Below are 72,089 nucleotides of genomic sequence, written 5' to 3' on the forward strand. Positions count from 1 at the left end.
CTAGATTGTGGAGCTAGTGGTATTTATATGGATAAGAAGTGGGCCACTACACAACAAGTTCCTACACAACCTAAGGAAATTCCCGAACAAGTACACATAGTGGACGGATCCTTAATATCCTCGGGTCCGGTTGATACAACTACCCTGATGCTGAGTTTACAGATCGATAACCATCAAGAACACATCTCCTTTGATCTCATAACATCCCCCAACCATACCATTATTCTTGGAATTCCGTGGTTCATCAGACATAATCCATATGTAAACTGGGCAACCCGGACGGTCTCCTTGTCTTCATAGTTTTGCCACGAGCACTGTTATGCTTCTGACAAGTATTGGTCACCTAAGAGATCAATAATCACGGAAGGTACTACCGGTTCTACCATTAATACAGTTCAAGGAGTCCCTGAACACTATTTGGAGTTTCAAGATGTATTCCAAAAACCCTCCAGACCTGTATTACCTCCACATCGAGATTACGATTGTGCTATTCCCTTGGAACCTGGCACTATCGTTCCTTTTGGAAGGATGTATTCCCTTACGGAACCTGAAAAGAAAGTACTAAAGGAGTATTTGGAAGAAAATATACAACGTGGTCTTATTGTTCCATCGTCTTCTCCGGCCGGGGCTCCTCTCTTTTTCGTACCCAAGAAGACAAAGGATCTTCGCCCTTGCCTAGATTTTCGAGGCCTGAATAAATCACCATTAAAGATCGTTATCCTTTGCCTCTCATCAGGGATATTCTAGAGGCAGTCAGAGGAGCTCAACGGTTTACCAAACTGGATCTACGGGGAGCCTACCACCTTTTACGCATTAAAGAAGGAGATGAGTGGAAAACAGCCTTTAGGACTCCATTTGGTCACTTTGAATACAAGGTAATGCCTTTTGGTCTCACTAATGCCCCCGCAATCTTCCAGAGATTTATGGACTCAGTGTTTTCTGATCTTCTGAACCAGACAGTTGTAATCTACCTAGATGATATTCTTATTTATTCTAGAAATCCCGAACTCCATTCTTCCCATGTGAAACAAGTCCTTCAAAGACTCCGGGCTCATCAACTATTTTGCAAACCAGAAAAGTGTGAGTTTGACAAGACGGAAGTCAAATATTTGGGTTATCATTTAAGTCCCACCGGCGTAGCTATGGATCAAGAAAAGGTACAAGCTATTCTAGATTGGCCTTCTCCCTCCTCTATTAAGGAAACACAATGTTTTCTAGGACTAGCGAACTTCTATCGGCAATTCATCTTAGACTTTGCAAAACAAACTAGCCATATAACTCACACTTTAAAGAAGGAAAATTTAACTAAAGGGTTTGTCTGGACTAAAACGGCTGAAACAGCCTTTCAAGAATTAAAGAAGGCATTCACTCAAGCTCCTATCTTAAGACATCCAGATACCAACAAACAATTTATTGTCGTTACCGATGCTTCAGAAAAAGCCATTGGAGCCGTCCTACTTCAACAACAAGAGGATGATGGTCTAGAACATCCTGTTTTCTATTTGTCTCATATACTCTCTACTGCAGAACAACATTACTCAGTACTGGAAAGAGAATTATTGGCTCTGAAGACAGCTTGCATAGAATGGAGACGGTTTCTGATGGGTTCCAAGGAGCCTTTTGAAGTGAGAACAGACCACCGTAACTTACAATGTTTACGGAATTTCGTATGCCTGAATAGTCGTCAAGCTCGTTGGGCCTTCTTCTTCAGCCAGTATGATTTCTACATTACTTATATTCCTGGCTCCCAAAACATTCTGGCCGATGCTCTGTCTCGTCGTTATCCAGATTGTACTCCTGCCCCATCTCAACATCTACTGGAACCTAACAAGATCATTGGGGTAGCTCAGTCTTTTCTGGAGGAGGTACAACTGGAATACTCCAATCTATCGGATGACGAAGTAGAGAAATTAAGGCCTCTATTACATAAGAGACAAGGATACTATTATTATCAAGACCTGTTATTCCTCCCTACTAACAGAGTTAGAGAAAAGGCATTACAAATGTGTCATGATTCACCGGTTGCTGGTCATAGAGGCATCAAGGCCACACAAGAACTTCTTTCACGATTTTTCTGGTGGCCCACCTGGAAACTGGATATTGAAAGATACGTTCAGGCTTGTCCCACATGCGCTCAAGTCAAGATTCCCCGTACCAGACCTGCAGGATTACTCCAGCCCTTGCCAGTTCCGCCAACTCCATGGCACACCATTTCTACTGATTTTATGTGTTCGCTACCACCTTCAGCAGGAAACCGGGTAATCATCGTCACTGTGGATTCTTTTTCTAAGATGGCTCACTTCACTGCCCTGAAGAAACTACCTACATCCCAAGAACTAAGTCAGATATTCATCGACCATATCTTCCGTCTTCATGGACTTCCACATACCATCATATCTGATAGAGGACCCCAGTACATTTCCAGGTTTTGGAGATATTTTTGTAAAACACTTAATATCGATAGAGCCCTGTCATCGGGTTTCCATCCTCAGACCAATGGACAGACCGAACGTCTGAACCAAGGATTAGAGCAATACCTTCGCTGTTTTTGCAGTTCTACCCAAAGCAACTGGAACACTTATCTCTCTCTTGCGGAATTCTCATACAATAATTCTGTCCATAGTGCCTCCAAGGTTACTCCTTTTTTCTGTTCCTATGGCTTTCATCCTACCTCTTTCCCTACTTCTTCTCGATCTTCCTCTCCCCTGCCCGCTATCACTTGTTTCTCCAAACGCCTTTTACAAATCCATAGACTAATTCGATCCAATCTATTACGCACCAAGAGATATATGAAGAAAGTAGCAGACAAGAAACGTAGGACCACTCCGGACTATCATCTACAAGATAAAGTTTGGCTTTCTTCTACATTCTTACCCTCACGTCTTTCTCAGAACAAGTTCACACCTCGCTACTACGGGCCTTTCCGTATTCTCCAGTTGATTAATCCTGTCACTGTCCGTCTTCACTTGCCTCACACGTGGAAGATTCATCCTGTCTTTCATGTCTCTCAGCTCAAACCTTATGTGCCGGACCCTTACTCTCGTCAGTTTTCGTGTCCTCCTCCTGTCTTAGTGGATGATGTTCCTGAATATGAGGTTCAGGAAATTTGTGACTCTCGTCTTTTTCACAAACATCTGCAGTACCTGATTCATTGGATGGGTTATCCTCTCAGTGAATGTTCTTGGGAGGATGCATCTTCTGTTCACGCACCTCTTCTGATTCAGCGCTTTCACCGGTTATTTCCTTTCAAACCGGGGCCTTCGGGAGGGGGACCTACTGTCGCACCGGGCGTTCGGCTCGGGCCGCGCTTCGCGTCCTTAAGACGCGGCGCGCCCCGAGCCTTTCCTGCACCCTACGAGGCCCCAGATCTTACATGGGGCCTCGCTCTGCTCTTCCTCTCTGCATTTGATGGGGTCTCCTGACCCCTCTTACCTGTCCTTGCTCTTCTTCTTTCTTCTTTCTTCTTTCTTTTTTCTTGGATCTGTTATTGCACTTTCCTTTATGTCTTTTTCCCCTTCCCAGGTTACCTTTCTCTTCCCAGCATTCCTCATTCCCTATTCTCTATGGTTTCTACTCCATTCTATTCTATCTACCTTTCCCTACCTAAGATGGCGTCCTTTTTCTTCCTTTGGGGCACTTCCTGTTTTTTGGTATATAAGGGTGGGGTTTTCTTCCTTTCCTTGCGCTGCAACACTCTCTGTTCAGATGGTGTCCTTGCTCCTGATTTCCTAGCCTTTTGGTTCTGGAATTCGCCAATTCTGTGTTATTCGACTTCAGTTCTTTTTGATTCCTGTTCTTCTGTTCTTGTTTTCAGGAATCTTCCTGTTGGAGGTTTTTTCCCCTTTGGTAGGGTTTTTTCCCTCTGGCGCTATTTTCTGAAGGTCACGGTCTGTTCTTGGCGTTGTCATTGCCTACAGCACCGTGGCTACCAGAAAGAGTCGCCCCTTTTTGGGCCAAAGCCGAACGCTCAAGATCCACGCCACTAGATCTGCAGATTCCAGACGCAAGCAGCACGTGAGTCGTGACAGTAGGTATATATGGCGATTTGAGTGTCATATCTTAACTACAGAATTCATTAGCCAGGTCTACAGTTATTTTATATTTCTTCTGTACCAGATTATTCATGAGTCTGTCCATCTTAAGTTTGTAAGTTAGTGAGTGGGAGTTAAAGTTTCTGTAATGAAGTACCAGCCTGAAAGACCCATTGGGCTAGGTCAAAGGGAAAAGATAGTTGTTCTTTGAAGAACGGTATGGTGTCATAACACTGTGGTACTGGAGGTCATTAAGAGTGGCTTTTATGTCACTCTTGGTGTCAAAATGTAAAAGTTGTTGAGCTTTAGATCGTGGTTCACCCAGATAAATTATATGTGTAATAAAATCCCTGTACCACCCAATTTGATTTTTTAATACCGGCACACCCTTCTCCCTTTTTCTCCACTTATTTTCTTCCATGCTCTGCCACCGTTCATATCACTTCTGACTCTTCCCTTCACTATTCATATGATCCTATTGCACTTCCCCCTCCCCTCTATTCCTGTGCCTACCCCTTTCCCTTGTTTGTTGGTAAAGCCCCAATTTCTGGGGACGAGGCTGTTGGTTCCCGAAATCCTGCAAAATCTGAAAACAAGCCAGCCATCTTGAGTGCAATCATATAAATAATGCAGCCATGGTGTTCTGTTTCCTTGGCTTCGATGCTCCCAGAGAGAGGTTATATCCTCATCAAGCCCTACAACTCAACATTCCAGAGAAGTCCTCTACTTACCTTTCTTTGGCATCCACCATAGTCCAGATCTTCTTGAAACCTATTTTTATGGTTGGTACTTGGAGATCCATGAAAAAAGAGAAAAAATAGAGAACACAGTTATTAACAAGTCTGGTAAGGCTTATTGTCACATCTGCCACACTGCACCAGCAGTGCCCCTGAAGTAAGCTAAAACAAGGTTAGTGAACATCCTAATCAAAGAAATTTGATGAAAAGACATTTACTAACTATAAACTGAGGAACTATGTAATTCAGGGCAATCAGTTGAAAGTAAATTAGGCAACAAGAAGTCTTACGAACTCAAAATGCTGAGAATCTTCTCAATGTAATGCTTGTGAGAAGATAATTTCTTAGGATATTGATCAAAAGTTGTTCTTGCCACACCGGGTACTACTTATACCAGTCTCCAACAAAGAATAAGACAGTCCTCCTCGAAGATGTCCCCCTATAGAGTTGTGCCACACACACAGAGGTAAAAGCTTACCAGATTACTCAGTATACATAGTGTTGTATAAAATAATATTTTGTAGTTATTGTGTAAGGGCATAGGCTTATATGTAAAACGTCTCATTCTTTCCTCTTTTTTGAGGTCTTCCTGTGAACATGCGTCTGCTACTTGTCAAACAGACAACACTCAAACAGCAACCTGTGAGATGCTTTTCAAGACACAGGCCCTCATCACAACATTGGCAGTAAATGCCACCTACCGCCGTACTGACGGCCGCCAACATACTGTGACAGTGGCGGTTTTCCGCTACGGGTATTATGACCCACACTGAGAAATCCGCAACTATACAGACACCCACACAAGTCCGCCACATCAAAGGTCAATGATGAACTGGTGGTACCAAAACCCACACCGTTAAGCCAACAGGAATACCCCCACAGTATCACAACCCACGAATCACCGAGGCAGTCTTTCAACCGTAGTTAACCATTAGCGGTACACACCGCCAAGCTAAAAATACACACACACTAACAAAACTACACCACATTGGACAATTCAAACTACACACACCTGACACACATACACACACCACACCCACACACTCACACCACTATAAAACACACACCCACATTACCCACAATCATTTATGACCCAAACATTTTGGCAAGTGAGAGAGATAGAAGCCAGGAGCACTTACTCAAACAGAGCCACAAAACAACCTCACCCATACACCATCCACGCACCTCACACCACACACCCCAACACAGTACCCCACACACCCGCACACATATCACTCACACCACATCCATGGCACCCCAAAGACACCCCAGGTTTTCAGAGGAGGACCTAAGGGTCATAGTGGAGGAAATCATCCGGGTAGAGCCACAGCTATTCGGATCACAGGTGCAGCAGACGTCCATTGCTAAGAAGATGGATCTATGGCGGAGAATCACGGACAGGGTCAATGTCGTGGGACAGCACCCAAGAACAAGGGATGATATCAGGAACAGGTGGAACGACTTATGGGGGAAGGTGCGTTCCGTGGTTGCAAGACACCGGGTAGCAGTACAGAGGACTGGCTGTGAACTCCCACCTCCTCCCCCACAACTAACAACATGGGAGGATCAAATCTTGGCAATAATGCATCCTGATGGTCTCGCAGGAGTAGCAGGAGGACTAGACTCTGGTAAGTCAAATCTTTACTGCTATATCCCCCACCCTACCTGCATGCCATCACAAACTCCTCCCCCTACCCTCACGCCCATCACTCCACCACCTCACATATACTCCACTATCACAACTCACCCGTCCCAATACCAAGCCCTGCATGTAACACCAATCCATGGACCCCCATCACAGACCTGCATGGACACCTATCACCACAGCATGCCCATTAGAGAGAATCACCTAGCCCACAAAATCACCAAACACACAAAGCAAAGCTGACAGGGCAATCACAACCATACAGGGAAACACAGCCATGCACAAGATGGCACATGCAGATACAATAACACTGCATTTTCATCCCCACAGGACCCCTACTCAACGTCACCAGAGAGGAGTTGCCAGCAAAATCCAGTCCCCCCCACAGAAGAGGCCCACAGTGATGACAGCAGCTCTGCACGCCTGGATCAGGATGACCAACCTGGTCCATCAGAGACCTCCGGACAGTGGGTTACCCTGCCACAATCCCAACCAACCACTGAGCCTCTGCCCTCAGGAAACACAAGCACAGCACCCACACAGCGGGCCCAGGCCACTGTCCCGAGGACACGTCAATCAGCAGTGTGTCCACCACTACAGGGACCCCAGGCAACCCCACAAACCCAGGACGATTAGGGACCTGGGGTCAGTGGCAGTGGGCACACGGGTCAGGGGACAGAGACACAGAACAACAGGGAAGCTGGGAGGACTGCTGTGCAACAGGGGAGGACAGGCCCAAGGAACCGACTCTCCAGGAGGCACTCTCTAACATCCTGGGAGCATACCACCATTCCCAGGAGAACATGGGCCAGATACTGTACAAGTTGCAGGAGACTCTGCAGCTGCTGGAGAGACAGTACTTGGGGATCAGGGATGACCTCAAAAACATCTACACCATCCTGGTCACCATTGCAGGGGTGCTGGCAGACATGGGCAGGACCATGAGGGAGGCAGTGGCACAACAACGGGCCCCTGACACTAGCCACACTGAAGGACAGCCATCCACCTCCGATGGCACTAGTGGACAGGAGGCCCCGCCACAGGACCAACAGGCCACCAGCACCCCACCCTCTGCAGAAGGAGAACCACCCCACAAACGGTCCCTACGATCCAGGCAGAAGCCAGAGAATATTGCCAAGACCCCCGCCAGGAAATAGGACTCTCCTGATTGTCACCCTTCTGTCCCACTCTGTCACCATGTCCACCTTGAACTGCCATTACTGCCCTTCCTATGCCCCATTGGACCATGCACCTGTGATACCAAGAGACTGGACTCTAACTGGACATTCCTCCACTATCACCCCAGTCCATTGCACATTCCCCTCTACGTTTGAGCACTTAAATAAACACCCTTGGAACAAATACAAATCTTGAGTCTGTCAAATGATTCAAATATGCATTAGTACAGCATTATCAAAGCATAGCAAGTCATATTTACAATAAAATTTTCATTGGAATGACCTTTAGTGGGCAGCAGTAAACACACCAGGAGCCAGAGGGGGCCACAGGGATCTGAAAATAGAGATGCCAACGGGTACAGTAAGTGGCCATAGACATAGGGAAATCAGGCTGCCATGTCCAATGTCCAACACAAAACTGATATGTAAAGTGAAGTTACAGTTTCTTACCTGTGTGTCAATGGATGTACTGCTGAATTATATTACTTCTGTTGTCCACATCTTCTTCCTCTGCCTCCTCTTCCTCACTGTCCACAGGCTTCACCGCTGCCACAAGACAATCTCCAGGCTCACCCCCCTGCGGAAAAGGCACCTGGCGTCTCAATGCCAGGTTGTGCAACATGCAACGATACACTGGAACACCTTCTTTGGTGAGTAGTACAGGGATCCACCTGTCAGATGTAGGCACCTGAACCTGGCCTTCAGGAGTCCAATGGTTCGTTCTATTATCCGCCTTGTTCGCCCATGTGCCTCATTGTAACGTTCCTCTGCCCTTGTCCTGGCATTCCTCACTGAGGTCAGTAGCCATGAGAGGTTGGGGTAACCAGAGTCACCTGCAAATATCGAGGGACAACTGTTATACACACATTAACCTTAGGGACAACCCTATACCCAGACACCGACTTATACTAAGTGGGGACCTTGGGCTCACCTGTTAGCCACACCCGGTGCCTCTGGAGTTGGCCCATAACATATGGGATGCTGCTATTCCTCAAGATAAAGGCATCATGCACAGAGCCAGGATACTTGGCATTCACATGAGAGATGTACTGGTCAGCCAAACACACCATCTGCACATTCATAGAGTGATAGCTTTTTCTATTCCTGAAAACTTGTTCATTTCTCCGGGGGGGGGGGAACAAATGCCACATGTGTACCAACAATGGCACTAATGATGTTGGGGATATGTCCCAGGGCATAAACGTCAGCTTTCACTGTGGCCAAATCCTCCACCTGGGGGAATACGATGTAGCTGCGCATGTGTTTCAGCAGGGATGATAACACTCTGGTCAACACGTTTGAGAACATTGGCTGAGACATCCCTGATGCCATGGTCACTGTAGTTTGGAAGGAACCACTTGCCAGGAAATGGAGCACTGACAGGACCTGCACTACAGGGGGGATACCTGTGGGCTGGCGGATAGCTGACATCAGGTCTGGCTCCAATTGGGCACACAATTCTTGGATTGGCAGACAAAACCAGGCAAGGCACTTCAGCCTTCGGAGGCTGCAGGTGAAGGTCTGGTGGCTACCAGCACAACCGCCAGCACCGCCACCTGCACCACGCTAGCACCGCCAATAGCCCGCCGCTAGAACTTCCGCAAGCACCGCCACCTGCCCAGCCGCAAGTCTCACTACAGTGAGCAGCAGCAGCCCCAGTGGGCAGCCGTCCGAGGCTGTAGGTGAAGGGCTGGGGCCTCCACCCACCACTGGCAGCACCGGCACCTGCACGAAGGCCAGCACCGCCACCTGCACCACTGCAAGCACCGCCACCTGCACCGCTGACAGTAGTACCACTACCAGCAGCAGCAGCCCCAGTGGGCAGCCGTCCAAGGGTGCAGGAGAAGGGCTGGAGCCTCCCACAACCACTGTCAGCACCCTTACCAGCACCAGCACTACAACCAGTATGCAGCCTTAGCCTCCACAGGATGGAGTCTAGCCCTGCCTCCAAGGACTATCATGCAACCTGGTCCCTGCAAATCTCGTGCCTCAGACACCCAGGTGATGGACTGTGAACTGCCAAACCCAAGTGTTGCATCACTGGGCACAAAGCACCCTCCAGAACCAGTGGAGAAAGGCATCCATTCACCGAATCCTTGGCAGGATGAAGCAGACTGGGCACAAAGCCCCCTCCAGAACCAGTGGAGAAAGGCATCCACTCACCCAATCCTTGGCAGGATGAAGCAGACTGGGCACAAAGCCCCCTCCAGAACCAATGGAGAAATGCATCCACTCACCCAATCCTTGGCAGGATGAAGCAGACTGGGCACCAAGACCCCTCCAGAACCAGTGGAGAGAGGCATCCACTCACCCAATCCTTGGCAGGATGAAGCATACTGGGTACAAAGCCCCCTCCAGAACCAGTGGAGAAAGGCATCCACTTGAGAGACTGTGGCATTGCACTCCCCAGGACCAAGCAGTAGGCAAACCATCCACTAGAGAGACTGTGGCCTCGCACTCCCGAGGACCAAGCAGTGGGCACACCACTGACTTGAGAGACTGTGGCTTTGCACTCCCAAGGACAAGACAGTGGGCAAACCACCCACTTGAGAGACTGTGGCTTTGCACTCCCCAGGACCAAGCAGTGGGCAAACCACCCACTTGAGAGACTGTGACCATGGCGGTGTTATCTCCAATAGACAGCCAATGTACCACACCGACCGCCAGGGCAGAAACAACAGCCACCACAGCGGTAGCCGCCTACAGCCAGGCGGAAGTCAATGTTCCGCCCACAATATTAAGACCACGATTCCGCCACCTTTTCCGGGGCGGTACCAACGACATCAAAAGCCTGGTGGAAACACTGCACAGAAGTGAAAGGACTCACCATTGGAGACACAGGGAACAACCACGCCACCATGGAGCCCGAGCTGCATGTCTTCCCCATGATTTTCTATGTGCTGCTCCACCACGAACACCAACACTGGCGAAGACGACGATGGTGAGTACAGACGCCTAGCACACAAGGGAGGGAGGGAGGAAAAAGAGAGTGACACACACACGCACCAACCCCCAACATCATACACACATTCAGCTGCATTACCAAAACATTTGTACCCCGTACCCCAGATCAATAATGCAAGGACAAAATGATTTTGAGAAAGTGAATGTAATGAAAGAAACACATCAAGACAAATAAGTGAGGCAAGACAAGAGATATATAGATATATACACAAAAAGGGACACAGCCCAGTTCACAATGTACGTAGTCCACATGGCCACAGGCCAAAGTCCAAGGACAAACATGGCACCTGCCTCAACACGGAGAGAACAGTGCAGGGGCATATTTTGGTAAATAGGCAGGCATCTCAGTGGGACGGGGGATGGGGGACACCTCAGCCGGGACATGGAACAACACCACTGGTTCTAGTGGGGGCAACATGCCCTGTGCTTGGTCCTGGGGACTGCAAGGCCACAGTCTCTTAGGTGGGTGACTTGCCCACTTGCTCTGGAGGGAGCAACATGTCTGTGCTCGTTCCTGGGGAGTGCAAGGCCACAGTCTCTCAGGTGAGTGACTTGCTCACTTGCTCTAGAGAGGGCGACATGCCCTGTGCTTGGTCCTGGGGAGTGCAAGGCCACAGTCTCTCGAGTGGGTGACTTGCCCACTTGCACCGGATGGGGCAACATGCCCTGTGCTTGGTCCTGGGGAGTGCTGGGCCACAGTGTCTTGAGTGGGTGACTTGCCCACTAGTTCTGGAGGGGGCATTGTGCCCTGTGCTCTTGATCCTGGTGAGTCTGGGGTAGGTGGGTGTCTTACCAACTGGTTCTGGAGGGGGCATCGTGTCCTGTGCTCTTGATCCTGGGGAGTTCGAGGTCACAGAGGGTCATTCTGACCCAGGCGGGTGGCAGTCGCCGCCCGCCTGGCGGGAACCGCCAAATGGCCGCCATGCGGTCAAAAGACCGCGGGGGCCATTCTGACTTTCCCGCTGGGCCGGCGGGCGCCCGCCAAGGGAGCGCCTGCCGGCCCAGCGGGAAAGGGCCTGCAACACAGAAGCCGGCTCCGAATGGAGCCGGCGGTGTTGCAGGTGTGCGACGGGTGCTATGCAGACAGTGAAAATCATGCAGGGGCCCTGTTGGGGGGCCCCTGCACTGCCCATGCCAGTGGCATGGGCAGTGCAGGGGCCCCCAGGGGCCCCACGACACCCGTTCCCGCCATCCTGTTCCTGGCGGTAAAAACCGCCAGAAACAGGCTGGCGGGAAGGGGGTCGGAATCCCCATGGTGGCGCTGCTTGCAGCGCCGCCATTGAGGTTCAGCCGAGCCAGGGGAAATCCGGCGGGAAACCGCCGGATCCCCTTTTCTGACCGCGGCTTTACCGCCGCGGTCAGAATGGGCAATGAAGCACCGCCAGCCTGTTGGCGGTGCTTCCGTTGCCCGTGGCCCTGGCGGTCTTGGACCGCCAGGGTCGGAATGAGGGCCACAGTCTCTCAGGTGGGTGTCATACCCACTGGATTTGCAGTGGGCAGGCTGCACAGCAGCCCATGGAGGCAGGATTACATACCATCTGCCTGCAGTGACGGCAGCTCACAGGAGGTAGTGGTGGTGCTACTGGTGGGGAGAGGCTCCTGTCCATCCCCTGCAACCTCGGGCAGCTGCTCACTTGAGGTGGTGGTAATGCTGGTGGTGGGAGGCTCCTGCCCACGCCCTGCAACCTCGGACGGATGCTCACTGGAGGAGGGGGTTGTGGTGCTGCAGAGGCTCCTGCCCAGACCCTGCAACCTTGGATGGCTGCTCACTGGAGGTGGTGGTGGTGCAGCTGGTGGGGGGAGGCTCCTGCCCATCCCGTGCAACCTCAGATGGCTCCACAACCAAGGCTGGTGGTGGGGGCTCCATCACAGTTCCTGCCCCAGGCCCCTTGCTCTTCCTGCCTGCTGGTGCAAGCTCCATTGTCTTCCTTGGAGCAGCTTGGGCAGGCTCCTTTCCCTTCTTGGCAGTGGCTTGGGCAGGCTCCTTTCCCTTCTTGGCAGCAGCTTGGGCAGGCTCCTTTCCCTTGACGCTGCCTTGTGCAGGCTCCTTCACCCTCAGTACATGTGCCCTGGCTCCTTTTCCATGAGTGGGTGTGGTGACGACTGGGCCCATGGACTGGGTGGTTGAGGTGCTTGGCTGGTTTCTTCCGACCCTGGCCAGGCGTGCAGGACAGGCGGGGAGGGGCAGGGAAGAGGTCAATAGTGGATAGGAACAGTTTTTTAGGGACAGTGGGGTGGGAATAAGGAAAAGGTTTGGGAATGGAGGAAGAGAAAGTGGTTGTTGAAGGTGTCTGTCTGCTGATTTTGGGTGCAGGTGCATGGGCTGGATTCTGTTGAAAGGTGGATGGCTGTTGGGTGTCTGAGTGCTTACGTTTGTGTGCCTTAGGAGGGAGGACAGACACAGTGGGAGAGGATACCAGGGACATGTGCATGGCTGTTGTGGGGGTATCTGCCAGTGAGGTGTGTGTTCTGCTTGCTGAGGTGGTGATGCTGGTAGTGGATGATGATGTAGTGCATGCAGGTGTGAGCGTGCACGGAACTGGGAGGGAGGTGGAGGAGGAGGCGGAGGGGGAGACAGTGAAAATAGTGGATGTAGGTATGTCTGCATCTGGAAGATGTTTGTATGAGTGCCTGTCGGATGAAGAGTGGTGCTTGTGTTTGTCTGTACCACTTTTGTGTGTTGTCTTGTGTGCATGGTCGTCTGCATGGGTGCTTGGGATGGGTTGAGGAGAATGGGACTGGGAAGTGGAAGTTGGAGGGGGGAGGGTAGAAACAGGGACAATGGCTGCCATCAGAGAGGAGGCCAGAGCCTGGATTGATCTCTGTTGGGCCGCCAATCTAGTATGAATGCCCTCCAGGAATTAGTCTGTTGCATCTGGGCAGCCAGACCCTGGATGGCATTTGCAATGGTTGACTGCCCTACAGAGATGGATCTCAGGAGGTCAATAGCCTCCTTACTCAGGGTAGCAGGGCTCACTGGGGCAGGGCCTGAGGTGCCTGGAGCGAAGGAGATACCCACCCTCCTGCGTGAGCGGGCACGGGCAACTCGATGAGGGGCTGCTAGGAGAATGATGCTGGTACAGGGGTGGCGGCTGTACCTGTAGCTGGGGTGGTCCCAGAGGTGTCCACCACCACCAGGGAGCTTCCATCAGAGGAGGTATCTGTGACAGAACTGTCCCCTCCAGTCTCCACCATGGTGCTCCCCTCGCCCTCAGTCCATCAGGTGCCCTTAGCGTCAGTGGACTCTGCCTCCTGGGTCCTGTGGGATGCAGCTCCCTTCGTCACTGGTGCAGAGGCCACCCCTGCTCCTCCGCCAGATGATGTTAGTGTACCTAAGGACAGGATGACAAAACAAAAAGGAGGGGAGAGACAAAGGATACACTTGGTCAATGGCTGCACCAACACCACAGTTGGCACACACATCACCCGCACACACAGGGAATAGGCCTACGCAATATCCAATAGCACTACCAGAGAAAAAGTTAGCATCCAAAGAATGGGGAGGGGCACACATTGTCAAATGCAGCATACCTGGGACCCAAGCAGCCCTGACCAGTAGTGGATGCTTACAAGCTAGGTAGCCAAATTATCCCCTCAGAACACTAGCCACCAGGGGACCTACGCTGTAATGTCAAGCCTGACCTAGGGGCACCCACTGACACACATCCCCTACCCTGATACCACCCTACCAAGCGTAAGTTGTAATGATGGGCACTGTACTCACCCCCTTGTGGCTGCAGTGATGCCCTCAAGCACCCATCCAGCTCAGGATAGGCCACCGCCAGTATGTGGGCCATCAGAGGGTCAGGGATCGACGGGCACCCCTTCCTCATTGGGAGGCCATCCCCAGCTGGGCCTCCACCATCTTCCATGTCCAGCATCTTAGGTCCTCCCACCGTTTCTGACAGTGATTGCTCTAGCTGCCATAGACCCCCAGGGTCTGCACCTCCTTGGCAATGGAACGCCATATACCCTTCTTTTCATGGACACTGACCTGCAGAGGAAATACACACAGGTAAATAGTATTAGTCAAACAGTGCTGCCTGTTACACTTATGGCCCACCATTCCACTTCACATCACCATTTTCACACACATGGCCCAGCACACAACCAATACACCGCCCAGACGACATCCACCCACCCCGTACCCGAGGCCTCCCCTTACCCGAGGCATTCATGCCACATGCATCGTGCCCACAGTGTACTCACCTGTTGGTCTGGAAGCCCATATAGCAGTCTGTACTGGGTAGGACCCCATCCACCAGTCTCTCCAACTTTGCCGAAGTGAAGGTACGGGCCCTTTCCCCAGTCACACGGGCCATGGTAGGTTCCAGACACAGGTCGCTGCAGCACATGAGGTGTAGGTCTTCTCCTGTGGATGATCAGGTAGCAAGTGAGGAATATGATAGAAAATGGAAGTCACATCCGCGGCAGTGCATACCGTCACCGCCGGCGTAGATCACCATTGGCCACTCTTCCCCATAGGGCCCAATGCTAGCCAATGAGGAGTTGCACGGGGAACCCAACCGCCTCCCGCAACGGCGCACAACATCAGCAGAATTACCTCACTTCCACCTGTCCCTCCACACAGGAGAGACGGACGCCATTTCGGGGGTGGGCAGGCGCAGGCCCTGGATATTTGCTGCATCACTAGTGAAATTCAAGCATACTATACAAATCACCCATTACAAATGCAAATTTCTGTTGTAGCCCCATTGTTCAGTTTGTGACCGGCTTCTCACTCTTTTGCCCCATAGATTGCTACTGCTGCACATGAATAGGAGATGGATACATACCCCCGTGTACAGACCCCTGGTGGACTTGGCAACAGTGGAGGAAAGGCACATTATCCTCACCTATAGACTTGACAGGGCCACAATCACAGAGCTATGTGCCCAATTGGAGCCTGACCTGATATCTGCTATCTGTCACCCCACTGGGATCACCCCTCTTGTGCAAGTTCTATCAGCGCTCCATTTCCAGGCAACTGGTTCTTTCCAAGTGAGAGTGGGCTTGGCAGCACGAATGTCACAGCCAATGTTCTTAAACGTGCTGACCAGGGTGTTGTCTGCCCTGATTAAACACATGTGCAGCTACATTGTTTTCCTCCAGGTTGAAAATGTGGCAACAGTGAAGGCCGAATGCTATGCAATGCAACATATCCCCAACATAATTGGGGCGATTGATGGAACTCACATAGCATTTGTCCCCCTCGTCAAAATGGACAGGTGTTCAGATATCGGAAGAGTTTACACTCTATGAATGTACAGATGGTGTGTTTGGCGGACCAGTACTTCGCCCACGTCAATGCTAAGTATCCTGGGTCGGTTCATGATGCCTTTGTCCTGAGGAATAGCAGCATCCCAAATGTGATGGCCCAACTACAGAGGCACAGGGTGTGGCTAATAGGTGAGCCCTGGTCCCCACCCAGTTTATGTTGGTGTATGAGTATGGTGTGGGCCGTACAGGATAGTTTGTGGATAAGTGTTGTCCCTCAATATCGCAGGTGACTATGGTTACCCCAACCACTCAAGGCTGCTGAACCCTGTGGGGAATGCCAGGACAAGGGCAGAAGAACGTTATAATGAGGCACATGGGTGAACCAGAAGTACTGTGGGTGGGTGTTTTATAGTGGTGTGGGTGTGTGGTTGTGGTGTGTGTATGGGTGTCAGGTGTGTGTTATATAAATTGTCTAATGTGGCGCTGTTTTGTTTGTGTGTGTGTATTTTGAGCACAGCGGTATGTACCGCCAATGGTTTAGCGTTGTTAAGTGTACGCCATGGTGATTCGTGGGTCATAATGGGATGGGCGTTGTTCTGTGAAAATGTCATTTTTTTAAACAAAATGGGAAAAAGGGGCTGCAGAAGAAGGCTTGTGATTTTTTCCCTGAAAATGGCATTAACAAAGGGTTTGCGGTTCTAAAATCACCAGCTTCCCAGCTTTCAGGAACAGTCAGACTTGAATCAGAAAACCAAATTTTTCAACACAATTTTGCCATTTTACTGGGACATACCCCATTTGTACGATTTTTTGTGCTTTCAGCCTCCTTCCAGTCAGTGACAGAAATGGGCATGAACCCAATGCTGGATCCCAGAAACCGAAACATTTCTGAAAAGTAGACAACATTCTGAATTCAGCAAGGGGTAATGTGTGTAGATCCTACAAGGGTTTCCTACAGAAAATAACAACTGAAAAAAAAAATATTGAAATTGAGGTGAAAAAATCTGCAATTTTTTTCTACGTTTTACTCTGTAACCTTTTCATGCAATGCCATATTTTTGAAAGCAATATACCATTACGTCTGCTGGACTCTTCTGTTTGTGGGGATATATAGGCCTTGTAGGTTGATCAAGAACTCTAGGTACCCAGAGCCAATAAATGACCTGCACCCTGCTGTAGGTTTTATACCAGGTATACAGCAATTCATTTGCTGAAATATAAAGAGTAAAAAATAGCTATCAAGAAAACCTTTGTATTTCCAAAATGGGCACAAGATAAAGGGCCTGATTCCGACCCCGGGCCGGGGTCGGCGGGAGCACCGCCAACAGGCTGGCGGTGCTCCACAGGGTATTCTGACCGCAGCGGTTCAGCCGCGGCCAGAAAGGGAAAACCGGCAGTCTCCCGCCGGTTTTCCGCTGCCCTGTAGAATCCTCCATGGCGGCGCAGCTTGCTGCGCCGCCATGGGGATTCTGACCCCCATACCGCCATCCTGTTCCTGGCGGCTTCGGCCGCCAGGAACAGGATGGCGGTATGGGGTGTCGTGGGCCCCCGTAAGAGGGCCCCACCCTGAATTTCAGTGTCTGCTTAGCAGAAACTGAAATTCGCGACGGGTGCTACTGCACCCGTCGCACATCCTCCACTCCGCAGGGTCCATTCGGAGCCGGCATCCTCATGGAGGGGTGTTTCCCATGGAGGGGTGTTTCCCGCCGCCCGCCGGGGTCAGAATGTCCCCCAAAGTGTTGAGGAGCAGTGGTTATTTGCACATCTCTGAATTCCGGGGTGCCCATACTAGCATGTGAATTACAGGGCATTTCTCAAATAGACGTCTTTTCTACACACTCTCTTATATTTGGAAGGAAAAAATTTAGAGAAAGACAAGGGGCAATAACACTTGTTTTGCTATTCTATGTTCCGCAAAGTCTCCCGATAAAATGATACCTCACTTGTGTGGGTAGGCATAGCGCCTGCGACAAGAAATGCCCCAAAACACAACGTGGACACATTCTATTTTTTAATAGAAAACAGAAGTGTTTTTTGTAAAGTGCCTACCTGTAGAGTTTGGCCTCTAGCTCAGCCGGCACCTAGGGAAACCTACCAAACCTGTGCATTTTTTAAAACTAGCGACCTAGGGGAATCCAAGATGGGGTGACTTGTGGGACTCTGACCAGGGTCTTTTACCCAGAATCCTTTGCAAACCTCAAAATTTGGCTAAAAAAAAAACTTTTTCCTCTCATTTCGGTGACAGAAAGTTCTGGAATCTGAAAGGAGCCACAAATTTTCTTCCACCCAGCGTTCCCCCAAGTCTCCCGATAAAAATGGTACCACACTTGTGTGGGTAGGCCTAGTGCTTGTGAAAGGAAATGCCCCAAAATACAACGTGGACACATCACATTTTCACAAAGAAATCAGAGCTGTTTTTTACAAAGTGCCTAGCTGTCTATTTTGGCATCTAGCTCAGCCGGCACATGGGGAAACCTAACAAACCACCACAGTTTTGAAAACTAGACACCTAGGGAAATTCAAGATGGGGTGACTTGAGGGGCTCTGACCAGGTTCTGTTACCCAGAATCCTTTGCAAACCTCAAAATCTGGCTAAAAAAAGACTTTTTCCTCTCATTTCGGGGACAGAAAGTTCTGGAATCTGAGAGGAGCCACAAATGTCTTTCCACCCAGCGTTCCCCCAAGTCTCCCGATAGAAATGGTACCTCCCTTGTGTGGGTGGGCCTAGCGCCCACGAAAGGAAATGGCCCAAAACACAACGTGGACACATCACATTTTTTCACAGAAAACAGAGGTGTTTTTTGTGCCTACCTGTGGATTTTGGCCTCTAGCTCAGCCGGCCCCAGGGGGGCAGAAATGGCCTAAAATAAATATGCCTTCCCCCCCCCCCGGAGAGCGACCCTTGCCTACGGGGTCGCTCCCCTTGCGTGATGGCGCAAAAAAAAAGATGCCTAGTGGTTTCCTAAAATCGGCAGATTTGCCCCCAAAGGGGGCAGAAATGGCCTAAATACAATTAGGCCCTCCAGGGGAGCGACCCTTGCCTAAGGGGTCGCTCCCCATCTCTGAAAAAACAAACAAACAAAAAAAAATTAGCCCTAGCGCCTAGAGGTTTCTGCCCCGCGGGAGCAGTTCGCCTAATAACAATAGGCCAATCTGCCCCCAGGGGGGGCAGAAATGGCCTAAAATAAATTTGCCCCCAAACCCCCCCGGGGAGCGACCCTTGCCTACAAGGTCGCTCCCCTTGCGTGACTGCGCAAAAAAAAAGATCCCTGGTGCGTAGTGGTTTCTGCCCCCCTTGGGGGCAGATTGACCTAAAATCGGCCGATCTGCCCCCAAAGCGGGCAGAAATGGCCTAAATCCAATTTGCCCCTCCAGGGGAGCGACCCTTGCCTAAGGGGACGCTCCCCATCTGTAAAACAACAACAAAACAAATCCCCGGTGCCTAGTGGTTTCTGCCCCCCTTGGGGCATATCAGCCTAATTAAAATAGGCTGATCTGCCCCCCTGGGGGGCAGAAATGGCCTAAAACAAATTTGCCCCCCAGTTGAACAACCCTTGCCTAAAGGGTCGCTCCCCTTACGTGAAAAAAAAAAAAACTCCCTGGTGTCTAGTGGTTTCTGTCCCCCTCATAAAAATAGGCTAATCTGGCCCCAAAGGGGGCAGAAATGGCCTAAATATAATTTGCCCCCTATGGGAGCGACCCTTGCCTAAGGGTCGCTCCCCACCTCTAAAACAAAAAACAAAAAAAAAATAATAATAATAATAATCCCTGGTGCCTAGAGGTTTCTGCTCCCCCTGGGGGCAGATCGGCTTAATATCAGGCCGATCTGCCCCCAGGGGGGGCAGAAAAGGCCTTAAAAAAAAATGCCCCCCCTGGGAGCGACCCTTGCCCAAGGGGTCGCTCCCTTATGGCAATTTCATTTTTTTAAAAACATCCCTGGTGTCTAGTGGGCGTTTTGACAGCCGGATTGCTTTCAATCCGGCTGCCAAAACGCAGAGAGAGACTTCAAAGGGAAGGAAATAACTTTCCTTCCCTTTGAAGCCTCTCTCGGCCTCCCCCACATGATCGGAAGAGAAATGCAAAGCATTTCTCTCCCGATTGCGCTAGAAGCTGAGCTTCCAACGCGATGGGAGGAGGCTCTGTGACAATCAGCGCACGCTCGCGCGCTGATGTCATGGGGGTGCGGGGGGTCGGGGGTGGAAGGGGAAGGGCTTCCCCTTCCATCCCTGCCTTCGGGGTGTGTGGGGGAACCCCACAGAGGGAGCGCTAGCGCTCCCTCTGGGCTGTGTGCCCAGGACGTAATGGTTATGTCCTGCGGACAGCAGCACTGTGCTGCAGGACGTAACCATTACGTCCGCGGCACAGAAGGGGTTATGGGATCTTTTTGATTAGGCCATTCCTGTCTTATTTACTTCTCCTACTGGAGCCCTGGTGCCTTACATGTCTTCGCATTTCGTAAGGCATTTTCCCATCACTGGCATTATGGTCTGGGAATGTACTTAAGTTTATGATGTTGTTGAAGAGTAATACATGTATTGCTGTTCCCATTGTTTGCAGCAGGTGTTGCCTAAGCTATCTATACATGGTGTCAATTTTATTTAACCAATTTTTATTGATTTTCTGATACACACATATGAATTATGTTATATGCGGATTTACTTGCTACATGAGTAGTTAACGCATTACACGTGCGTCACATATATTGATAAATGTTTGTGCATGAGGTAGGAGTCCTTGGCTCATTGTTAAAAAAAGAAAAAAACATTAATTAAACTTTGTAGTCAATATGGGCAAAAGAAAAAAACAGGTACAATTATTGGGTCATTATTATTAATATTTAACATTACCTCCATGGTTTATTGCAAGTTTGTGTTTTAATCGCCCCAGACTCGCAAATTATCTGTCAACAGTATGTACAGTATCAATGGAGTGTTCGAAGCCTTTAATCCATCATATCAAGTTGAAGATATGGTAGGTGGGTGTCTAGAATTCTAGCCATAGTAGACATTCTGCAGTAGGAATATAAATGCATAATTAGTGGAGCAGTTGTAGTTTGTGCATGTGCATTGTGAGAAAGGGCCTCTTCTGACATGGTTAGCCCCCTACATTTTGCTTAGAAAAGGATGTGGTTTTGAACTGTAAGTGCCCTGGGCCCCTGCTAGCAGGTTCTCAGGGTCAGATATCGTTCTGCAAAACTGTACTATGTTTGGCACTTCAGCAGAAATGGCATCCCTGGTACTCCGGGCATGGGTACTGAAGAGGGCCCCCAAGGGCTGCAGCACCAATTGTGCCACTCTGAGATGCCCCACACCAGCCTCATGCAGACTGCCATTGCACAAGCATAACAAGGTGTACCCAAAGTTGCAAACTCAGCCTGGCACTCACTAAGAGTGCCATGTCCACTAACACTGCATGCAATATAGGTAAGTGACCCCTCTGGCAGGTTTTACAGCCCTAAGAAGGGGCACACTATAATGTATGTGAAGGCAAATGTATGCATGAAAAAATATGCCCCTAGCGTGCCTTTGCTAACGTTTAGACATAGCAAGTGTACAAGGAAGCTATAGCAAAAGCATGTGCTGGACACTGGTCATTAAGGACACCCCAGCCACATGATGGCCTCTTGAACCCTCGGGTTGTTTGGTGTCAAACAACTCAGAATAATAAACCCAAACTGATGCCAGTATTGGATTTATTATAAAATGTCCCCAGAGGGCACCTTAGAGGTGCCCCCTGTAAAACATATCAGCCCTGGCATGGTTGCTGACCGGTCCTAACGCCTGTCAGCACCAGACATGATTCTGGACTCCTAGGGTGAGACCCTGTGCTCCCAGAAACCAGAACACAAAACCTTTCCTGAGCAGAGATGTCACACTTACTACCCGAGCCAGGCACCCTGCACCAGCTGAGAGCTTCAAAGGCTTTGCAGCTTTGAAATCTGACCTCCAACTCTGCTGCTAGAAGCAAATGGCCACCCAATGATTTTACCTCCACTTTAGGTGGGAAAACTGGTGTGAAACCTAGCAAGGATAGGAGGAGTGGCCATCCCCAGCCTGCACCACCCGTCCCGTGTGGCAGGAGAGGTGACCTCTCTATTCCATTTCCCTCCATCTTGGATGGTAGGAAAATAGCCAGTCAGGGTTAGGGATGTGACCCCTTCCCACAGGAAGAGGTCACTTAGTGGATGTAGCCACCCCACGTTAGGTGGCCCATTGGCCACTTCCAGGTACTCCCCCTAACACCCCCTAAATGCAATATCTAGAGGGCATCTCTAGATCAAGACTTTAGAGTTGATGGACCTAAGAAGACCAGGAACAAAGAACCCCATAGGCACAAGAACTGAAGTCCTGCTGCACAAAAAGAAAGTTCCCAAACCCTGACTGCTGCTCTAAGGACTCGACAATCACCTCTGAGGCATCACCCGGAAACGTGAAGGACTCTACAAAACCCCAGAGCACCACCAGCCTTCTAAAAATTGCCAAGAACCTCCCTTGGAGTGAAGGTATCACTCTCCTGCACCCTGCAGGCAAGAAACCTGTAGTGTCCGGTAAAGTGATCAGCTACTGACCAATGACCTGGGCCCAGCAGCCCAACTAACTTTTGGACAACAGTCCCTAAGGAGAAGACCTGCCAGTGTGTCAGGTTTGGTGGTATTGTGACTCTACAGGGCTGTGGCATATCTCTATACTTGGTACCAGACCCCCAACATCAGACACCCAGAAGCAAAGTCCACTCCGGACTCCCAAAATATCAAAAGCAAGCACTAGTCGAGGGACTCCGGGACACCGAAGAACCACCCCCTAGAGTGGCCCTGCTGACCTGCAATCCACCCTCAAAATCACCTGCTCCTGACTCCAAGGACTCCAAGATGCACAACTCCTGGCTGACATACCTGTGCTGCACCTACCTCCCTGGCCCTTGCATTGACAAACCAGCAGTGCTCTAGGGGTCCCTAACCCCTTGCAACTTCCATCCTCCAAGGGAACCCAGCAGACTTTAGTCCAACTTTGCAGTGTGTTTCCAAGTGGTTCCCTCTTCCTTTGGGTGCCAGCTCCAAGGCTTTCTCCTGAGGCTCCTGAGGTCCCATTGTACCCTTCGACAAACTTGACCTAAACTAGAAGGTGACATTTGTGAGAGCATTGCCTGATTTTATACACATTGTTAAAGTTATCCCCATTGATTTCAATGATGCGTAATCACCCACAAAAACAGAATATTGTCTAAACTTTGAAAAATCATAACAAAAGAAGTACTTACCATATATTGATGATCTTGGTCTTCAGAATTTATAAAAATCCAAAGTATTTTTGTAAATTGGTCTCGAGTCATTCTTCCAACTGTGTGTCCACATTTATTGATACTGTGAGTACAACAAACACTTAGCACATCTTCTGGATTAGCCTAAATGCTCACCCACACTACCACAAAAACAGAGCATTAGGTGGTCTGCTTTTTTACCTCTGGATACAAAGGTGGGATTGCTGCACATTTCATTTCATTTTAGGACACTATGTAGAGAGCCAGCCTTCTACATACATGGTCCATGCTGCTGTAATGGGGACTTTACCTAGCCCTCGGGCTTCTTCCCATTTAAGTTCCTCCATTTTTGTTTAACCCCCATTTCAGTAACTCTGAGCACCAGAGATGTATGCCGTGGAGAGTGTGGGATTTCCAGTGTGTGGCAATGGCTCACCTACCTATCAATAAGGCAAGGTGTATGAGACGGTTGGTTACTTTTGCTCTTTTGGGGTGCTTAAAGAGACCAAGGATAATGCCTTCAATGGTGTAGATGCCAGTGTGCTCTGTCAACTCAGAGAGGGCCTCTGATATCTCCTTCCAGAAGCGCTCTGACTCTGGACAGGACCAGAACATGTGTAGCATATTAGTGGTAGGGCTCCATGAGCGGGGGCAGTTTGAGGAGGAACCAAACATTCTGTGCAGGGACTCCTGTGTGAGGTAGGACCTGTGTAGTATATTCTGAAATTTTGCATTCCTTGACACCTTCCTGGTATATATCCGCACTCTGTCCCATTCATTATTTGTGAATTCCCTTCCTATATCTTGCTCCCAACACCTGTGAGTTGGTAATAAAGGTTCTCGGTGTCAGCGCTTGGGTAAACCAGGTGATCAAATGGTGAACACTGACTATGATGTGGAGTGTGTGCACTAGTGGGCGGTGGTCTGGCTCTGTGTCAGTAATTCTCCATAATTAAGCTAGGACAGCAAAGGGTGTAGCATGTGCAAGAAAGTGGCCAGCGGGTATGCCCCACTGAGTGGTCGGACCTCCAGAGAACTGCCAACTCCACCAGGATCTTGGATCTCAGCTGTCTGGAGGTGGTGGTGGTCCTAATCCGCCAGTGCAGTGCTGCAAGCAGCAGTGCCCTGGAGCTTAAAGCCCCCTTCTCTGCCAGTGATTTCATGGCGGTATCACCACCATGAAAAGGCTGGTGGAGAACGGGTACAGGGGCCCCCCCTGGCCAGCACCATTCCAATGTTCACTATCTGCTTTGCAGACAATGAACATTGCGAGGATAATGAAGCACCCTGCGGGCTACAGCATTGCTGCTGCCTCGATTACGAGCTGGAGACAATGCGGCTCGGTTGCGAGTTGGAGACAATGGTGTAGTCTGTTTCCCGTTAGGCCAGCGGGCAGAAACTGAGGTTTCCGCCCATTGTCCTAGCAGGAAACCCATAATAGCTCAGGCGGAGAAGTCGCCATGTAGGCGGTGGCGGATACCCTGTCGGGAGTTTGGCGGATGGAGTTTTCCGACTGCCAACCTCAAAATGACCCCCTTTGTCTCTGAAGAGGGCTCACAGTGTGTCAACCCCCACTGCTACCCATTGTTGGAGGCCCTCGCATCCCAGCATTGTTCGAATTAGTTCGATGGGAGCTATTCTGATTTCTGGGGAATAGTGCAGGGCTGGAGTCATGAGTCTGAGGCTATGCCTATAGCTGTCGTGAGCCACTTTCAGCAATGTGGTAGAGTGTTGGGGTAGTGTGCCTGATGGGAGAAATGTTTCCTGTACTATACATCATGCGCTGGCAATTGTGGTCTGCCCTAACTCTTCTAGCAAGTGACCCGCTAGTAATCAGGCGGGCCATTGGAGCTGAGTGGCCAAGTAGCAGTGCTCAAAGTTAGGCTCTTCCAACCTCCCTTTCTCAACTGGGTGCTGCGGTTTGTTTAGCGCTACTCGTGCATGTACAGAAAGGTTGTGTAAGTAGTAGACTAAGCATGGAAGCATAACCATTTTGGATAATGCAATCCTGCCTTGTACCATAAGTGGGAGTGTGCTCCAGAAGGTCATCTGAGAGTGTGGGGACATGATAGCTCTTGCAAGGTTACCATCAATCAAGTTCTGAGTGTCATGAAAGATATTTATGCCCAAATAACAGAAAGTGTGTGGCTTCCAGCACAGTTCTAGAGAGTCCACTGGCATCTACTGGGGCAGACAATTGGGGTGCTGGAGAAACAGACAGGATTTAGTCCAATTGACTCCCAAACCTGTTGCAGCTCAAAATTCAGAAAGGATTGTTGTCATGTCATCAATCCCCCGTCTGATGTGGTGGATATGGATCAGAACATCATCAGCTTACAAAGAGGCTGTGTATATCTCCCCTCCATTGGTATGCCCCAAACTCAGCTTGTTACCAATGTGCTGAGCGAGTGGCTCCATAGCCAAGGCAAAGAGGAGGGGGTATAGAGGGCAGCCCAGACGGGTCCCTCTGCTCACAGGAATGAAGGAGAGATATGTTGCCCAATCTTCACCTGGGCTGTGGGGTCCACATATAGGAGACTTATGAGGATTTGCATTCAGCCTATGATGCCCAGTATTGTGAGAGTAGAAAACATGTATTCCCAGTCTAAGGTATCAAACGCTTGGTCTAGATCCAGTACCATGCATGCAGCATATGGCCACTAGGCTTGGGGTATTCCATGACTCTATGCAATCTTCTAATATTAAGTGTGGTCGACCTTCGAGGGATAAAGCCATTTTGGTCTACATTAACTAATGTGGGCATGTGTTCTAGGAGACTGGAGGCGATGATTTTGCTTAATATTTCATAATCAGACCCAAGCATGGAGAGTGGGTGATATGAGATCAGCTCTATTGGGTCCTTTCCAAGTTTGGGAAGAGATATTGATAGAAAAATTGTATTTTCCAACAGATATCAATAAAGATTCTCTGAGGGGTGGTGGAAGTCTGCCCTCTTGCAAGGCAGCCTGAAATGCTTCAAGAAGTTTAGGAGCTAACAGGGGTACATCGGCCTTATAAAATTCTATAGGGAGCCCTTCAAGACTGGGAGTTTTACCGGTGGCTGCCTCTTTAATCCCACCACGTATATCATGTACTGCGATGGGGGCACTAAGGTCATCTCTAATGAGGGATGTCAGAGCTGACATAGTAATGGCTTGAAGGAACTCATGTACACTCATGTCCACTCTACAGTTGGAGAGTTATATAAAGTTTGATAATATGTTGTGAAGGCTTTATGTATTTCTATCTGGTTTGTGAGTAAACATGAGGGGGAGCATTTGATTGCTGTGATAGGTGACGTTGGGATGGAGCTGCGCTGGAGCCATGCTAGTAGGTTATCTGTTTTGTTCCCTTCCACATGCATTCTAGCCTGGTATGCCCTGAAATCTAGGTATCAAAGTTGTGCTATTAGGTGGGCATATGCCTTTGAAGAGGTGGCTAGCATACGGTGCCCCGTGGAACTACTATGTTCGGAGAATTCCAGGTATATCCGCCCTGACTCCCACTGTTGTACAAATACAATGATCCCAAAGTACCACATTCAGTGCCTCCCAGTCCACAGCGTGAGTAGTTGCGGTTCCCCAGTTTTCGGTCAAGTACTGTGTCAGGGTCTCTTTTGTGGCTTCTCTAAAAACCTGATCTTCTAGTGCCCTGGGCTACAATCGCCATGTAAGGACTGGTGGTCAGGCTGTCCCTCAATCTAGGGAGACTAGGAGTGGACTGTGATTGGAGAATGTTTTACCTAGAAGTTCTGCATTGGTAACCTAAAATTGGAGGGGAGCCTGATAGAGTATGTGGTCTAGTCTAACATGCAAGTCATGCGGGGATGAGTAATGCTAGTGGCTGGGAGGAGTATGGGCCAGCTGTCTTGTGGAGCAAAATGTACCAGCCACGATATAACAGAAGAGGTTGGCAGCGGAGGATGCATTTGATCTAAATGTAAGTCAAGTACACTATTGAAGTATCCACCCAACAGCAAAGGGAGACGAGTCCACTTGACCAGGACAGTTGATAAATGGTTGGAGAAAGTTAATTGGGACACATTAGGAGCATATATACTGCCTAAAATGATGAGTCTGCATTCCAGGGTCCCTTCCACAAAGGCATATTGACACTCTGGGTAGAATTCCACTGCTGATTGATGGAACGGGACTCCAGCTCAGATCCTAATGACAGCACCCCGGAGGACCCACTGCAAGCAGGTAAGTAGGGTTCTCCAACAGGGGAGGGGGGTGTTGTGTGTGTGTGACTGTGTTTATGTGCGTACATGTGAATGTGAGGTGTGTGTAATGCGTGTGCGCATGAATGGGTGTGAGTGTATGTGTATGTTGTGTTGTGTGATTGTGTGTGTGCTAGTATGTATGTTTGTGAGTGTTGCTGTGTGTGTATATGAATGTATGCATGTTTGGGTGAATGTGGGTATGTGTGTGTGTATGCGTGTGTATTGCTGTGTGTGTATGTGTGTTTATGTTGGGGGGACGGGATAGGGAGGGTGGGAAAGGACTCTGGGGAGGGGGAGGGGGGCAGGGGAGCCCCTATCAGTTCCAGGGGAAGAATTTCCTGGCACTGATAGTGCCTACCGCCATGGTTTTTGTGGAGGCACAGAAGCCACAAAAACCGTGGCGGTGGGCGTGGTCATAACGCCATGGGGTGCCTAGTGACGGCCGCCGGGCTGGAGACTGTAGTCTCCAGCCCAGCGGTCATTACCACTGTGGAAGTCGGTGTGTTCAATTGGCGGTTTGACTTTGGCCAAACTGCCAATGTCATAATAGTGGAGGTATGTACCGCCAGGCTGTTGGCGGTACTACTGCCACTATTACATCGACTGCCGGGGTCGTAATGACCCCCTATGTGTTCACCCCTGCATTGGATACACTGCTGTACTGTGTGTCTCCTATGGGTGGTACCTAGGCCACAAACATTCCACGTCAGCACTTCAATTCCTGCCATATGTGTGTGTGAAGAAAAGTAAAATGGGAAGGGGACATTCCAGTATTGATAAACAGCTTTGAAAGGAATAATAATGTACTCTGTGTGACTTCCATTAACTTGCACTGAACAACTGTAACCCACAACTCGCAGCCCAGGGAGAACTTGAAACTCAAAAACCACCCAAACCATGAACTCACAAGCCCAAACATTGATATCTCTAATCTGCATGCTACTGAAAACTGTGGCCACCCAGGAGGGAGGTGGGGGAGCGGTAGGCACTTAAGAAACAAACTCTAATTAGATTGACATCTCAGGGATGGTTCTTATAGTGCCTGCTACCTACCCCATAGTGTTTATAAGTTAATGGGATATATTTGTCCATCCAGGACGTAGTGACAACATCAGGACATGGGCGACATAAATGCAAAAACCCAGTCCTTATGTAAAGTCATATTTCATGCATTGTGTTTCTATGCAGTATGTTAACCTTTTGCATTGCAGAACTTTTACCTTGAAAAGTCGTTCATGCTGTTTGTAATTTTTTGTTCATTTGCAAGGCTTGTTTGCAGGACTACAGGATGTGGTCCTTTATTCTAAGACTTTCTAGAAGACTTTCTTGCAGCATGGTTGGGTGTGGCTCGTGGGCGGGGCTTGGCTCTATTTAAGGGAGACAGCCCAGCTCCACGTGCTCACTGTTTAGAGGTCCCGGTGTAGAGCAGCAGCATTTTTCAGAGTTCCTGTCCCGGAGGCCTATCCAGTCATTTCCAGGCCTGCACTTGTTTATTTGGTGATTTTCAAGCAGGGCGGTAAGGCGTAGGTCGGGTTAGGCCCCCGAATCCGTTTTCCAGTGACACTCAAGTTTTGGGCCTACACTTAAAATCGTGTGTGCGATTGTTTTCATGGCATTTGTATTGTGAATTCCGAATCGGCAACAGTGTGCGCGATTCATTCCAGGCATTCACTTCTTGGTATTCAGATTGGCAGGGTGTGCGATCATTTCATGGCATTTGGATCGTGAATTCTGAATCGGCAACAGTGTGCGCAATTCATTCCAGGCATTTACTTCTTGGCATTCAGATCGGCAGTGCGCGCAATAATTTCATGGCATTTGTATTGTGAATTCCAAATCGGTAACAGTGTGCGCGATTCATTCCAGGCATTTACTTCTTGGCATTCAGATCGGCAGTGCGCGCGATCATTGCATGGTATTTGTATCGTGAATTCCGAATCGGCAACAGTGTGCGCAATTCATTCCAGGTATTTACTTCTTGGCATTCAGATTAGCAGTGCACGCGATCCTTTCATGGCATTTGGTTCTTTATAATAGAATCGGCACCAGTGTGCGCGATTCTACCTTGGCATTAAACTCTTGAATCACAGATCTCAGTGTGCGCGATCGTTTCATTGCAAGTGAATCTCGATGTTCGAATCGGCAACAATCATTCCCAGTGTTTAACTTTTGAAATACAGATCGGCAGAGTGCGCGATCATTTACAGACATTGAAATCTAGATGTGCAGTTTGATTAAGGTGCATAATATTCCCTGAGCATTTGAGTCTTGAAACTCTTAATCGGGTGACGTAGCAGTGTTATTTATGGTTCTAGTACAGTTCAGTCATGCAGAGAGAAAAAAAACATGTGCTCTTTGATTCTTGCTACAATGCAGAGATTATTCTATGAAGTATTTGGAGAGAGTTTATTGTTCAAAATATAATATGTTAATTCTGGAATGTTCATAAGAAAACCTTGCATAACCTTTCTTGATTTCCAGGTACCTAGATTCTTGAGGCTTAGTTATAGTGAAGCCTTAGGCCATTCATGTTTTCAGCACAAGTGTTTATTTGAAACAAAACTTATTGAAAGTCATTGTGATTGATCTTGCAATTGTGTTGTTTAGTTCTTGCTTCCACAGGTCTCGTTCCCCGCTGTTCCCAACCCAAAACCCATTCCCCCACTTGGCCATTCTTTAACTCTGTGCTATATAACTAGTGGAGTTTGGAGCTGCCAAGAGGTGGACATGTTGGGAACATGCGCAAGCTCCGAGGATCTGGTCTCCTTGACACGTAGATTGTTGGGATTGGTGTGCAAGGAGAGCAATAACTGGTGGAGCCCAAAGAGAGAGGGAGGAACTGCAATATTCAGGCCAGTAAACTGTTGTTTCAAAGAGCCATTGGTGGGGTTATGTCTGGTAGAACTTCACAGGGAGTTCCGCTGGCAGATGCCTCCAACTCAGAATACGAGGGCTGTCTGCTTCTGTTTAGTGGCAATGATGACTGTCTGTCCAGCCACAGCATGGTTGCAGTCGATAGTGCTTGCTTCTGCTCCATTTTCACCTGTGCTGGGGTAGGAGCTCCTTTCAGCCCGTCCGAAGTAGTCTCTTTGTTGGTGCTCTTTCCATACCTCTTCTTCTTGATTTGTTTATGGTGAGTGGCCAGAGATGCTGGTGTCGAGGTCCCATATCTGCCCTGCTCCACCCAATCTCAGGCAACTGCAGGCTCAATAAAGAAATAACTGGTCCCTTTGACCATGACCTTGAGTTTGGCTGGAAAGAGTAGCGAATATGACAGGGCAGCCTGAAGCAGATGCTTTTTAACTCCCAGGAAGGAGGCCTTTCAACACTGTACTGCTATGGTGTAGTCTGGAAACAGGTAGGTATGAGGATTCTCATACATGAATGTCTCAGGTGAGCGCATCTTCCACAGTATGATTTCTTCATCCCTGTAGTTTAGTAATCATACTACCATCAGTCTAGGAGGTGCCCCTACAGCTGGTCTCCTACCCGATACTCTGTGCGCCCTTTCCACCAGATATTGGGGTGATAAATTGCCTGCTCCAACAACCTGCACCAGCCATGTTTCAAAAAAGCAAACTGGATCTGTCCCTTCTGCTCTTTATGGAAATCCTGTGATACAGAGGTTATTCCACTGGGAACCGCTTTCCGAGTCTTCTGCTCTGTGTTCCAGTTCCTGGACCTTTGCAGTGATGGACCTGTCCTGCCCTTCCAGATCCATGAGTGTCAGTTGTTAAGTTAATTCCCCATATGAGTGACAGTGGCAGCTAATTTCTTTTGATCTTCATGCAACAGTCCAACCTCTGCAGCCACTGCATCAACTCAATTGCCTAAGTCTTGTCTGGTAGCTGTAATGACGTCTAGTATCTTGTCCATTTTCTCATCAGGGAGGGTTGGTATCAAGTCATCTTTGGGCTGTTGCCCCATCAGGGGGGCCATGCAACCATTAGCAGGGTGCTCTGGAGGCCCCGCACCGGCTCCTTCTTTCCTGCCCACGCTGAAAGTGTTCTTGGTTAATTTGCAATTAGATATTGTCTAGGACACTTCACCAGCTCTCCACGTCCTTTGTGATGGGTGCTTTAATGGAGCAGCACGATTTGTCGTGATCAAAGGGGGGCCCCCATAGGTGGGAGGGCCATCCCCAGGAGTTCATACAGGACAAGTGCTAAATAGCCGGATAGTGGACTTCTGGGCCCACTTCTCCTCTTGGTCGATGTCAGCTGGAAATCAAGGGGGGTACTAGTGGCCCAACATTCACTCCCCTGAGATGAGTGACCACAGAGAGTCTGCTAGAGCCACTCAAGAGGCACTACTGTGTCAGCAGGGGTGACTTGTGGGTCCAATGAGAGTGTTGCCTGGCCTTTACCGCCAAGTAGAAGGTGTAGGGGGCAGGCTTATTGATGTAGCAGAGGGAAGATAATGGTTCAAAGTGTGCCCTGTCAGAGTCGCTTCCCAGGTCACATGGCTGGGGTCCTTACATGACAGTTCAGGGCAATGTACTTTATTGGTGGCAAAGAGCTGCATCTCCAGTGCCTGCCCCCATCTCTGTGCTGTCTTCGCCAGTCTGGGTCAATGGGGGCGGCCAGCCACAATAGCAGAGGCCTCGGTGAAGACCGCCAGGAAGATGTGCTTGTGCAGGGGGTATTCACTCACTGCGTTCTAGTAGGCCTCTGTCTTCCTCATATATACATCCAGCCAAAGGAGGCAGGGCAGCCTCCTTCATCCAGGCTCCAGAGTGGTCCCTCTTTCCCCTGTGTCATGGGTTGACTGGGGCGGGGGCCAGCGCTCCCAGGGCTCGGCTCACCCTCTGCACCCACACACAGAGTTGGGAAGGTCCTGCAACCACCATGGACTACATTCCCAGGCCACCCTGAGGCTGCAAGGCCGATCGCTTGGGTCCATCAGATATCCGCTGTCAGCCCAGTCCAGAATGGGCCACAGTGGCAGCAAATGGCTCAGCAGGCTCCACTCAGCCCAGTCATTGCTGCCCCATCATGTCTCTAGCTCAAGCCAAAACCTCTTCATCCCAAGCAGGATCTGTTTGTATTCTGGCAGCATCTGGGAATTATGATCTTTTAACATCAGTGTACCCACCCTAATAGGTTCTTCATGTATTTAAAGTATAATGTGGTGGATATGCAGGTGGATTATCCAAAATGCCCTGAATTGATTGCTAGAGCACCAAAAGTCTGCACATTTTTCACACAATACCTTCAAATATTCAGTGATTCATTTTTGATATTGAAGAATATGTAGCTCCTTTCCTATCTGATGGAGGGAATAGCCTCAATATTAACGAACATCTTCTGAATATTGAGAACATATGGTATAGAAACCAAGCATTATATATACACATATGAATGTGTATCTTTGTATTTCCAGTAATTCATAGCAGGTTAATTGACTTTGGTAACAATCTGTCCTTGTGTAAAGCCAGCTATGTGAGTCACACACCGGCACATTGGTTGAATATAGCTGAGGCTAGCACAGCCCATAGATTGTGCTGGGATGCGTCTGGGGATGGTGTCAGATGTTCTTACAGTCTCAGTTCCCTGGCTGGTTCGATCCTCTTTGCTCGTGTATTAATTGAAGCACCTCTAGGAGTATCAGTTCTCATCAAATTAAAAACTGAGAAACAGCGTGAAATATTGTCCTGGAATGAAATTCAAATGCACGGCCTCCTGGCTCATTGTGAGACTCTTCTGCATCTTACACTGTGAAGAGCAGAGTTTTGTGTTGCTATAAGCAATGATATCATACATGCCGTGTCATACAGAACATGGCTATTAATCTAGGTACAACATTACAACATTATAATATTACAACATCCTGTAGAACAACCTGCAAAAGAACTCAGCTTGGAAGCGTGGCGCCAAAGGTATACAGACCGCAGATGGGCATGTATATGTCATACACACAGAACCATCCCTCTTGAATTGTGTTAAAATGAATTGTGTTAATTTTGCTACTTTTAATGAGATCCATTTACGTATGCTCTTATCTATCTCACCTCCCAGCACATGTATCATGGAAATCAAGTAACACAGTGGAGCTCACCTAGAGATAGTTATAAATCAATCACAGCCATGACTGAACTTCTAAAAGTTTATTTTAAAGAAATTGACAAACACGTGAGTAATGGGTGACTTTAGCACACTTTTGTCACTCTTGTATATTGTGGAACAAGTAATGAACTGATTGATAACACAGACACCATTAATGGCCGTACTTAGAGTGTGATGGATGGTTTATTCCGTTATAAACAGGACAGATATCCAATCCACCTTATCACAGGTGCATTTCCTTCGGCACATGTAACAATGTGAACAGGACGCCTGTCACGTTTGTGGCGGTGTAACCCATCTGTTAAATTTAAATCAGACCCTATATTATATTAAAACATATTTTACCATGGTCAGGGTCTACTAAAGTGGCCTTTAATCCCAAGGGGCAGTTCTACTTACAATGTCCCCCATTTCCAAACATCACCGAATCATTTACTGAATGAAAACAGCAGCCTATTTAAAACCGCATATGTGAAATAGGCAGAGCTATTCTACATACACAGGTATAGGCATTTTAGTTGGAAGTTCCAATTGAAGATTTGTTAGGGAGGTAGACTAAACCTGCTGTTCCTAGTTGTATACCAGATCATCATACCCATACCTCACTAAACTGCCAGACTGTAGCCAGCATAGACATTACAAATGGGGTGCGATTGACAGCTGATGGCCTGCGTTTGTGCTTGGGTGTGGACGTTAACTGAAGCAAATACGAGTTGATGCAGTGATCAGGAACAGAGATGTAATAGCTGATCACCTGGTCATAACAGGAGCCAAACAATCCAAGAGCTAAGACAGAGTGCAGAAAACAGGAAGCGAAACTAGAAGTGCGTAGGGGTGCATATATGTCCTGCATCATGGAAAGAGAGAGTGAGAGAGAGAGAGAGAGAGAGAGAGAGGAGAGAGAGAGAGAGAGAGTGTGTGAGAGACTGACAGCTGTGAGGGGCAGCACTCACTTCTAAACATTGTAGCACTGCCAGTGCTTAGGGTGAAAACGTTACTGCCTTAAGCATTGACATCTCTCAATGTCCCTGAGTTGACTTCCTACTGTTTGAATCACAGAGTCCTTCGACCCTGCTGGGTTGTTGGGATATGTTTGGATAGTAAATTGCAGATATGACTTGGATTGAAGAGGCAAAGAAAGATATCAGGCAGTTCTCTGTCGACTAAGCTCAGAGTAGGGCTATCACCTTGCCATCTGGTTGTTTGTCCAGCTGGACTGCCTCTTGCTGAGGCCAGCCCGGCATGCGGCACCGCGTTCAGAGCAATCCCAGCGAAGAACCCTAATGCTCCTGGAACAGCGTAATTTAAGTTCCACCCTTCGTATGTCACAGTTATGCAATTATCTATTCATATACAACATTTATATTCACAGTGTTACTTGATTTCCTTAACGTGTGTTGTAAATGTAGATCCATTCATGGAATACAATCATTGTAGAGACTAGGGATTCACTTCTAAATATTCAATTGAACAATGTAATTATGTTTTCTTTTATTTATGTTTCACATTCATTCCTAAATATATACATGTTTATTTGCAACCATTTAATTGAAATTCACGTTGACTACTGAGTTCACCTAGTTTTTTTTAATTCATACTTGGCTAGTGTTGGGGAAAAGGGTGTGCTTGTGAACATTTTAAAGGAGGATCAACCGCTGCAAGGAGTAAGATATCACATAGTGCAACACTAGAATTGGATAGTTGTGTTGGTGCAGTGCTGTTATTGGTTGATTACTTGAAAGACAGCTGTGCTGTGACAGGACTGAAAAAGAAGTGCCACGCTGAGAGTGGCTGTTGGCGCAAAACAAGAGTTGTGGTTAAAATAAATTATTTCCTGATTTGAAACAAAATTTCCTATTTGTGATTGTTGATATTGTTGAAAAATTAAATGTCCATAAATATGGGGCTCCACACCTGCATTTGGCTGAGCCAGTGGCATAAAGTCAAAATGAAGGTGGTTTAAGGTTTCCTCATGATGGCAAACTTAATCTGAGAATTATTCAAAATCTGAGGAGGGTATTGTAGGTGATGAAGCCACCATAGGACAGTATGTGTACGTTTGTTTGCATCTGACTGCTTGCGTATATGTTTGTGTATGGGTGTGTCTGCCTGTGTGTGTCTGTATGCATGATTATTAGACTGAAGGATTTCTGAGACAGTTCTTCTTAGCATCTTGAAGCATTTGGTGGACATTGGGGGCACATTTTCTATGTTTTCACTCAATGGAGAACAGCAAGCTGCATTGCATGAAAAGAAAAGTGTAAAAATTGTCCATATTTATAAACATTTGGAGTATTTCTGCTCTCTCCTTGCACTGCCACACTGTGTGCTGCCTAGTGTCAATGCAGACACCCTTGTTCCATATTCCTGCATTAAAACAATCCTTAGAGGCATTTTCCTTTCGATGCATGCTGCAGAATGAAGCACAAGTGGAAAGAGGAAATAACAAGGCGGAATATAGGTATTTTTCCTTATATGCTTCAATGGGGAAGGTGTAGCATTCTGGCACAGTGCCAGGTTTACGAGCCTATGTAGATCTAGGCATGCACCAGAATCCATGGGTTGATGCATGGAAACACCCATGCTCCACCAATGAAATAATCCCTAAATTGAAATGTAAGGTAACAGTGCGAGCAGCTGCCATGAGTTACATTTCTTTACCAAACCCAAGGAAGGCCACACAAATCAGGTCAGGGCCTTCTATAGGCTTAATAAAAAACACATAAATACCATAATTTTCTAGAGTCTCAATGAGTGCACACACACAATTTCAAAAGGAAAATTTTAATCATTTCAATGCATTGGATTTTCTTCCTATTCATCTCAAAAATGTTTGACTGTCACAAATTTATGTAGTTCTGACTAGTTACCCAAGATGAACAAACGTAACAGATTTTTGGAGTTCCTACTGATTACATAAAGTACAGATGTGTCACATGTTTGTAAAATACCCACAGATTATAGAAAGTGCAAGTGCATTAATCAGAAGGAAAATGGCAACAAATTATAAAAAGTATTCTACATTTGGATTTAGTTCCCAAATCTATATATACATTACCTACTGGCAATCTCTAGTACAACATCTACAAAGTCAAGTCCCTAGCACATAAATAAAGATATAATTAACATGCCCTTATTATGCACTAGTGAAATGTTCTTATGACATATTATATTAGGTTTTATCGCTAGTAGGCAGTTAGGACCTAGTATCTATAGGAAAAGCATTTTTTGGCTTGGCTCTATCTTTGGCCCGTTTGGCAAATCTTTTTAAAAAAAATTTAAAAAGTGTCCCCTGGAGGTTTGTTGTCCTTGGAAAGTTTCGAGATGATCCATCAAACTGGGGCTGAGATAATAGGGGGCTTCAAAAAAGTGCTTTTCCCAGGTTAATTCCTATAGAGATTTTGGCACAACAGCCCGAACCACTGGACGGAAATACACCAATTTTGGCAGAAAGGTAGCTCTTGGTCCAGAAAGCACTCTTTTTGTTATTTGGTGTAAATCCATTCAGTAGTTTTTGAAACATGTGAAGAAAAACAAATTTGTTTATCTATTGTCGCAAGAAATTCATGAAATCTCTTGATCTTGTGCAGAAAACTGATTGTCTGCCAACACTTCAGTCAGGGTATGTCAGCAGCCATTTTGGAACTCAGACTCAGTTGAGTCCCAAACAAAAGGATTAAAAATAAAGAAAAGGGAATTTCCTAACCCTCTAGGCTTGGTGCAAGAAACAGAAGCAGTATGCTTGGGTAAGTATTGGACATGAAGCTGCAGCAGATGAACACTAGAATGGCAAGCAACTTCCTGTGGTGTAGCGCGTAGCTTTATAGGCTATGCGCTATACCTCCTGCCTGACCACCAATGCTCATTCTGTGTGCCAGGCAAGCTCAACACATATCGCCCTGTAATATATCTGGAGCTAGGGCAGGAAGGGCAGGACAGCTGTGCACTTCAAAAGCATCTCCTTGAAATCTCCCCACTTCAAAGGCACCACTGGTTATAGGAACTGGAGCTTGCTACCACCAACTAAGTACACTCCAAGACCTGTGGATACTCTGTCAGGAAGGACTGCTGTGCTGCTGATAGCCTGCTACTTTGCTGAATTCTTGCTTTTCTGTCCTGACCTATGCCTGCTCCCATCTTGCCTAGGAGTGGGGAGGACTGGACCTGTATCTGTCCAACCCAGAACCCACAGTGACTCTAAGGGCTAGTTGGCTGGCCTTCTGATCTGAAGGGACAAAATAGACTTCCAACCATCTTGCTCCTCCACTTGGACCCTGCCATCTGTGAGTCTGTCCTAACAATTGGAACCAGCCTAGCCCTGGACCCTTTAAAGTGTGCCTAAGGTCCTTGCTCCTGTGAAACTGGCACATCCTCTGCCGAGGAAGCAGAATCAATGCATCATCACTGGTGCATGAAGAAACTCAAAGCATCACCTCTACTGCGTGGGCTGGAACCAGTGGAACCCAAACTGCATCACCACTGTTCCTTGCATCTTGAAACCAACGCATCACCTTCAGAACTAAGACTGCTGAGATGTTCTCTGTGTTAGGTCCTCCCATCCCCATCAACGACAGTCTCAATCATGATGCCAAAACTCTGCATAGCAGCCTCTGCCAATGCTTTGCTGCGGTTGAGTAGAGAACATTGACAAGTCCTCTCTACTGTGTGGTTTGGAACTGACATGGGGATTTGCAACTGGGATTTAAGGTACTTTGGCTCAGTGGGCTCCACTGGGTCTCCGTTCTGACCCACGCTCCATTGAGGTTGGCCTGAACATTGGGCTTTGTCCCAGTCCGGCGTGACTCGATACCCCCAGTTGGTGCTTTTGGCTTCTAAGCACTGTTGTACAGTTTATTCTTTAAAAATTCATAACTCATGTTCTATTTATTGGATTTGTGTTGTTTTGGTCTTGTTTAATTTATTAAACTAAGTTCTGTATTTCTAACCTGGTGTGGGATCCTTTTTTGTGGAGTTTTCCCTGTTTTACTGTTTGAAGTGTTGCACAAATACTTTACACATTGCCTTCAAGTTAAGCCTGACTGCTCTGTGCCAAGCTACCAGAGGGTGAGCACAGGTTATTTTGGGTTTCCTTGTAACTTACTATTGACAAGTGTCAAGTGTGGTTGCTGCTTGACTGGGGAGTACACACCAGCAAACCAATTTGTCACAGCATATTTTGGGTGTCCCTTCCAGACACCGAATATTTCAACTATGTATTAATGTTTTGGGACCAAAATTCAGTTACAAAATATTAATATTTTACCACCTCCTCAAAGGAGGTGGTAAGCCATTTGCAAATGGGAAGTGATCCATTGTGAGTGTTCATAAAAACGTTTTTCATGAGCAGGCAGTAGTTCATTTTTTAAATGGATCCTGGTTTCCTTTTAGGAAAATGAGCTGCATTAAAAAAATGCTTTATTTAAAAGCAATCACAGACTTGGTGGACTGCTGACCCAAGCAGACAACTGTGTCTGTGAATGTAGCTAATCATAGTAATTCACAATGTACAACCTACTTTATTAATGAGGTGGGTTAAATTGCCACCCTCTACGAATCAGTATTTTGAGAACCAACCTATTTACACATGGGTCGGTTCTCAAAATACAAACTGATTTATTAGAAGTCAGTGCACAAATTGCAACCACTTCCAAAAAATCAATTTTGTTCCATTTAAGGAATAACAAATTGCAAATTGTTATTTGTCAGAATTTACAATTTCTTAAATGGAATCTTTGTACATGCAGCCCTTAGTATTTTATACCTGATTTATTTTGACATCCACTGCTATAGACTGCACATCCTTGACATTTGGTGGCCATGCATATAAAAGGTGACAAGACTTGTATGTAAAGGGTGTGAGAAAATTTGTTCTGACCCATGTGACCCTTGGATTTGTGCTTTTTGTACTACCTAGTATTTGTATCTCTGCTGTGAGTGAGCCTCAGTAACTGAATCTCTCACACTGAATGTTGACTTCCAACCATCAGTGTCCTCCTTTAAAACAAGTTCTGCTAGTGAAAGAGTACATATTTTGTATGGTGTGTGTATTTGTGCCTGCTTGGTCTCACTCCCTCCCTGAAACTCTGAACGTTCCAGCCAGACCTTATAGTATCAGACATGACATCTCTGGTAGAATGGATCCCACCCCGGTCTAGTGATGGTGCTAGTATACTGGTTGTGGGTATTCATGGTATAATGAATCCCATTCCTCGTATAATTATGACTCGGGGATTAGGGTGCCCATCATAGACAAATGGTAGGCAGCTTCAGAATAATGGTTGCTGCCAACGCCAGACACATGGCTACTCTTGGATAATTGTCATGTTCTTTTGTATAATGGTCTCCGCACGTAATAATAGCTTTAGAATCATTGAGTCCATCACTGCCATATGTTGAACATTCATCATGTAGTGGAGATCACCAGGCACAACGTGGAAATCTTTAGCCTTTTGTTGCCAATTCCTGACACAGAAAATGCCCTGGCATGTGGGTAGTATTGACTGGCATTTTTAAGGAATCCTCAGAACAATAGAGATCAACCCTGGCTTGGTGATTGCCTCTTGGAATGTTATTGGCATTCTTAACATTAAGATACAAATGCCTGGACTAATGGATACATAGCCTCATGGTGGCAGGCAAAGATGTGTTGTGGGAAGTTTTCTGAGGGTGGTTATGGCAATCCTGGATGTTGATGGATATTCTTGGCATGTGACAGTGATACATTAGCAGAATCATTTAATGTGGAGCAGTTGAAATGTGAGTACTTATTGAATATGGCAAGTTAATGTTTGAGTACCACATATGTTTATTTGTTAAAAATGAAAAGCTGATATTTTAAAGCTAAATCAGTGGTCTTCAGAAAATCACAAAAAATATGCTGCTGGTTTGCATCGCTTTTGTGATGCAAAGACAGAATAAAATGTTGGTAAATCTGCCCAGTAATGTATAATCTCTTTGAAATTACACTTTTTTGCACAGATTAGCGTTAGTTGGGTGTCTGCCGTTATTAAGTTGGACTGGACAGTGTTTCTCAAGTAAAAATCTCATGCAAGACAACATTCAAAAGCCTTTGTGCTGTCTCCCTCCCTGGTGGACTTCAGAAGCAGACTCCAGATGTGGCTTTTCAACAGAGACACAAAACCCTCAGTGCCCAGATTCCCTTGGGGGTGATAGTGTAGTGCTTTACAAATGCTATGATTGATTTATTGAAATGGCTTTGCATTGTGTCCAAGATGGCTGTTTACCAATTACCATGATCACAGCCGATGACATAATCAGCGGGTGCGCCACTCTTACTAGGTACACAGGAGTCATTTTCTTCCATTTGTACAAAGCATCGCTCTGTATGGTAATGCAGAGCTGCTCTGCCTGATTGTCAGTAAATCTGGGTCTAATTTTGATAAATGGGCAAATCAAGCTTGTCCAAGTGCAAAAGCAAGGTACAAAGCTGAAGCGGAAGCTGGGAGGGCATAAACGTCAAGCTGCCAGGTGTAACAGAAGTCACATAATTTGCCCTTTGACCTTCAATTTTACTCACACATGTTTACACACAGGTATTCATACTTACACACAAACACTCTCTCTTTCACGTAAACATACATTCACCCACAAGCACGCACCCAACATACTTTTAAAAGCCTTTTTTTTACTAATCTCAGCTGTCAAGGAAGGCCACATTCCACCTAATTGTACTCCATCTTTTATTACACTAATAGTGAATAATGAATAGTGTTACAAAAACAATTGAAAGAAAACAAAAAAAGTGGACCCCCAACTGACGTCCATAAGGACCCTGCCCCTGTGTTCCTGGCACAGATTTTGCCACCTCTGAGCCAGGGGTCGCAAAGGCAGTGCAGGGGTCGCAGCTGCGACCCCTGGCGACCCCCAAATGATGTCCATGAGGAGGGGCAGCAATTGGATTGTCACCCTTTGAACAGACGAAGTCAGGTGGCCGAACGCGAAAACGGAGGCGAAGGGTCAGGTGGCCGAACACAAAAAGGTTTTGGAAAAAGTGTAAAAATGCGACAAGAAGCTCATGCGAGTATCTCCCAACTGTAGCAAAATATTTAAAACTTTTTCTGTCTCTTGTGAAACGGAATTTAAATCACAAACAATTTAACGAACATTAATGAAAAAGACATCAAGGAAGTCGGAATCTGTAATGAGTGAAACCGAAATGAATGAACCAGGGCAAACGGATACGAAATCAATAGAATCAAATTGAAAACACAAAAGCTCACTCAATGCCACCCTCAGAAAGAGAGCGCGTGCCCTGCTTCTACTGCACTTGCCTCTTCTGCTGACTTGTAAAGTAGTCGATAATGTATCTGCAATGCAGCAAAAAGTTAGCTTTACTGTCACTCTGCAGAGTATTAATCTGAACCCCATGGCATCACAGATGTCCTCGAGAAATCCGCATAAAACAGCGAAAACGTGAGCTGAGTGTTATGAAAGGCAATTCTCTGCCTCGGTCTCTGCTAATTCAAAGCCTTTTTCCGCAAATCACATTTTACAGATTGCTCATTTTACAGTGCAATTTCAAAATATCATGTTTGTTGTGTATTTCGATGACCCGCTGGATAAGAAGATAAATAAAAAATAACTTTCATCCGTATAAGAAAGTTTTGTTCCTCTTGGCCCCTCGTACCATTTCGAAAGATCTCTAGAGCAAGTTGCTGCTGTATACGCACCACTATTGGTCCCTAGCAGTTTGCCTCTGGGATACAAGGATTTATATTCTTCGGTATCATTTAGCTTCCAGTGAAGATAAACCTATTATGACTCAATTCCCTTTTTATATAATGTTTCTTGCACACGTAGAGGATATATTATTGATTGCTTTTCCAAATCCCTTCCCTCGGGAAGACAAGATGAACCCTTTAGTCTCGAGAAGAAGTAATACTTCAATTAGAGAAATAAAAACTCTGGGCAACTGAGAACAATTTAGTACCATTTTCTCCTTCTGGCATTTGTACAAGTCCAAGGCAGCAGCCTTATTAGAATACGCTACAAATTCGTGAAAAAAATGCGCGTCGAGGGTGTCTTTCTCACGTTACTTAGCAGGTAGAGTTTCATTTTTTGCTTTCCAAATAAGCTGAGCTACTTAGAAATATTAGGAAGAATAAAATAAGTCAGCGAATTTTAGGACGACCTTAACAGACACTCCCTCTAATGACCCGTAAAGTATCATCAAGGGCAAGATTTTATTATTCTCCCTCTATACCAAACTATGATTCGGTTTCGAAATGAAATATTTCAATATGCCTCCCAGTATTTGTGTTTCAGAGGTCTTTAGAGCGCAAACCTTAATCCATCAGCTAGAGGCAGAAACAGACCCAGCAATTTAAACCACTTCATTCTTGTCTTGACCATGATTCAGCCGTGACAAGGGCATCCACACTGGAGGCAAGAAAACAATTCGTCCTCCGTTGCAATCTTTCAAAAGTGAAGTTGTTCTAGTAGTCGTTCAATGCATCTCACTTTAGTAGGCCCTTTAAAAGGCATTTGGAGGCAAGTAATCGAAACGGAAAGAAAAAGGTAGCATTTGGTATGAAAATCAAAGTCAGATGTTAAATGTCTTCTCATTATCGAAGGGTGCATTGGTGAATATGTAATCACGCAAGAAGAGACGTTAGTGCCCTACACAAAATGCTAAAGTACAAAACATCTGCGAGTTCCATTTCACCGTTAAACCCATTAATAAATACAACACAAGAATGAGCAAAGTGAAAAGATCTGGCAATGACAAGTTGGTGCAATGGTTGCTTTTACATTTTTTATTGCAGGTAGAGGGGACAAAAATGAAGAGAAAAAACATGTAAATGACTAAAAGTGGTTGCCACGTGCTTGCAATAAAAGTTTTACAATAGAAAATGTCATCACATATGTTTTTAAAGGAACAGCATGTGTGCTTCCTTCAGTTATGTGGACTTGGAACACGTTTTAATTCTAATGCACATCACAGAAAAGTATGATTCTTGTTGTCTCAAAGAAAAGGTACTATTGAGTATAGGCCAGCGTGGGTGGATGCCCCAGGTGCTTTTGAGGCTATTGTCAGATAAGGGCCACTACAACAGTATCCTCCGGACCCCCACGAGCTGTCTCCAACTCGTCTGAATGTGAGGTGGCTAAAAACAGGGTGTCACAGCCAAGCCCAGTGGCCCATGACAGAGTCCCAAGCCTCAAAACCCACTGAATCTCTGAAGGGCATCAGCTATGCCCCAAGAAGACACCAGTGACCTTCCACGTCCCACAGTAAATTCAATTAGGCCTTGCTCACCTCGTCGGCCAGTAAAGGGAAAGCACAGACAGGGCAGGGGGCCAGGTGCTGCCATCCGGCATTGATCTTTTGCAATTACTAGTAGTCTCTCACCTTCCTAGTTGTGTTGCTGTGCCTCGCCTGTTTGTCTCTAGGCAGGGGTACCAGACAGACACCTTTGCAGTCACACCTTTGTTTCACACTCCACCATCTTAAGGACCCTTTAGGCGAGCCCAGGTGTGTCACAGGGAATGGCGGCCTCACCTGCAGTCTGCTCCACTACGCCCCAAATTGGCCACATGGATGCCCGATCCACCAGTCTCAGTGGTGGTCGATTCCAATCTCCAAAAGGGGAGTTGACTCAGGCGCACCTTGTAACCTGGGAATTCCTCTTTGCAGTTTGGGCCTCACATCCATTTTGGATGCAAGGGGTCATTTTTGTGCTATGAAATAGTGCTAAGTACCACAAAACACAAATAGCGAGTGTAAGTAGCGGCTCACACTCGGTAAATAAGCTTTTGGGATAGTATTTTTCCCCAACTTAGTCCTGGCTTTTAGTGCTTATATCATAGTGCAAAAATCAACCTTGCATCCAAAATGGATGACAGGATGCAGTTTTGCACTAAGAAATAGCACTAAATGCAGCAGAAAATGAATAGTGAGCACCCGCTTGTGCTTGCTAAATGTCCTCTCTGGGGAGAATTTTTTCCTCCACATTATGTGAGGAGTCATCGTGTAATTATCAGTAATTCCGAATCACAGATTAACACAGATTTAATTAAATTACTCCAATTACTCCAGCATAATTGAAATTCTACCCAGGCCTATTTTGTAGGCGAAGGGAGTATTTAGATGCTTGAAGACAATTTGGCAAACTCCTAAACTTATGTCTCCTGACTCCTCTCTATATCAAAAGCCCTCAAACACAGATCAGAGTTTGCCGAAAACAGATCTAGACATAATATTCTCAGATTTGTGGGCTTCCCAGAAACAGTGGAATTGAGTGTCCCATAAAAAATGTCTAGAAGGTTGGATCAACTCCTGGATCCCAGTGAGGAAGCTCTTGTTGGGGTTTAAGGTGTCCATAGATCATTGACCAGTAAACTGAGCAAGCCACCCCTTCAACGACCTATGATTGTGAGTATCCTGGACTTTAGGGACAATGTGGCAAGACAAAGACATGTCATGGCTCTGAATGGACCTGTCTAGTGGGTCGTGGTGACTACCCTTGTTCCCCAAGATGCTCTGTCAGCGTATCACTTTGTGATTAAAAGCTTGCACAAAGAAGAGAGCCATTGCTATTTCTAATGCCTTGCAGAAGGTAACTTAATGGTTTGTCTGTTGGGCTTTTTTATGGGTGCCACATGATTCAGGGAAGGAAGTGTGGGGCGGGTGTATTTTAGGGTGTGGGGAAAATGTGTGTTTTTAAAGCTTTTTCTGAGCATTGAAGTTGTATTCCAAAGCATCCATAAACATAGGGTTAATCATTTCTTGCTTTCTCAGTGACTTCCAGTCATACAGTTCTGAAAGCTTGGGCATTCTAGGCACAGGTTCACCCCAAAAGCCTCCAGTATCCTATGAATGATATCATAGTCCTGTTCTGTAATGTCAGTGGGTTGAGTGATCACATCAAGAGAGATGCAGTCCTCCATTGCATAAAAAAGAATAACTCCTGTTATTATCCTGTTACAAGAAATGCATTTGTTGGCCATTAAGTGCTTCTTCCTGGAATGTTTCACATATCATAGGTTGTCTCACGTGGGATGTGTCAAGGGTTCCATGGGGACTGCAACACTCCTTCTCAGGAAGTTTTCTTTAGTGGTGAAAACAGTCACCTTGGATCCACATGGTAGACATGTGGGAATAGAGAGCTGTCCATCTTCAAAGCAATGGAGGAAGTTGTATTGATGTTCCAACAAGGTATGACAATAATTGAAGGAGACTTCAATGCCTCACCTAACCCATATATAGACCCACTGTGGCACTGTGTGATGGCTGGAGAGTATGGCATCCACAAAGCAGGGAATATACCCATGCCTCATCAGCACATAAAAAACTCTTGTTCCTTCCTGTTTCAGATATACTCCACACAACAGATTTGTCTTTTCTCCAATGGGCAGTCGTAGAGCACTCCCTGTCATGGTTCAATTGCGAGAGCCCAATCCCAACAGGTGCCCAATCTGGCAGTTTAACCCTTTTGGAGCAGGTGCCGGCTGACCACCCCAGAGAGTTTTTCAACCATAGGCTTTCACAGTGGATGTAAATAAAGACCCTCTGGTGCCCTTTATTTTTTCACATCAGGCTTCTTGAGAAGAGCTTCTAAAGCAGCCCGATTTTAATTTTACTGTAATGACGATCAGAATACAGTGCTCACTGACATCATTGCAGTAAAAGTGAAACTAAAATGAGCTGATGTGCTCATTTTACTTTCACTGAATCAGTACTCAGGGATGTCTCAGTCCCCAGCACTGATTCTAATGAGAGAGGGATCATTGGAAAGGGGAGAATCTCCACGTTCTAATGGTACCTCTATCTAGCGGATCTCTGATTGGGGATCACCACAGGACAGCGATCCCCAAACAGGAAACAATTCACTGGACACCAGGAATAGGGGGAGCGGTCCCTTGGGCAAGGGCTCATTCTCCCCCTTGCTTATTTTTATATATTAAGGGCCATATTTATACTTTTTGATGCAAAACTGCGCCGGCGCAGTTTTGCGTCAAAAATAATACTGCCGGCTAAAGCCATTTTGGTGCGCCGTGCGGGCGTCAAATTTATACTTTGACGCACGGCGGAGCAAACCACAGATGGGAGTCATTTATTTTGACGCACACCGCAGCGTCAAGTCCTAAAGCAAAACAACGTTAACGCGGCGGAAATGACTGTGGGTCGATTTACGACCCCGCAAACCGGATATGCACCGTTTTTTGATGCAATAGCATCAAAAATCCCAGTGAACACTGCCATTTCAGCAGAGGAGAGCCAAAATGGATCCAAGATGCCACTACAGACCCCAGGAAGATGACAACAGACCAGGAACCAGCCAGGAGGACCCACACAAGAACCAGGACACTTTTAAGAAGAAAAGAAAGTGTCGCTTCAGTGCAGAGGAGCAGGAAATTCTGACTAAAGAGGTGACGGAACACCAGCACCAACTGTTTGTCACCTCAAAATTGCCAATTAGTAGGAGAGAGGCTATATGGCAACAAATTGTCGACAAGATCAACAGTGTGGCAGAAGTACGCAGAAGAGTCATCGAGTGCAAGAAATGCTGGCATGACTGCAAGCGCAGGACCAAGGAAAAGATGGCCAGGAACAGGAAGGCAGCACTCCAGACTGGAGGTGGGAGTCCAGCACCGCAGGAGGCCCTGGACCACATGGAGGAGATGGTCGCAGCCGTCATCCCTGAGGAGATCGTCACAGGGATTCATGGATAGGACAGCACAGACTATCAGGAGACAACGCACATGCAGGGTAAGTCACATGGGGAATCAAAATGCACTAATGTTAACTGCCAGCGGGGGGGATACCTACTACACAATGCATGTAAGTCATCATATACTTGGAGTGGCATGGGTAAAGGGGGATGGCATGGGGGCATGGCCTGCACAGACAGAAGCTGGGGCACACCATTACACTACACGATCAACAGTCCCATGGGGGCATGCTGCCATGCCAACGATGGAGCAAAGGGAAAGCCACGCCAGGAGGGAAGGGCACAACGTCAAACTGACATCCCGGCACATGTCAGCCACCATACCCCCTACATTAACTAGGGCCCTACTAACAACCTCTAGCCATACTGACAACTTGAATGTAGCTGCGACAACAGTTGCCACTACCACCTCCGCTCTGTGTGCAGCTCAAGTAGACAATGGCAGTAACCTCCCCATGGATCATACACACCTAAATTAGAGGGTTGAGGATGACAACTTCAACAATCTCCTGATAAAAGACAACGGCCCCAGTACTGTCAAATGTCAATGCCCATAGTTGTTGCAAACATCAGCCAATGTCAACAACAATAGGAGCTACACAGCACTAAGGACATACCCATGCTGCATATGTCATGGTCCATCCTGTGACTAAGTCACAATGTAACATCCCAAATGTCATACTGCTCAGACAACAGCATTGAGGGGGAGGACACATGTAACTGGTCACTGAAATACACCTGCACAGTCAGAGGAGGAAATAGGACACTGATACGATTATCAGGGCAATCCAATGTACCACACATTTCCAACATCAGCTGTACACATTACCAATGCCAACATCCATATTGTGCCATAACATTGCTATGTATAGGATATGCTACATGTCAACTACATTTAAGTGGATGTGAAAGATCAGAGCCTGGGGCAGGTCCAGATTGTCAAGTGTGCTGCCAGTGCCATCAGAACACCCACAGCCAGTGAAAGGTCTCACCATGAGAACGGATGTAGACGGAGGGTTGAGTAGGACAAGAAGGTGGCAATTCACTATTTGGCCTAAAACAAGACTAGAGGAGATGATGCAGAGAAGTCCAATAACTTAATACTATACATGTGACATGCAGGTGGGCCATAGGCCTGGGAGAATGCCCATCTAAAAGACTGGAGCAATAAACAGGAAACAAGATCACAATGTGAATTCATCACAAGGCAGGCATGTCACATCACTAATGCCACAACACAGACACACTAATTGTACCTGGTTTCATTGCAGAGGAAGATGGATCTCCTGCGGATATGCCTGTCCCAGAATACCCTGATGACATGGATGACAAGCTGATAAACATTCCCCAGCAGACCATCCAAGAGGTCCTTGGAACCCTCCAGACCCCACCTTCAGTCACAAGGAGGAGCACAGAACAAGCAGCCATCGCAGAGGACCCACCCACCACCCCAATTGTAAGTCCTGCCAGCTCCAATACAGCTGAGGACTCAGACGACACAGGCACCAGCTTTGAGCAAACTGTAGTCGGAGTACAGCGGGAGCTGGCCAAGGCGGTGCGGGTAGGGATGCAAACTATGGCAGCCAGCCTTGAGGGGGTGCGTTTGTGCATGATGTCAACTGAAGAACAGGCAGCAGCTATGCAAGGTCAAACAACTATCTTGCAGGAAGTAGAAAAAAGGCTGAAGGAAATCAGCACAGCTGTAATACAGTTGACCCAACACCTACAACAGCAATCCTGTCAACGCGTGCACAAATGCAACATTGAACCCCTCAGGGCTGACCTGGCTGCCTACCATTGTGATGTGGCTGCTATTCTCAAGAACCAGCAGATCCTCCTTGCTGCAGTACTGCCCTTAAGACCTTCACAGGTAGCAGCGACCGGGATGTCTGACTCCACGGATTCTAACACTGAGGTGTGTGTTGCCACTTCACAACCACCACCAACAAGGACAGAGGAGGCAACACACACATCAGAAGAAGAAGACATGGAACAGATCACTTTCACACAGAAAAGTACCCGGAAGCACTAGTCCCTGCCACATTGCCAACTATTAACAAGGTCCTGCGCTTTGTAACATGCCAGTCTTACAACAACTCTACTTAATGACTGTTCTGCTTACCACTGTATATCTTGTCAGTCTGCCCAGTGATTGTCTCTCTCTTGCTCATTGGCAAATCCTGTCCCTCTGCACTGTCTGAAACATCACCCAGCATGTCAAGAGCATTTCCTTAACTCCTTGTGTAGGATCACAATGTAAGATGTCACTATAATGGACTCACAATCATGGACAATGTACATATAGCACTACAGCACTTTTCAATAAATAGCACTTACACAACAAATCTGTCTCTGGGTAATGTGACATATCAACTGTGCAGTAGATAACTGAAATGTGCCTACTGTCAAAGTACGTAGCTTGTCAATACAACTGTCCTGATATTATGTGGTCAGATAATTCTGCACAGTGCCCATGATTGCATCATACTCTGCCCTTCCTGAGGGACATATCTGATGAAGTAAGAACCCATACACCATCATGCTATGTTGGACAGAATAATGCTTCCTCAAGGGATATCTTAGTCATCAAATAGTGGCCTCAAAATGTTGTCACCATGCAATATTAACACATATAACAGTGCACACAAATCCAAACAAACACTACAAAAACTGCATGAATGAAGCTGTCTGGGTTTACATACAAATAGGTAATCATGCTGAACTGTGTCACAAATGACGTATGTGAGTCATGAAGACAAGAATACAAGAGTGCTTACGAGAACTCATCTTATAAGGGTGTCCTTGAGGGGGCGTGGCCACGAAGCCAAAGATGGCGCACGCTTGATCCGACTGCTCCGGAGGGGCCTAAACTTCTCCTGTTATCCTGGGCCACCCCCCGGGGCAAATTGACGGGGAGCGAGTGCGGGGACCCGTGTGGGTGACCCGAGCACCAGTGGAGCCCAGAGCGAGCCTGGTGGAGCCCGTCGGAGACGGCCGGCGAGCCCCACGGCCTGGGGCCTGTCGCCGCGTTAATGCCGGGAGCCGGACTGAGCGGGCACGCGGCTGGGCGTTGGTCCGCGCGCCGTTTGAGGGGGAGCAAGCTGACCGCGGCTGGGGAGATGGGGGCCCCCCCCTCCTGCCTGGGGGTTGCTGCAGGGCTGATCGTGGAAAGCCTTGTGTTTCCGAGTCCGCGGAGGACGGTGTGACGGTGACCAGGGGTGCGTGCGGGCCCTCCGTCCCCATCCTCGCAAGTAAGGAGAAGCAACAAGAACGGGGGCCCGGCTGCCGGGAGCCTTGCTGTGGCGCCAACCCTGCATGCGGCACGGTGTGTCTGGCGGAAGGGGCTTCTAGTGTAGCGGACACCCACTTTGAACACCGGCACACACCTGCGGAACGGGCCGGGCCCCGGGAGGGCCGCCCTGAGGGAGGAAAGTACCGGACCCTCGGCCGAGCGAGATCGGATAGAGTGGCCACCTGTTGGATGGTCGTGCCCGTGGTGGCCTACTGCGTGAACGGAGCGCTGGCCCCTGAGCTTGGGACTAGCATGGTGGGCCCCGGGCCACAGAGCATGAAGGATTGCCCGGCTGCATCTGGGGAGACGGGAATCCCGGGGTGACCCCGACTGGGGTATGCCAATCGAGGAACTGAGTACCGGCGGACGGCCGATGGCCCGGGGGTAAGGCACAGCGACGCGGCACCTCCTTAAGAGTGGATGAACTGCCTAGCTGGGATCGCCTGCCGAAACGGGATGGGAGCGGTCCGCGGTACCCCGCGCGGTGGCCCACCACGGGGGATGGTCGATAGTGGCCGACTTGCCTGACCGGACCGGTCCGGCCCCTGAAGTAACGACTACTGTGATTGAACTGGTGTGGTGCCTCGTGTCCTGGTGCAACGCGCCCCGAGTCCACGGAGATCCAGAGCGAGAAAGCACAGGCCTCTGGTGCTGTTGGGATTCTACCTGGCGGCCCATGCGGGCTTTGAACTGCGCTTGAGACGGAAGTTCTAGATGGGGGATCCCCTGAGCTAACGTACCGTGGTCAGATTCGCCACTGGGGGGGACGATCTCCTACGCAATCGATGTCCCCTAAGAACCGCCACAGGGCTTAAGTCATGGACGGCACAGCGGCCCCCGGGCGCAGGGGGGGGACGTGCAGGGTCCACTGCAGGTCGATGTACAGGACACCCTGGACAAAATATTAGGTGCGATAGAAGACACTAAGTTAACACTGCAACACGACATCAATCAGGTCGCGGTCGAACTGGGCCTCTTGAGGGCTGACCATCACAAACTATCGGACAGAGTCAAAGAGACAGAAACCACACTGGCCGACATCGCACCAAAACAAAAAGACCTGCAGGCCGAAATGTCGCATCTCAGAGATAGAATGATGCGACTAGAGCGAAGAGCTGAGGACGCAGAGGGGAGAAGCCGGCGGAATAACGTGCGAGTGGTGGGCCTCCCGGAGGGGGCAGAAGGATCAAATATGGTGGAATTCCTGGAAAAATGGTTGAGCACAGTGGTGGCACCGGGCCGGCTGACTTCATTCTATACTCTGGAAAGAGCACACCGCGTGCCTGCGAGGCCCCTGGCGCCGGGCAGGCCCCCCGAGTGGTGATCGCAAGATTACTGCACTATAGAGACAGGGACATCTTGCTACAAAGGGCGCGAGAAGAGGGCCCATTTAAGTTAGCAAATGGCGAAGTCACGATGTTCCCGAACTTTACAGTAGAGGTACAGAGTAAGCGTGCCTCATACATGGCAGTTAAAAGGGCGCTAAGGGACGAAGGTATACAATATTCGTTGCTGTACCCGGCTAAGCTGAAAGTAATGCTTGACAGTAAAACAACATTTCTTCAATCCCCAGAGGAGGCATGGGAATGGCTGGAAGCTCATGGGACCCAGACAGAGCGGCTCGGGAGGGGGGGCCAGACCGGGGGTGGACCGCGCCGGCCCCCCAGGGGAAGACGGACCCGGAGTCGCCCACGCTTGGCGCCATCCCGGAACCAAAAAGAAAGTGGCAGAAGAGCAGCACTGGAAGCAGCGGCCCGTGTGAACGGAGAGGGGACCCCCCGGGAGGACTCTGGCGGTGAATCTGACGAGACTGTGATGTCATCGGCGGGGGGCTCGAGCAGCTCGGTGCAGGCCCCGGTAGTGACCCCACAAACTGCAGATGACCTCTGAGGTCCAGAGGCTTACCGGACACCCTGGGGCGGGCACAAATGGTGCACTAATGGCCCCTCCGTGCAGGGCCACCCCCCTACTGGAATCTCGCCTGTACAGGTGGACTGGCGAGAACTGCAACTAAAAGATGAAACATGCTGCACTGTTGCACGGGTGTTTTTTCTGTTTTTGGGCAGCCTACTGTTTGAGAGGTGCCCTGGGGAGGGGGAGTTGGGATAAGCAGTTACAAGTTAGGATGGCAAGGGGTGGTGAATGGTTGCGTAACAACAGTGCTTCACTAATGACCAGGGGACAGCAGACGGTAAGAGTAGCAAAGAGTAGCCAATGTAAATTTAAAAATCACCAACATGGCAGAATACAATTTCTTAACGTGGAACGTTAGAGGGATGGGGTCACCGGCCAAGCGACACAAAATACTGGCTTATTTAAAAAGGAGGAATATACAGGTAGCAATGCTACAGGAGACCCACCTGGCGGCTGGTGAACCTGAGAGATTGAGACGTAGGTGGAGGGGGCGGGTGTTCGCAACAGAGTACTCAGCGTACGCAAGGGGAGTAATGATCTGGATCCGTGCAGGGGTTCCCCTAGAGATAGAAGCTTCCAACATAGATCGTGAGGGGAGGTTCGTGATTCTGGAGGGAAGGCTATACGGCACACCGATTGTCCTATGCTGCATGTATGCCCCAAATCAAGACCAGATCCCCTTTTTGACGAAATTATCGAGCCACCTCACCTGCCAGAGGAGAGGAGAGCTTTTGGTTGGAGGGGACTTCAATAGTATATTAGATGTAGACTTGGATAGATCCTCCCCCCCACTGCAGGGTGCAATGTCAAGTAAGATAGCTGGGAAACTTAGTGAATGGATGAGCTACTGGGGGCTGGTGGATATATGGCGGGAACAACACCTTCACGACAGGGATTACTCCTATTATTCGGGCCTTCACCGACTCCACACCAGAATCGACAGGGTGGCGTGTACGGCAGACCTTGCACGCGGGATGGTTCACTCAGAATATCTGGGCCGTACACTGTCCGACCACAGCCCTCTTTTGGTAACATGGATGGCAGCAGAGATTAGGCCCCCCATCCCGGCCTGGAGATTGTCCCCTACAGCACTTGAGGACCCAGCATATAGAGACGCCCTGAGACAGCACCTGACTGACCATATTCAATTTAACAGTGGATCCACCACCTCTAGATCTACGGAATGGGAGGCCCTCAAGGTGGTGACAAGGGGTTTTTGTCTTGGACAATCGGCCGGAGTGAGACGCACACTTGAAAGGGAGCTGACTACGCTAGAGAAGATAATACATGAGGGAGAACTTACTCAGGGGGCTGGCACACTAGTAAATGAGAAATATAATCAGGCAAAGAGGGACCATTCCCAGATCGAAGAACAACTCAGATGCCACAGCACACAAAAATACTTTGCCTCCCTACAATCTGAAGAGGGTCGGTCTGGGAAAATGTTAGCCTGGTTGGTGAGGCCGGGTGGAGAGGCCGAGCCCATCACAAATATGCTGGATAAGGAAGGGTCATGCAGAAGTAGACCAGGCCCTGTAAATGATGCATTCAAGGAATATTACACCTTTTTATATGGAAAATCGGCTGAAATCAGTACGGAGGTCTTTGATAATTACCTACAACATATACCTATAACGAGCCTGATGGCCGGAGACAGGGATAGGCTGGGGGGCCCAGTGACGGTGGCGGAGGTCAGTGAAGCTATAGCTCAATTAGCCTCAGGGAAGACCCCGGGAACAGAAGGCCTCCCCATGGACTTTTATAAAAAATTCGAGAAGCAACTGACCCCCCAGTTGGTAGAGATGTATACAGAATCGCTACAGAATGGGATAATGCCGTGCACCATGAGAGAGGCAATGGTAGTCCCACTCCCTAAGACAAAATCTAGGCAACCTTCGGTGACTGACTTCCGCCCCCTGTCAATGCTAAACAGTGATTTTAAAATACTAAGCAAGATCTTGGCCAACCGTTTACTCCCTCTTGTACCAACTCTGGTACATGTAGATCAGAATGGTTTCGTCCCGAATCGCAGCACCTCCTTAAACCTGAGACGTCTCTTTGCGGTCCTGAATATGCCTAGCGACACGAAACCTGCAGCAGGGGTGTTGCTCGCGGTGGATTTTGAGAAGGCATTTGACTCGATCAGATGGGACTACTTGAGAGCAGTGATGCTCCGTATGGGAATGGGTGAAGATTGGGTCAAATGGGTGGACTTGTTGTACACGTCACCGCTGGCAAGAGTGAGAACAGGTAAAACAGTGTCCGGAACTTACCCAATTCACAGGGGAACCAGACAAGGTTGCCCATTGTCCCCACTGTTATTCGCCCTGGCCATCGAGCCGCTGGCGTCCCAGATGCGGCAGGAGGGCGTGGGTAGAGGAGTGGAATGGGGACACCAAGAACATATCATCTCGCTATATGCTGATGATATACTTGTCTACCTTAGGGACGGAGAGAAGGATCTCCCATGGGCGCTGGGAGTGCTGGAGAACTATGGGAACATATCTGGACTTTGCCTCAACCGTAGCAAGACATGCGTGTTCCCTATGGCTCCGGGCGGCGAACGCCCGACAACATGCCCTGGGGATATGATTTGGGCCCCTCGAACCTTTAAGTACTTGGGCATACAGGTGTTTCACGACAGGGCAGACTTGCGCGAGGTTAACCTGGGCAGAGCTCTACGATCTCTAAAGTCCTCGGTGGGGTTCTGGCGATCGCTGAAATTGACGATAATGGCCAGAGTAGCATTGTCCAAAATGGTCATGCTGCCCCGGCTTCTATACTACTTCGCTAACCTGCCCCTTCTGATTCCAACAGCGTGGTTTCGTGAACTAAACACCCTACTCAGAGAACTTATATGGGATGATGGTCGTAGACGCACCTCGCTCCAGATACTATGCAGGCCAACTAACAAGGGGGGTCTAGGAGCGCCAGATTTTGAAGCCTACTACCTGGCATCCCAGCTGCAATGGGTTGCCGGGTGGCTCACAGGTAAGGGTCACCTGGAGAGGTACACCGACCAAGTAGAGGAGGACATAAATCAGTTCATTGCTCGAATGACAAATAGGAAGCTTAATCCCCACATGCACAGCCCGATGACAAAAGTGGCGTCAGCATGTTGGAAGAGGTGCGTGAAAAGGGATGGCACTGTCCCCCCGTACTCTCCGGCCCTACCCCTGGCGGTACTTACGATCGAGGCTGGTGAGAGGAACCTGGGAGGCATGAGCCTCGGAACCTGGAGGAGAGCAGGAATAGAAACGGTGGGAGACCTGTTTCAGGAGGGAGTGTTGAGGTCTTTCACTAATCTTGTTGACAGTGGAGTCTCCCCGGGTCAGTTCCTTATGTATCATAAACTGATACATGTGCTGAAAACGCACTGGATCACGGTCAACGCGGAACCAGCCACCCACAGGGTGCTGCATCTCCTATTGACATCAGGAGATGAGTCCCATCTGATATCTAAATTATACCGAGTTCAAGTTGAGGATGCACTAGATTCCCTGCGGCCACTGAGAGAGAGATGGGGGAGGACAGTCGGTAGGGAACCGTCAGATGCGGAATGGAACAGAGCTTTGGCTTACCCCCGGACCGTCGCTCGCAGCACGCGACTGAGATATATACAATATAATTACCTCCACAGAACGTACCTCACCCCACATCGGCTAACAGTAATCTATGGGGGAGTTCCTAGGGTGTGCCCCAGATGTAAAAATGTAGACGCAAATTTTGACCACAGGGTATGGACCTGTCAAGAGATTCAACTGGGGTGGGAAGAGGTGATGTCCGACCTATCGAGACTCCTTAATATGAACCTGACTCCGACCCCTGACAGATGTTTGATGGGCTTTGGGGATGGGTTGCCGCGGGGAAGAGTGGAGACCCGATTTCTGAGTCTGGCACTGGTATTATATAGGAGACAGATCACAAAGAACTGGAAGGCACAGTTTCGGCCCCCCCGGGTTGGGTGGAGACAAGACGTTACAACATGGGCTAGAGCCGAACTCCAGGTCCTGAAGAGCGAGGAGGGGAGGGGACTGCGTCGCCACCCTATAGCACAGAAATGGGAAGTAGCAATGACAAGCTGGGACAATATATTGAGAACAGCGGACGCAGACACACCAACAGGAGTGGAGACTGGATAAACATAGGAAGGGAGGAGATGTTGCCTCGCCCTCTAGGACATGATAAGGGAAGACACGATAAGGCTGAGATTGAACAAAAGGCGGACAACAGGGGACTGAGCCCAGGACATTGAGTAACAGACAGGTTGGACCCGGTAGACGCCCCCCCCCACCTGAAACCAGACAAGTCTATGAGTAATGACACCATACGTACTGGAAAAGCCAAGAAATGGCATCCCCCTGCATTAGCAGCCTCCACCCCCTACATTGCCATTGTGTTTAAGTTTAAGTTGATTAATGTTTGAAACGAGTTAAAGGTGTTGTATAATAGCTAGGAAAACATGACTCTGCTACACCAGGCCAATTGGGCAACCCATACGAGAAGAAGCGCCACTGATGTTCTATTCTTGCATAAGGTTAAAGTATAAAGGTTATCGAATAATTAATGAAGTAGAACATTCAAACAATGTAGACAGTAGTGATATTAACACTGTTATGCACTAACACGAAGCAAACAAGATGGTGCTGTAAACATAATACTGTTTATTAAATAATAAAATGTTAATAAAAAAATATTAAAAAAAAAAAAAATAAGGGTGTCCTTGATCATCACACTGCAGTCAGACCTAAAACTGTTCCCCCAATACCAAGTCTGGAAGCCCTGTTTGTAACTTGTAAAACATATTTACTGACAGAAACACATTGGGATCCATATTAACTGTGATTGGTGGTTGCAACAAATGGTGGAATCTTTGCAAGGTAGCTCTGGGGTAGCTGCCAATCTTACAGCTCAGTTGGGATTTGTTTGTAGCATAGGACACTAATGTAATAGAACATTCATGTACACTAATTGCAAGCCCATGATCAAGTAGCATTTAACACATACTGTTAAGGGTTAACTATATATTCATGAAATGCTAATCACAGAAGAGGAAACTGAGGGAAAATTCTTACCTACCCTAATCTACCCTGACTACTCATTACCCACAACTGTCCCTAACTAACCTAAGCTAAACTTACTTATCACATGTAACGAAACGTTCTAAACATCCGCCCCCCACCCCCTTATGAGACGGGACACATGGAGAACAACACATACTAACCTAAACACAGACTATACTATCCCAAACAAATATATATATATATATTTTTTTAAACACACAAGAACCCCAACATAGCCCCCCAACCACCCACCCACACACGTAATAAGTAAAAATAGAAAGAATCAGGACCCCCCCACCCCCACCCACTAACACTAACTAAACTAACAGCCTATACTGACCTAACACTAAGCCCCCTAAGCCCCCTAAGCCCACTAAGTATGAGAACAAGGAAAGAGGAGGGAGGGGAGGGAATCATGTCCATTGTTACATCCGTCTAGAGGTTGGCCCTCCGGAGGGTCCTCTTTATGGACTTCACACGCCTGTTAATGTGGCGAACATCCCAGCTCAGATGGCTTAACTTTTGCAACACACGGTCCATCTTCCGTTCCATGTTGTGGAATGCTGCAGGGACAACTGATGGAGCTGAGGCAGTCTGGGTACCGGTGGAGGAGGTCTGTGCATGTGTGGAGCCAAGGCCAGTGGGCTGTCCTGCACCTGTAGCAATGCTGGGGCCTGGAAGTCCAGCAGATGTAGGGATAACAGTCCCAGCTGTGGTTGGGGCCACCTGGCTTGAAGTGGTGGTTGTGCTGGTGGTGGCTGTGGTGGGCAAAGTAGGGCCACCCTGTGGGAAGGCCCTCCATGCCCCGGAGGCCCGTTCATGGCGGTATGGACGGGCCATCCTCCTGAACCCCGACTGTACCAGCAGGATATGCTGGTATCTCATGGCCCGCTGCTGCAACTCACGGACCTGGCCTGGAGTCATGTTTGCAGCTGTGAAGACAAATGCAAATAATCTACATTAGGAACTACATTGTGTGAAATGGCACAAGAAGTCAATCAGACAATACATCTACAGTACTTGTAACAGCTCATATCACAATACAGATCATTGAATGTCCCTGAGGAAGTACATGGCAGGCCAGCCTACAAAGGTCACATCACACATAGCACCTCCAAAACCTACAAGATGGGTAACAACTGGCATTGACTTGCCATCTGAGTTCTGCCAGTTATCAGCTAACAATCATGCTGCATATACACCGCCAATACCTGGGCTACAAATGTCAGTGTACGGAATGCAAAACTAAAGCCACATGGTCTGCAAGTTGTAACAGGACTTGCCAGTATAGTACCCATGTGCCATACCTGAGTGTGTATACTAGGTTCCGAACAAACAGTCACTTATTCACATGTGTGTGTAACATACTGGTAGCATCAGTCCTAGGTACCCTATTCACAAACCCATGCCTGTGTTTGAGGGTGGGGGGTGGATAAACAACTAACAATTCCAAACAACATGGACACCGAGGAGCGTATAGAAAACTCCACATGTGTTTGGCTCTACACACACACCACAGGTAAGGTCTATCAACAATTAGTAGTCTGCAAACCCTAGATCAATCATAGTGCCACACATGTCAGGAAATGCAGAACTTGGTACACAACATATACTTCCAGTAAGGCATGACTTACATCAGACACAGAGTTGCAAGAACACCCATGATCATGATTAGCATGCACACCTAGGCCATTGCACTCAAGTTCCACATACTTGTAGCACTACATGTGGAAGTACATGCTGCTAGGAAGTTCTACCTACAGTTTAGTAAGTACCTTGGTAAATAGGGAAGCAGAAGTCTGTTGGAAAGCAATTTGCTGTAACAATCTGAGAGAATGTGGGTCTGACAGGCTGACTAAATCTGAGCTGCTTTTCAGTGCGACTCTTGTTGATACAAGTGGTACCTACAGGAATGGCCTACAATCCCTAGATAATACAATAGGATACGCATTGGCCAACTCAAAACATTTGAGAAACTGAAATCCCACTCATGGAACAAGACAAATGATTGGCCAACACATCACACCTTGCTATGCGTTCAACACATAGGAGTCCATCACACATAACCAGCAAACACAACACATAACAAACATATCAACACTTACTGGAGTGGTCGGGGTCCTCAAATGTAGCCACCTCTCCCACAGTGTAAGGTGCCGGTCCACCTGTAAGGCATGGAAGGAAGAAATGTGCTCAAAATCTGTGCACTGACCAACAATTTCAAAGACATATACAATGTGTAGGCTAAATAAGGAAATGGCAGCCATTCAGACATGATGATACTGCATTTGATTTATCACGGCCAACTTGTACATAGCATGGGTCCCCTGTGACAGTTACACACATATCTGCACACATGCAGTGGCCCTAACTATCATGTGGTGGCAAACATGCCCCGTCATTAGTGACCAGAAAAAATTATGGAGTGTAATCGTCTCATCATGTGCATCAAAGAGAGACATCCAAAGCTTGGTTACTTGAGGACTGCATTACCAGTCAAACAGCCTATGTGGCCATGACACATTTATTACACCTAGGTACAATGTACAGAGGGACAGGGACTTTTGTAAGCCATCATGTTGTTACAGTTTCTTCATTTGATGTGCCCCAGCTATGGTGATTTGCACCAACCATGGAGATGTGAACCCATGTGCATACCTTTGGACTGCCATCCCTAATTGGAATGTGGCACAACTAACTCCAAAAACCATTCTAAGATGTTAGCTGAGGGCACCTTACACCTTTTCACGATGTTTTCAAATCCAGATCTGACATGTATCCAAAAAGATGAAGGACCACAATAATCCCTAACATTCATAGAACTTCCGTGAACACTTTCCTTCCACACTCACCAGACTCACATGAGACATATGTCTGGGCCACTTTGCTATCATCAATTGACGTTAAGCCAGCACTCATTTTCTGCATCATGTAGTGATTCTAAAGTCAGTCTAGCTATTGTGTCAACAAAGTTAGCCAATATGTTAGTACATCTTTACTTCTCTGGCAAATGTGGTCTATATAGATATGATTGTGTCCTATTTTGTTTGGTTGCCTGACACAAAGGCAGCACCAATTTACTTAACGGAAAAGTATCCTGTAAGTTTGCAGAGCACGTGCTACCTGACAGCTAGCAATTGTGATCCTTCCCATAATGCATCAATGACCCTGTATGTTTCCCCAACATTACACACAGTCAGCAAGTTAGCTGGCAGATATTGTACAAATCATCTGATGTTACTACAGAGCATTTAATCGTGCACATTAACATGATTATTACTCACCAACAGGGCCACCAATCACGATTCCCAGGTGGTCCAAGAGATCCTGCTCCCTGGTGATGAGGTCAGCCCACCGGTGCTTCAGCTGGTGGTCACTCCTCTGGCTGGCGTACACACGCTGCAGGTGATGCAGCACCTTTCCCCACTGGATTCTGCGCACCCTTGTATCACTCTGCCCCCTGCCTCGATCATCAGTGGCAAGAAATGGCACACAAGCCATATGAAGCCCCCCAACTCTTCTTCACCCATCCTGCCAAGACGTGGCCTACCAGACATTGTACAAATGAGAAAGGGAATAGGGGTTAAAGAAATAGAAAGGGGAAAAGGGGGAAAGTAGGGGTACAAATACAGAAGAAAAGTAAACTTAACCACTAAAAGAGGCCAACTATCCCCAAACTAGCACTACCCACAACAGACTCCCTCAAAACAACAAAAACACTAGAAAACTGGACAAATGTACACAAAACACAGTAGGACAGTATACACCAACAATATTTATTTCACAACTTGACAATAGAGACAGCACACAGGACACAAAAGCACAAAATCAATGGACACCACTCTCAACACAGCCACACAGTCTAGAAGAATCACAGGTTGCAAATTGAAAGTGAAAGTACACCCACTGTACATGATCTGTAAACAGGATATCCTATTACATCACTTCCTGAATAAAATGTCTGCCCTTTTTCACGTTATGCGTCATCTTTTTTTCACGCATACAGTTTGTGCGTCATAATTTTCGATGCACAGGAGTGAAAATTAGCCCGCATCCAAATAATAGTAAATAGTCTGTACAATTATCTGGATGCGGCCTAATTTTCCTTCCTGTGCATCAAAAAAAATGACACAAATTCTGTATTGGTGTACAAAAAATGACGCATAACGCTAGCAACGTCAACATTTCAGTGCATGAACTGGTTTTGGGCATTTTTTCAGTTTTTATGTTATGTTACATTTGGGACACATCAGAGATAGGCTCATGGCACCCACGATGGTGTTGATGGTGTATGTTCACATATGTGACATCATACTGCAGCGGACCATGACCCGCTACTTCCTTCACAGGATTTTGACGGTTGGCAGACGCACTAGATGGCCATATGTGTGGCCTACATATATGTATTGCACAAATTAGGCATGTTTGGCATCAGGAGAGGATAGCAATGTGACACACATATGTACAATACCTAAATGCCTATGGCTCAATGTGTGTCCTGTGGCAACTAATGTATTTGTTGACCAAGTGTGTGTGCATCATATGATGCATTATTGCACATATGCTTGTATGAATGTGAAGTCCATGTGTCCAACTCTTAGATGCAAGTCATTGTGGAACTGAGAGAGGACATGTGTTAGTCATACATGTAGCAACATCCGTTATGTGCACTTCCAAGAATTAGGGTAACGTAGACACCACATATGACAAAGCATGCACCAGATAGATAGCAGACGCTTGTTCACGTCAATGGTCCACATTTTCAACATCCTATGTCCTAGATGTTTGGTAACAGCTTCCTAGGCACTTGTTAGTGAATCCCACAGTGAGTCATACACATGCATTGAGGAAGTGGATACCATGTTCTTTGCCCAGACAGACAAAAGTGAACCACAAATGTATGATGACACCACAGTTGAGGTCATATAACTGAGCCACAACTCTCCAGTGGCTATGGTGGACCAGCAGACGAGGCAGCACGTGTCCACATATTTCCAGTGATCAATTGCACATAGGTGCCTTGTTCATGTGTGGGGTCCAATCTTGAGCCTGTATATTTTTGGGGGTGTGATTTGTCACAGTTAGGTCCAGGACTCATCATGAGTCAGTGGCAGCTATTCCTGTATCTACTGAGTATCCTTTGTTGATCAATGTGAGTAAAGTGGATGTGGTCATAAGAACCTACATGGGGATGGTCCCACCCTGTCACTAAAGACGTGTAATGAGACAGTCAACAGGGCTACCTTGGTGTGCTGAGTGAGATAATGTCTCAGGTGTCATGTTCCGGCAGGTGTCATTACAACATTTGTACACAGGTTAGCCTCTGCAATTCCCACTGCATCTGGGAACAGCATAGCCTCTGTGCTGATTATTCTCGCAGCTATTCCCCACACACGGCCCATCAATATGTTGTGAGCAATGTAATTCTGTGTGTGAACTGTCAGGGTCCTGACATGTGTGGATTTTTCATGGACATTATCAGAGGTTGCTGGTTCTGCTGAAGGCCCCGTACCGAATCCCTGCATACGGCCCTGGAACACTGTCACACTTTGTCATTCATGCATAAATGAGACCCAGACAAGGGATGGGCGCTGAATTTTGGTTTTCACAGAGGATTTAACTCATATGGTACAGTTAAAAGGCAGATGATGCTATACAATGTATTTGGGTATGCATTGAAGAAGCACATGCCCAAATACCCTCTGATGAATGAGAGGTTTGCTAACACAAGTGTGGTACATATGTAGCCACAGGGATACTTTAGGGTGACGCACAGACAGATGCCAGTCAGGCTGACAGGATGCAGGGTGAATCAGGATCCAGCAATTTGACAAGTTACATAATCAGTGGTCTGACTAAGACTGTTTGGAGGAAGAACTAGACAGTTGACATGTCAAACTGTGTATGTCCTGTGTTTTTGAAGGTGACAAATGAACCCAAGGGCTGTGTTACACGGCTTAATTAGTATCAATGCTTAACGGTGTATTTGACAAAATGGCAACTCCTATGCTGTTCCAGGCATCAGCAGGGGCAGTGCTTGTTGAAATGGGTGGTGTGCATGGAGGTGATCACAGGTGTGGGCTGCATCTGTTTCTCACAAGTCCTGTAGGTGAGATTTGTATTCTAATAGCCAACAGACATTTTCACACGGGAAGCAATCTACAGGTGTTAACAGGGCTTGGAAACTAGAAGCCAGTGTATTAATTGACATGACGTCCATGCAGTCAGATGTTCTATGACAATGGTATACCATAGGAAAGGGTGTAGCACACTGGATTGCTATTGACAAGCTGTGTGTGTAGAGGAGGGAATATCAGAGTACACATCTTACTATTCCAGGGACCTCTTCAGACAGGTGGGTTGTGACCAGGTGCATGGGTGTGTCAGGAGTTAGGAAATGGGCTGACATGTACATGGAATGTCATGTGGGCAATGCTGCTCATATGTGTGGCACTTGTGCTGTTTATGTACTGCTTCTATGGAACTCTGGTCACAGATAGTCCTTGCAAATATTGGATTCAGTTGGACTTACTGCTGGCAAGGGTCTGGTCAGACATTCCTGTTACTGATGCAAAAGCACATCCCCTGCCTCATGTATGAGGCTTGTTTTCCCCTTATTGAGTGATGGTGTCTTAGTTGTGACCCATATGCTGCGATTTCAACATGTATGTGTGAAATAGGTGTGGTCCTCTGCTATTGCCCTTCAAAGGTGAAATGTACAGGATATATGTCATTTACAGTGTGTGTATGTGTGACCATTGTATGATACGCATCACATTTGCTCTGGGATTTTCAGTGTCCTAATCGGTATATCAGCAATGCTCCATGAGGCAACACTCTTATTCTGATAGAGATGAAGGTGTGCAAAAATGAATGGCCAAACGATGATATGGTGATTATTATAGGTGTTTATTTAAATTAGTTCATAAAGTGGTGATGGTGATTATATTTAAAAGAAATTGTTCACGATATGTTGCCGCCTGCGTAAACCAGCGGCCGTGTTCTGTTGTTCCCCCTCATGTTGCAAGCCACCATCCTCCTCTTCAGGCATATGTGACTCGGGTTCCAGGAGGGGAATGCTCCTTTTTATGCAAATGTTGTGCAGAATAGCACATGTTAGGATGATCTTACAGACCATCTCCGGGGAATATAGGAGGCTACCACCAGTGATGTCGAGGCACCGGAACCTTGACTTGAGGATGCCGAAGGTCCTCTCGACTATGGTGCGTGTCCTCCTATGTGCGTCATTGTAGGCACGCTCTGCTGCAGTACTCGGGTTGCCAATAGGTGTCATTATCCATGGCTGGATGCCATACCCTTGATCAGCTGCAAGAGAAAATGAATGGGATCATGTTGATGTAGCTAGCCTTGTTGAAATCACCTCTCATGGCAGTAGTTGTCTTGTTGTCTTGTGTTGTCTGTGACTCTTTTGTGTTATTATGTCGCATCCTAGGCTGGTAGGATGTACCATCTGCATTGTGTTGTTTCCCTGGCTGAATGAGTGTTTGGCTGCTAACCGGTTGTCAACAGTATGTTTTGGGATTTGCAGTACAGTGTGCCCTCCCTAGCATTGTGACTTGTGATACAGGTGTCCCTGTCTCTTCACTGGGGGTGAGATGATAGTTCCATACTCAGGTTAAGATTGACAGTGTTGTTAACACGTTCATATCAATGTACCCTGGACATCCCATACCTTTAGACTTATGAAATGGATTAATGTAAACATCATTGAGACACTTACAATTTGCAAGGTGACATTTAGGCAACCCACTCCAAACGTAGTGATCTTTGACGTCTTAACATTAGACTGTACACTAATTTCAGATGTGTGACAGGTTCAATGGTGACCTAAGAAACATGGCTAGCGGTGTCACAACCTCAGTGTGTTCCTGTCGACATGTTGCTGTTGCGGTGAATGTGTTGTGTGTCCTAGAGGGTTGCTATGCAGTGTGTATTTAAGTAGGTTTCTGTACTTACCAACAAGTAGTCCATTGCCATACCGTCCATCCTGGAAGTGTTGATTGATGGTGCTGTGACGGAAGATGAATGAGTCATGGACACTCCCAGGATATTTCGCCATGATGTTGGTGATCAATCCTTGGTGATCGACAATGGCTTGCACATTGATGGAATGTGTGTGCTTCCTGCTGCGGTAGAGGAGTTCAGTTGCAGCAGGTGGCACAAGGCGTACATGTGTCCAGTCGATTGCACCAACGACGTGTGGGAAGCCACTAATGAGGTAAAACACCTGTTTTGTTTCCTGCTGCTTCTGCAGTGTGTTAAGGAAGCAGATGTGGCGGGGTGTGAGTCCAAGGATGGCATCCAGTACTTTGGGCAAAAAGGCAGAGAATGATGGCTGCGATATTCCGGCAACCAGGGCACCAGTTGTTTGAAAAGAGCCACTTGCCACCATGTGAAGTACGGCAAGCAGCTTGGTTTCTGTTGGGATGGACGGGGTGTCAGCAAAGTGGATGGCAACTGCGGCTCAATGTTGCGCTGCAGCTGCTTAATGGCCCGCCAGTTCAACCTGTACCTCTGGATGATGACGTGTTCCCCGAGGCCATGAAGGGTTGTTCTGGGGCGGAATATCCTCTCCTGCCTTCTGCGCTGCCTTTGGGGTCCCTGCTGGTGTTGTGGTAGCTGCTGTTGTAGCTGCTGGGCTCTGCGTCTGCATGCACGCTGGATAAGAATCACCTCCATGTCTCCCTTTTGCTGCTCTGCTGCTCTGCTGTTGCTTCTGTGTGTTCTGATTAAATACAGGTGTGTTTGCCCCATTTTAACGCCTGCCCTGACCCAGGCGTTAAATTTTGATGCAAATCGGGCTGCCCACGTCATTTTCCAGCTCTGCCTCCCGGCAGTGCGTCATTTTTTGCCCGAAAGCATAAATACGACGCACGGCCGTTTAAGTCATTTTTTGGACGGGAACACCTACCTTGCATATCATTAATGCAAGGCGGGTTGCCGCATCCAAAAAATGACGCACACAGCAGAATTTTGTCATCCACGGGCTCGGGCGTCAAAGTTTAAATACGGGGCAAGGTTTGAGCTGAATGTGCGTCAAAACTTTTGACGCACATTCGGCGCAGACGGAGTATAAAAATGCCCCTAAGTCTTTCTGCCCCCGCTGGGGGACAGATAGGAGCAATAAACCCCAATCGGCCTCTCAGGGAGTAGAAAGCCTATTGGACACCAGGGATTACTCTTTTTTCAGGATTGTAGAGGTGGTGGCTGCCCAGCATGGCCATGCTCCCACTCCCACAAAATGGCAAAACAAACTTTCTGACCCCCTCATGGGGGCAGATGGTGGTTATTACTACCCCTGATCTACCCCCCCCCCCCCAAGGGGAACAAAAAGCCACCTAGATGCCAGGGGATATTTTTTAACTATAGGGGGTGGGTGCTGCACACAATAGGCATGACCATGCTCCCACCCCAACTAAATGGTCCAACAGTCTCTCTGCCCCCAGGAACCCGATTGGAGTAATTACCACAGATCTGCCTCTGTGGGGCAGAAGCCGCTAAAGATGTAAGGAGATGTAATTTAGTTTAAATATAGGAGTTCTTGCACATAAACAATAATCATCTTTCTGCACATAAATAATCATTAATTGCAATTTGCTCCTTCTATGTGCAGAATGGAGCACACATAGAAGGAGCAAACAACGAGGAGAAATAAAAGTATTTCTCCTCCTGGCGCCACTCTAACACCACCAGGGACCTATGGAGTCAAAGGTTTTTGGCGCTGCCTCAGGTTTATGATTTCATATAAATTAGAGGCAGCATCAAAAAGCAATGGGTGTTGAGTGGGTATGCGCACAGCAATAAACAATGCATGCCCCTTTGTAGAAGATGCTGTAATTTATAATTAAACTCTTTATAAACAGCAAAGGCAATAGGGAGAGCCTGTTATAAAATAAAAAGTAACCTACAAAAGTCAGAAAAAAGATTACAACAAAATCTTAACAATAGAACAAATAATTTCAGATATAAATAGTAAAATAATATTTTATTAGGTCACCCTAAACTTTCAATAAAACCACAATTTTAAATAAGACTAATATAATAAAATAATATATACATTATTTACTTGAGAATTATAAACTTCGCCAGCCAAAAAGCTCAAATTCATCACATACAATAAGTACAACACATAAAGTACACATTTCCAAATATCATTCACATAGCAATTACAAAAATATTAAAATATAATATTTCCCATTCAAAACAAAATGCATATGACTAACTGTTCTGTAGCTACAGATCGTCCTTTTTATCCACGTAGTCAAAAATAATAATCTATCAAAAATAGGAAAAATCCAAAGGAAAAAGCCAAAAGTAAATTAATTATTTCTTAAAACCAATCTGTTAGACCTGACAGCTGTAGGGTGGTCATCCCTCAACTTTTTGCCTGCCTCCCTCCACTTTTTTGACACTGTTTTTGCAGGTTTTTATGACTCCGCACTCTTTACCACTGCTAACCAGTGCTAAATGCATATGCTCTCTCCCTTAACCATGGTAACATTGGTTCATTCCCAATTGGCATATTTGATTTACTTGTAAGTCCCTAGTAAAGTGCACTACATGTGCCCAGGGCCTGTAAATCGAATGCTACTATTGGGCATGCAGTACTGGTTGTGCCACCCACATGAGTAGCCCCTTAACCATGTCTCAGGTCTGCCATTGCAAGGCCTGTGTGTGCAGTTTCACTGCCACTTTGACCTGGCATTAAAAAGTACTTGCCAAGCCATAGGGCAGGGTGTTATGTAGGTAAAAGGCAGGACATGTACATGTGTGTTTTATATGTCCTGGTGGTGGAAAACCCCTAAATTAATTTTCCGCTACTGTGAGGCCTGATCCTTTCATAGGATAATATTAGGGCTACCCTAATATACTGTTTGAGTGGTAGATTCTGATCAGAAAGGGGTAACCTAGTCATATTTAGTATGGCCAGAATGGTAATAGAAAATCCTGCCTATTGGTGAGGTTGGATTTTATATTACTATTTTAGAAATGCCACTTTTAGAAAGTGAGTATTTCTCTGCACCTAAAATCCTTCTGAGACTTACAGCCTGTCTCCAATTCACGTCTGGGCTGGGCTGGTTGACAGCTCCCTTGTGCATTTCACCCAGACAACCACAAGCACAGGATACTCAGTCATCTCCACTCATCTGCATACTGAATGGATCTTCCTGGGCTGAGAGGGTGTCGGCCGGATACTTACATTTCAAGGCTGGTGGCCTGTCCTCAGACAATGGATTGCCAAACCCCCTACTGGGACCCTGGCAGACAGAGCTGTACTGAAGGGGGACCTTGGCACTTCAAAACCACTCTTTGAAGTCTCCCCCACTTCAAAGGCATTTTTGGGTATGTAAATTGGGTCTCTGACCCCACCAAATCAGACAGGTATGGACCTGCACCTGCAACCTGTTAAGAGGAACTGCCTGGCTGCCTGAAGGACTTATCTAGACTACTTTGCTGAGAAGTGCTGTCCAAGGGCTTGGATTGAGCTTGCCTCCTGTTTTCTGAAGTGTCAGGGCCAAAAAGACTTAGGGGGTCATTACAACCCTGGTGGACGGTGTTAAAGCGGCGGTAAGACCGCCAACAGGCCTGCAGTAAAAAAATTGGAATTACGACCGTGGCAGAAACTGCCAACAAAGACAGCCACTTTAACACTCCGACTGCCATGGAGGTACAGACAAACAGCTTTGCGGTCACCGCCAACAGACAGGCGGAGGACAATGTACTGCCCACAGTATCACAACTTACCAATCCGCCACCTTTTCCAGGGCGGATTCACCGCGGACAAAAACACGGCGGAAACAGGATCTCGAAGGGAAAACGCTCACCTCTACACACCCCAAGATGAATCCGGACACCATGGAACCAGAGCTGCACATCCTGCCAGCCCTTATCTCCTTGCTCCTCTACCAGGAGCACGAACGCCAGCGGCAAAGACAACGGTGAGTAATGCACCTACGACACAGGGGAGGGGGGAGGGAAAAAACAGGGACACACACAAGCAACATGCAACACCCCCACCCCCACCCTCACCCACGACAACACACACACGAATACAGCATAATACATTACAGTTACACCTCCCAAGCCCCCTAGAAGAATGCAAAGACAAAAGGAAATGAGTGTAACCACTGTATTATATAAAAATCAAGTACGCAAAAATATATATATATATATACACCGTAAACAAAATATACACCAAGCTTAGTAGTCCAGGTAGTGCTCCAATGAAGTCCGTGGAACACTGGGCCCACACGGTATGGGCGAGGCCCACACAAGATCACCGACCATGACGGAGAGAACACTGCAGGGGAATCAGAGAGCAAGAAAACAGGCACCTCAGGGGGAGGGAAAGGGGGGGCACCTCAGCCGGTTGAGTGCACGACACCAAATCCATGAGAGGGCCACATGCCCACTGTTCAATCCTGGGGAGTGCAAAGCCACAGTCTCTCAAGTCTCTACAGTGGGTGGGTTGCCCACTGTTCAATCCTGGGGAGTGCAAAGCCACAGTCTCTCAAGTCTCTACAGTGGGTGGGTTGCCCACTGTTCAATCCTGCGGAGTGCAAAGCCACAGTCTCTCAAGTGGATAACAGTCTCCACTGGTTCTGGAGGGGGCATGGTGCCCAGAGTGCTGCATCCTGCTAAAAAGGACAGAGGTAGTGGATGACAGTCTCCACTGGTTCTGGAGGGGGGCATGGTGCCCAGAATGCTTCATCCTGCTAAGGACAGAGGTAGTGGATGACAGTCTCCACTGGTTCTGGAGGGGGCTCTGTGCCCAGAGTGCTTCATCCTGCCCGTGACAGACTCAGTAGCGTCAGTGCCCTTGCCGCTCATGGGCCAGCGGTGCTTGTGGCGGCAGTGCCCTGTTCAGCGGTGCTTGAGGCGGCGGTGCCCTGTTCATCAGTGCTTGTAGTGGCGGTTCCCTGTTCAGCGGTGCTTGAGGTGGCGGTGCCCTGTTCAGCGGTACTTGAGGCAGCGGTGCCCTGTTCAGCGGTGCTTGTAGTGGCGGTGCCCTGTTCAGCGGTGCTTGTAGCGGTGGTGCCCTGTTCAGCGGTGCTTGAGGCGGCGGGCTCCTTTGCAGTGACTCAGCCGCTGGCGGTCCTCTCTAGCCCAGCGGGGCTTGTACTGGCAGCCCCCTCTAGCCCAGTGGGGCTTGTGCTGGCAGTCCTCTCTAGCCCAGCGGTGCTTGTGCTGGCGGTCCTCTCTAGCCCAGCGGGGCTTGTGCTGGCGGTCCTCTCTAGCCCAGCGGGGCTTGTGCTGGCGGTCCCCTGGTGGTCCCCTCTAGCCCAGCGGGGCTTGTGCTGGCGGTCCTATCTAGCCCGCTCCTGGGCAGCGGGGATGATGGCGGTGGCCTCCTGGGCAGAGGAGATGATGGCGGTGGCCTCCTGGGCAGCAAGGCAGGTGCTGGTGGTGGCCTCCTGGGCAGCGGGGATGATGGCGGTGGCCTCCTGGGCAGCAGGGCAGGTGCTGGCGGTGGCCTCTTGGGCAGCAGGGCAGGTGCTGGCGGTGGCCTCCTGGGCAGCGGGATGATGGTGGTCTTCTCCACCGTGCTGCTCTTCCCAGACTTGCCGGGTTTCTTGTGGCCCCTCCCCACCTTGGAAGGTGTCGCAGCTGACTCCCACGGGACTCCTGGGAGCGGCTTTGGTGGCTGGAGTCTTCCCCCTCTCCTGCCGGGCACTGGCCAACTTTTGATGCTTGACAGGTGGGGGACTGTCCGTGCTGTGGCTCCGTGCCACACTGGCTGCCCTGGTGGCCGGTGCACTCCAGATTCCGGTGACTACAGGCACTACTGGTCCCTGAGATGTTGTGGCTGAGGTGCTAGGTTGGGACTTGGAGAGTGGGGCCCTAGGAGACTGACGGGGTGGGGGAGGTGTGGGAAAGAGGTCAAGGTTGGACAGGAAAAGTTCTTGGGAGGCACTGGGATGGGTAGCTGGAGGGGGTTTGGGAGTGGAGGAAGAGGTTGTGGTTGTAGGAGGTGTTCGTTTGGTGACTTTGGGTGAAGGTACATGCAATGGAGGCTGTCGTGAGGTGGATGGCTGTTGGGTGGGTGTGTGCCTGCGTTTGTGTATCTTGGGAGGGTGCGTCACAGACACACTGGGAGAGGACACAGGGGACGTGTGAATGGTAGTGGGGGTAGTGACTGCACGTGAGCGGGGTGTGGTGGTGTGTGTGCTGGTGATGGCAGTAGTGGCTGTAGATGTAGTGCATGCAGGTGTGAGTGTAGACGAGACTGGGAGGGAGGAGGGAGACGAGAAGGAGGGGGACACAGTGGAGGTAGTGGATGTTGGTGTGTCTGAATGTGTGTGATGTTTGCGTGAGTGCCTGTGGGATGTGTGGTGCTTATGTTTGCCTGAGCTTCTCTTGTGTGTTGACGTGTGTGCATGCTGGTCTGAAGGTGTGCCTGGGATAGCCTGGGATACAGGGGATTGGGTCTGGATGGAGGAAGTTGGAGGGGGGAGGCAAGAAACGGGGACAATGGCTGCCATCAGTGCTGAGGCCAGAGTCTGAAAATCTCGCTGAAGGGCCACCTGACCAGAATGAAGGCCCTCCAGGAATGTATTCGTCTGTTGCAACTGCCTTTCTACACCCTGGATGGCATTCAAAATGGTAGACTGACAAACAGTGAGGGACCTGAGGAGGTCAATGGCCTCCTCACTGAGGGCAGCAGGGGTGACTGGGACAGGACCTGAGGTGCCTGGGGCGAAGGTGATGCCCACCCTCCTGGGTGAGTGGGCACGGGGCAAAGGCTGAGGGGCTGCTGGGAGGGCGGTGCTTCTAGGGGGGTGGCG

The sequence above is a fragment of the Pleurodeles waltl genome, chromosome 4_1 (genome assembly GCF_031143425.1).
Source record: "Pleurodeles waltl isolate 20211129_DDA chromosome 4_1, aPleWal1.hap1.20221129, whole genome shotgun sequence".
Classification (NCBI taxonomy): Eukaryota; Metazoa; Chordata; class Amphibia; order Caudata; family Salamandridae; genus Pleurodeles; species Pleurodeles waltl.